The sequence below is a fragment of the Cynocephalus volans genome, chromosome 15 (assembly GCF_027409185.1).
Source record: "Cynocephalus volans isolate mCynVol1 chromosome 15, mCynVol1.pri, whole genome shotgun sequence".
NCBI classification, from domain to species: Eukaryota; Metazoa; Chordata; class Mammalia; order Dermoptera; family Cynocephalidae; genus Cynocephalus; species Cynocephalus volans.
The window spans coordinates 54016595-54088683 of record NC_084474.1 but is presented as its reverse complement, the minus strand read 5'-3'; the positions used below and the strand labels follow the sequence as shown (position 1 = coordinate 54088683).

Here is a 72089-nt window from a genome sequence, read left to right as displayed (position 1 = left end):
AATAATCTGATAAATGTAAGTAAAGTGCTTTCCTGAGTTCTGTGAGCCACTCTAGCAAATGACCAAACGCAAGGAGGGGGTCGTGAGAACCTCTAATTTATAGCCGGTCTATCAGAAGTTCCAGAGACCCAGATTTGCAACTGGCATCTGAAATGGGAGGCAGTCTTGTGGGACTGAGGCTGGACCTGTGGGATCTGACTCAAACTCCAGGTAGATAGTGTCAGAACTGGATTAAATTATAGGACACCCAGCTGGTGTTGGAGAATTGGCTGTTGGGGGGAAACCCCCACTCCCCACATTTGGTCACAGAAGCGTTCTGTTGATTGTGAGTAGAGAGAAAAACAGTCTGTTTTTTCCTTTACATAGGTATAATGATCTCCATTTTACAGATAAAGAGAATGAGGCTCAGAGAGCTCAGCAGGTGGCCGAAGGTGGCAGAGCTCCTACAAGCAGAGCCAGAAGTGGAGCCATGACTTTCTGACACAGAATCCCTGCTCTTGCCTCTGCTAGGTGGTCAAGGATGACTTAGAGGATCAGTGGAAGGCAGCTTCTCAGTGGGGTGACAAATGCTAACAAGCAATGCGACATGTTTCAAGGATTTATGCCAAAACTTTTGAGGCAGATGTTCTTAGTTCAGCTCAATTTCATCTCCCACTTTTTTGGCACCTGCAGTAATATGGAATTGTGTCATCACGTGATCCCTGAAAGATCTAATCCCTGCTAATTCATCTTCTGATTTTTATATCTCACTTTCAGTACATCTGTTCCCAAAAAGTTGCAAGGTAAGTGAGCCCACTGAATGCATATGAAGAATCTTATATTTAATGGTGTCCTAGTCTGTTTTGTGCTGCTATAACAGAATACCTAAGACTGCTAATTTATAAAGAACAGAGATTTATTTCTTATAGTTCTGGAGGCTAGGAAGTCCAAGGAGGGACTGCATCTGGCAAAGACCTTCTTGCTGCATTCACATAACAGAAGGCAGAAGGGGCAAGAGAGAATGTGGGTTGGGGGGAGAGAATGGAAGGGGGCCAAACTCATCCTTTTATCAGGAGCCCTCATGACCTAATCACCTCTTAAAGGTCCCACCTCTCAACACATTTATATTGGGGATTAAGTTTCTAATACATGAATTTGGGGGGACACATTCGAACCATGCAAATGATATTCTTTGGAAAAAGTTCTGTGAAGGGAAGCAGCCCCTAATGTATTTTTTCTATGAATGCAGATTTACACATGACATGATAGCTGTAGCGAGGTTCACCTGTGTTCCTGGGTGTGGATTTACACACGACAGTTTAGCTTTAGTGAGCACTCTTACATTCCACTGACCACCTGCCCTACTTCCAATTGCGAGGGGAGGGAGCTAAGGCTCTTCCAGCTCAGTGGCTGCTGGGGGCCAAAAGGTTGGGCCGAACTCTCAGGCAGAGAGCCGGCTGGGTCAAAACCCAAGATGAGGCTCTGGTGGAAGCAGCCACAGCAAACAGGAAGCCCTGTCTGACATAAAGGAAGCCCATAAGGCCAAACGTAGGGGCAGGGGAGGACAGAGCTGACAGCTGATTCACTTCCCTGGGAGTTCCACCGAGCAGGAGTTACGAGATGAAGTTCTCATCTCCCAGTGGGCCTCTGGGTGGAGAGGAAAGCTGAATACTGCATAGCAAAGCCTCTCAGGCCAAGCAAAGCATGGTAAGGGTTACAGTGGAGGTGCCACAGGCAAGTAAACTGGGGGGGTGGGGGGAGGGGCAGAACACAATTTAATGGAGAAGGTAGCAACTGAGCTGAGCCCAAGCCAGAAAAATGGAAATCAGAATTTGAAACAATAGAGGAAACCATCCCTACCAAGAGAGCTGGGTTCTCAGCCTGAAGGAAAATGTAGAAATTGGAGGTTGTGGTGTTTGTGGCTTCAGTATCCAGCCACAGCCCCTCCTGCACCTGGCCTTAACCCCAGGATAACCCCCATTGCTCCAGCCCACGAACTTCCCTGAAGGGCAACCACAGAAGACCCAGGACTTTCTACCACTAACACTTTCTATACCTATCCCTGGCCACGATTTCTTCCTTCTGATGTCACAGGGCTCTGCATCTTGTCTCATCTCAGCAAATTAGACCCCTTGGTTTCCCGAGAGCTGTCATTTTTAACTCTTTTCTACAGACGTCTAGAGCACAAGACTTCCCAGAAGTCTGGTTCTGTGCTATTTTGAGCTGTTTGGGATTGGCAAAAATGAGCCGCCCACCCTTGGAAAAGGCACACTTGAGAAAAGGCTGCCTAAGGAGAAGGGGACTAGGAGCTCTTTCTCTGCATGGGTTTGGATGAGGGTCACATGGGGCAAGAAGCACACGTGGTCCCTGTCAGGGCTGTACTGTCAAACAGCTCTGGACAGATCCGGACTGGTTTTGTTCACCCAGCTGCTGTGCTACTTCTGCCTGCAAGATGAGACACAGACACCTCCCCTCCCCAGGTTGGCATCGTTTGTTAAGCCGTGGCTTTGGAAAGAACAGCCAGTCAAATCCCGGAAAGAGGATGAAAATGAATTCCAGCTGGAGGCCCACCAACGACAGTTGTATCTTGCTCATCCTGGGGTCATGGGGTGGGTGGATGAGGTGTGACGGTGCGGGAGGGGAGGAAACCCAAGCACCTGTGGGTGTCTGCTGGCTTTCTGTGTCCTCCTGGCTCCTCCATGCCCTTCTTTCCTGTCTCATGTGTCAGGAAAGCCCAGGGTTAAAGAAGCTTCCGGAGGCCACTTAGTCCTCTGCAGGTGGATTCTTTTTTAGGGGTCTTTGTCCTCCTTGAGCATCCCAGAGCCACAGGTGCAGCCTCTCAGAGTGGTTACCCAGAGCCCAGAGATGTCCAGCCTTGTTACGTTGCAGAGGGCCGGACTCTTCACAACGGTGTTTCCTTCCTTCCCACAACTAACCCATTTTTTCTCCTCATTGGGTTTTGGCCTAAATTCTCAGGTAGCAGGAACCTCATCTTTCCAAGGTTACATGCTCCAGTGATGTCCTTCACATAGTCTCAAAATTCTTCTTCCCTTCCCTCTTTTTGTGCTTCCTTCCTTTTTCACCCCCCGCCCCCCCCCCCACACACACTGGAAGGCCACCCACTCTCACTTTACAGGGGCTCCTGAATTCCCCTACCCTTGCACATACATGCTCTTTAGCTCTCCACCCCCATCCCACGGCGGTGACAGGGTCTGTGGTCAAGTGAGTTAGGTTAGTGCAGTTCTTCAGGTCCAAGCCCAAGCAGGCAGCACCAGCCCCCAAGGTTAGGGATTGGCCATCAAAGGGAACTGCGCCCGGTTATCGAGACACAAATGTACCTTAGTGCCCCGGGAGCGCGGGTGGTATTTTTCCTTCCCCCAGAAACTTGGCCTGAGGCCTTTCCCAGCAAGGGCCTCCTCCGTTTCCCCCGCCCTTGGGTCCGCTCCCCAGGCCCATGTGGGGCGAGTCCACCCCCCGACCCAGCGCGGGCTTCAGCACGTGGCTCTGGGGCGGTGGCTTTCCTCCCCGCCCCAGCAGCTCGGCGGGTGATTCTCGCCCTCTCTTCTCCCCCTTCCCCCGTGACTTCTTGTAAAAGGCTCCGCTCGCCCCCTCCCGCCTCCGCCCTCCCACGGCTGCCAGACCGGTGCCTGCCCTCGCCTCCCCCGGAGGCGGCGCTTTCTCCCCGCCCTGGCAGCGGGCTCCTCTTCGGAAACTGTTGACTCAGAGGGTGGCCGGACGGCCAGCGTCTGATGTCAGCTTGGAGCTGAGCCAGGGAGTGGAGAGGGGAGGGGAGGGGAGAGGCGGGGGGAGGGGAGGGGAGAGACCTAGAGGGGGGAGTGGAGGCGGGGCGGGAGGCCGTGGGGGCAGCGCGCCGAGCAGGGCCCGGCCGGGGTGGGCGCCGGCGGCTGGCGGGCGGCTGTGCCTGCGCTCCGGCTGGGGGCTGCGCGCTCGGCGGTTGCGGCTGCCCGGGCGCCCGTGACTCACGGTGCGTCACCGGAGCAGATGCCCGGGGCGGCTGGAGGCTCGGGGCTCCCGCTGACTCATCAGAAAGCCCTGCGGCGCGGCCCGCGGTGGGGGCGGGGAGTGGGGAGGCGGCGCCGAGGTCGTTTGAGGCGCGTGGAGCCGGAAAACCCCAAGAGGGTGTCCGCGGCGGGGGCGCGGGGGCGCGGGGGCTGGCGCTGCCGGGGGCAGCGGGGACGGCCGGCAGCTGCCCGGGTCACCTGCAGTGCGGACCGGCGGCGGGCGACCAAAGGAAGCCACCAAAGCCCCACCCCCCAGCCGCCGGCGGCCCGCGTCGGGGTCTGCTTCCTTCCCGCCGTGTTGCTGCGCCCCGCGGGCCTCCAGCCAGGGTATCGGAGGGCCCCTCCCAGTGCCGCACATGCCCCGTTATCGGGAGATGTCGGTTCTTAGGCACCGGCACGGGCCTCGATGGCAGGTCTGTCTGTGGAGAGAGCTGCACCAGCGCCCCGAGCCTGGATGCTTTCATTCCCGGCCTCACTCTCTACCCCGACCTTCTGGCCAGAGGGATTGGGGGGAGCTACCCTGGTGGTAGACATCAGGTGCTGGGCCAAGGCCTGGCCCCAGCTCTTTCCTGTCACTGACACTAACCACAAGGCTCCGTGGCTCTCAGGAAATGCAGCAGAGGGAACTCTCAGGAAGGGGTGTGGGCAGATGGGAGTTCGCTGTGTGGCTGTCCACACACATTCCATAGCATTCAAAAGATGTGTGAAGCTCCTCTGTGCAGGCTGCCCCCTGTGCAGGCTCCACCCCCAGGGGCAGGTGGGGGAGGAGGAGGCACAAAGGGGTCTGACAGGTCCTCCCCTTGCCTGCGTTCACAGTCTGGCCAGGGAGACAAGCCTGGGCACACCTGGAGCAATGACAGGAAGGGGGTGGAGTACAGGCACGGACAGGAGCCTGGGAGAGTCTTCCTGGTGGAGCCAACATTAGGACAGGGACCTTGAGGAGAAATGATCTGAACAGATGGGGAAAGGACATTCCAGACAGAAACAAACGCCTGGAACCAAAACCTAGAGGCAGGAAAGAGCAGAGTGAGTTCTGGGAACGGCAAGCAGTCCAGTTTGACTGGAAGAACTGAGGCTCAGGAGTGCATCAGCAGCCTGTCCTGGCAGCACAGATGTGGATCTAAGCAGCAGCCACGGTGGCCCAGAAGGACCTGGAGTCACGGGGTTCTGCCCGCTGCCCTGGGGCCCCGAGTCATGCCAGTTCCCAGACAGATGGACTCCTTCCAAGAATTCCACAGTCTTGCTCAGTCGCAGCTGCAGGAGCCTCCTGCCTTGGATGGCTTTTATTAGATGGTGTCTAACGCAGATCCTCTTTTGTCCAGACTTCAAATACTTTTCCTATTCTGTCCTTTGATAACTACCAGGCTGTAATGATCTATATCAGCGTTTCTCAACCCCGATAGCATATTGGAATTACCCAGGGGGCTTTTAGGAACATATATGTGGATGTATGGGCCCCCTCCCAGAAATTGGATTTCATTGGTCTGGGTTGAGGCCCAGGCATCAGGCAGCCAGGGAGGAGAACCACTGATGCAGACAGTCACCATCGGGTCTGGGTCACACCCACACTCAGAGCAGAGCTTCCTGGCTTTCAGACCCCTCAACTCAAACCCTGAGAATGGCCTTGGCAGATCTCCAGGGGCAGCTGGACTCCCTGAGGCTGGGAGTGCAATGTCTTTCTCAGGCATCTACTCCGCAGCCGAGGACAAAGGTTCCAACAGGAAGGGAGGGCGAATCTTCCATTTGTTTCTCAAGAGCCAAGTGACCTTTCAAGCTAGTGATAACCACCACAAACCTCCCTGGCAGGAGAGCTAGGTGTCAGTAGGAACTGCAGCCATTTCTCATCAACTCCACGTATCTGGAAGCCTGCCCCTCACCCCCAAGGTGGAGGTGCCACCATCTCCTGCAACAGTAGCCCTCAGAGGTGGAGGAGGACCCAGCTAAGGACAGATTGGGGATCTGGGGAACAGGTCTTCTGCTCTCTATTAGGAAAATGGAGTTGCCCCAAAGGTTCTTGGGGGTATTTGTTCTTTGATTTTTTGGTGGCTGGCCAGTGTGGGGATCCAAACCCTTGACCTTGGTGTTACCAACACCAATCCCTAACCAAATGAGCTGACCAGCCAGCCTCTTGGAGGTCTTAAGTCATCTAGCACGGTGTTTTGCGTGGACATAATTTTCGGTCAACATTCCCTTACTCCTGTTTTGCTAGGAATTCTTTCCACAAATTTAGGGAGAATCTCCAAGTCTGGGCCTCACAACTCCTCTCCCAGCATTTGTCCACCCCACCTCCCCAATCTACAGGGCTTGTACAGGAGGACCCTGAAGCCACATCTGAGTCCCCGTATAAGGAATGTCAGGCTGAGGAACTTGGCAGTGGCCTCTCTGCTGCAAGGGGAAAGACATCGGTTACCAAGGGGGTGACCAGCTGTCCTCTCCCAGGACTGAAAAGCAGACATACAGCCTTGAGCCTGGGGAGGATCTAGAGAACTACAGGAAGAATTTCCCGACAAACGACAATGTTGCCTAAAGGATTCATGAGGGTTCATGAAATAGGAGACTGCTCCAGAGAACCAGACCCTGTCACCACCAAGCAGTGTTGTTCCCATTTGACAACTGAGAACACCAAGGCAGCAGATATCCAGTAACTTGCTGAAGCAGCAACAGCCAGCAAGTGGCAGAGCTGGACTTGGAATCTGAAAGACCAGTAGTTAAAAGCAGTGGGGCAAGCCCTCCCTGCCTTTCAAGCTCTAAGATCCTGGGATTTTGTGTTTTTCTGCTCAAGCCTTGCAGTTGGAGTCCCAGAAAAGCCACACCGAACCCTAGGGTTTGGGCTTTAAGCCCAAGGAGAAAGCATGTTATTGGAATGCTCATGCACTCTTCTCCCTTTGAATCCTCTGAAAGAAAACCCTAGAATGGGTGTTTATTGGAAGGTCTCTCCTGGCAAAAATGAGGTCAAGCAATTGTCAAGGGCCCTCAGAAAAGCAGAAGACGAGCCAGGAGATGGACCCTTCTAGGATTTAGGGATGGACAATTCTGCTCCCCCGTCGGCACTGGCGGGCAGAAAGGCAAATCCCGCTAATTGTGCTCTTGGGATTCCCCCCGGCACCTCTCCTTGTAGCGTCACAAGCTTCCTGGTGTCAGAGCCTGCAGGCCTACTAGGAGGTGGGTATTCGTTTTCCCATTTTACAGATTAGAAAACTGAGGCTGGGAAAGAAGCACCACCAGGACTGAATTGTGGACGGGACTGACTCCAACCCATACATAAGTCCTTTCCCTAGTCCGTCCGGTACAGGGGTCCTGACAATCCAGGGCGGACGGGACTGGTAACGTACCTGCCCTGCCCTGCCCGGCTCTCTTCCTGGGCTGCGCCCCGGAGGCGCCCATTGCCCCCCTCCCCTGGGAACCCGAGGCTGGGGGTGGGGACCGGCCCGCTGCCCCCAACATCCGCCCCGGCCGCCAGGTGCCCCGAAGCCCGGCCTCCGCCCCGCACCCCCCCCCCCCCCCCGCCTGTTCCCACTGCAGCCCGAGCCTCGGCGGTCACGTCTCCCCATCCGGCTCCAAAGTACGAGCCAGCCGCGGCCCGGCCAACCCCGCGGGAAGGCGGGGGCAGGGGAGGGCAGCGCCGGGGGCGGGGAGGGCGGCCCCTCCTCCCTCCGGCGCGGCGCGGGCGGCCGTCAGGGGCGAGGCGCGGGCGAGGCCCCAGTGCCGCGGGCACCGCCCCAGCTGGGTGCTCGGCCGGCGGGCGGACGGGCGGGCAGGCGGGGGCAGGGCGGGAGAGGCCTGGCGGGGGAAGCCGCGAGGCCCCGCCTTCCCAGCGGCGCGCGGGCCAGTGTTGCTGGTGTTGCTGGGGAGAAAAGCGCGCGCGCCCCGCCCCGAGCTCCGCGTGCGCAGCGCCCCCTGCTGATGCGGCCTCAGAGCTGCACGGAGCGCCCCCCCGCCAGATATCTAGCGACCTCCAGCCGATGGCGGGGGGGGGCGGGGGGGGCTCAGGTCTCGTCAGCAGAGATGGGTGGTTAATTAAAGGTCATCATCCACCTGAAAAATAAAGCCAGAGTCAAAATGAGTCATGCTCATTGCAGGATATTTTGAAATGTGGAGAAAAAGTCACTCAGATACCTTTATCTAGGAAGAAGCGCTCTTAGAATGTTAGCCTCTGTCCTTCCGGTGCTGTGTGTCTGCAGACATATGCATGTATGCATCTTTTATAGAATAAAAATACAATATTGTTAGCTTTGAACGCAGAGGCCTTATTTTGTTCACTGCTCTATCTTCAGTGCCTGCAACACCAGCTGGTCAGCGTTCTGGGGGCTCAAAAGCCATTTGCTGTTTATACCAAAATGGGATCATCACATTTTTAGTATACTTAGATTTCCACTGGGCCGACCCGTGGCTCACTTGGGAGAGTGCGGTGCTGATAACACCAAGGCCGCGGGTTCGGATCCTATATAGGAATGGCCGGTGTGCTCACTGGCTGAGTACCAGTCACGAAAAGACAAAAAAAAAAAAAGTTCCTTGTATGATTCCCTAACCTAGATGTGAGTATGTAAGAGATAGATGGTAAAATGGTCCACTAGCCCCTTTTACTAGAATCTGGAGGCCAGATGTGTTTGGAATTTAGAATTATTCAAAATAAACTCATTAAGTGGACCCCACCCGTGGATCTGGGACAGCACCCCGTAGTCAAACACAGTGTATTCCTGCAGCAAATGTGTTACTATTCACACCAAGTAGGATAAATAAACACTGCATTTCTGTCAGGTTTTGAGGCCAAATGAGTTTTCACCAAACTAAACTAAAGCCTTTGGGTTTCCAGAGTGTTTTGAATTTTGAATTGGAAGGGACAGTGTACCTGCACTGACCTCCAGACACACCCTAGGTTTGGTGACACAGGTGAGTCTCTGCTTGGAACTCGCTCTTTTCGGTTTGCCTCTCTTATAAACTCTTCGTGCACAGTTAGCTCCAGGCAATTGTGGGTGCAACTGGTTAGATGTGATTGAAGGGGCAGGATTTGGTTAGTCTAGACTTTTCGATGTGGTCGTGCTTCCTTCTCTACTTCCGGCCTGCTACCTTAAAGCAGTAGACTTGAGCACTGTGTGCTTGTCCCTTTTCATCCTGGATTCACTTCCTGGGCTACGCTTGTTCCAGTGGATCCCACCTGGGGATTTTGAAGGAGAGCCACAGGCCTCCCTCAAACCCCCTCCCTCACGCCCCAGGACAATACTGTGACCAAAAGGCCAGTAACTTCTCAAGGAGGGTACAGGAACCCAGATATTCAGTCAACTGCTAGCCACTAGTTGTGCTGTTACTATAGGCAGCCTCCTGGCTGGGCCTCTCTCCAAGTCCAGACTGAGTGTCCAGTCTCATACTGACATCTCCACTTGATTCCACGCCAAGCTCACCTCAAATGCAACAAGTCCAAGCCCACAAACCTCCCTCCAAAACCTGTCCTTTTCTGTTGTGCCCTATGTCAGTGATCGAGCCAATCATCTGTCTGGAAGCGCAGCCGTCTTCCAGCTCCTTCTCCTGCCTCCTCCCTTGTTTACCTCCTGAAACAGCCCTCCAAACCCGCCCTTCTCTGCCCCTCCACCACCGCCACCCAGCCCCAACACAAGAGCTACCCAGGCTGTCCACTGCCGACTCTACCCTACTCCCTCCTTTCTCTACAACGAAGCTGGATGAAACTCTGTGAAACACAAACCTGATTATGTCACACACAACCCAAGGCCACCACGAGCAGCTGCCCATGTTCACAGCCTGCAGAATCGTTGGGCAGCTCTGAAATATACCTCACCCCTAGCTATAAGAACTGTAACGTCTCCCCCATTTCACTTAAGATAAAAATGGAAATCCATAAAAAGGCCTGCAGAGCCCTGCCTGGTCTGGCCCTGTCTTGCCTGATGTTTGTGTGACAATTCTCTCACTGGCCTTCTTTCTCAGACCCTTGAATTTCTATCTCATGGCCTTCGCACATGCTGTACCCCTTGCTTGGAACATTCTCCTTCCACCTCTTCACCCAGTTAACTCTTGCTCTTCCTTCACATCTCAGTGCCACTGTCGTTTCACCAGGACATCTTCCTGACAGGACCAAATGCTCCTCATATGCTCTTTAGCACCTTGTGTAGCTCCTCTAAAGCTGTGACTCTTCTGTAGTCTTACATGTACATGTTGATTCAATCCATGCCTGTCTCCTTCAGGAAACTGCTGTGTCTTGGTTTGCCCACACGGTATTCCCAGCACTTGACATGGACTAGGTGCTCCATAAATATGGGTTGGGTGAATGTGTGTATGAATGAATGATAAATATTCTAGATTGTTTGCTTGCCCTGGGGTAATGTGTGGAGTTCTGTCACCCCATTTCAGGAGGAGCCAAGGAGAACCAGACTCACAGGAAAGAGGGGTGTTTGTGAGTTTGTCCATCCATCCAATGAAAAGAATCTGTGATGTGCCAGGCTCTAGGGACATGAAAAAGATGCAGCCTGTGTCCTTAAGAGCTGAAAAGGGCCGGCCCGTGGCTCACTTGGGAGAGTGTGGTGCTGATAACACCAAGGCCACAGGTTTGGATCCCTATATAGGGATGGCCGGTTAGCTCACTTGGGAGAGTGTGGTGCTGACAACACCAAGTCAAGGGTTAAGATCCCCTTACCAGTCATCTTTTAAAAAATAAAATAAAAGAGTTTCTGAAAGATGGCAGTCTAGAAGGATCTAAAGTCAGGGTCTAAGTGGGGAGCAGGTGGCACACACAGATCAGGCAATTGCAGGAGACTTTCATAGAGGGACAATTTACAAGGGTGTGGGGAGGGTGTAGGACAGCCAGGAGATGGTCCAGTTTCCTGGAGGCTAGAGGGGCAGGGCAAGAAGGAGGGAGCCATTAACCAGACCCAGAGAGAGACCGAGAGTGTGCTCCAGACTTTGCTGAGAGATTCAGCCAGCCTCAGCCAGCTGGGGGCAACTGGACAGGCAGAGAGCCCAGGAATTTACCCCAACCTCATTCTCTTCCCCCAGGCTTCCCCACTCCCATTTGCTTGACCACAAAGCCAGAGGAAGGGGCACCCATGGAGGCAGTCAATACAGGTCGGACTCTCCGTGCACAGCAGGCAGCCAGAAGCTACGCAGAACCGGGAATGGGAATGCTTGGCCTGGAAGACTATGTAGGGACGTGATCACAGTCACAACGACCTGACCACAGGGTTGGTCGGGGCAGTGTTTGGGCTGGCAGAGAGGGTTCAGAACCATATTTGGGGAGAGGGTAGGAGGGAGGGACGCAGACAGGGGTGTCATAGATTCAGTAAAGTTGAGGCCAAAACGCAAAATATTCTAATATCAAAGCTCAGGTAGGTTTAGGACTAAGAAAAGTAAGTGCCATCTCACCCAGCTTCTCAAAGAGGACGGCGACGCCGAGGGGTGATACCCGTCGGGAAAATTCACCGAAAACGTGGAGGGCAAACGTGGATCCACCGAAAACAGAGCAAGGCATCGAGGGAAGGTAGGGACAGAGAGGCAAAGTCTCACCTTGGTGAACCCATCCATGTCTTAGGTGTAAATCAGAAAGCTGTTTTGCGGAGAAAATAACTAAACACCCCAAACCCGCTTGTAAAACACCGAACTGTACGTTATGGAATACAGAGACACTGAAGTGAGAAACCAGCCGACTGGCCGCCTTCGAGACTCCTCTAACACACAAAAACAGACCCGAGGACCTAGCACGGCCACAGAGGGAGGAAGCTGTCCCCCTGAGATGAAAAGGTCCCCGCTCTGAGCCTGAACCAATCGGCAGGAGCCCCCTTCTCGCCACCAACCGCCCCTAATCACTCCCGCCTTGCACGGCACGCAAGGCCGCCCCGGCCGCCGCCGACCCCGCGGAAAGCCGCTCCCACCCGTCACGGGGTGGCTCGGAAGGCTCGCCCGCTGCGGGGGCTCCTCTGATGCATCACGCGAAGGAAACTTGCTGGGGGTGGCCGTGGATGTGTCCTTGGTGGGCCTGCCGTCTCCGACGTCCATAGCCCATATGGACAAAGGCGTTCATAGCCCACCTGGAAAAGCCACGCCTGGAACTGAGCATTTAACAACCGCGTCCCTTGAGGCCGAGGCCTTGAAGCCTCTGCTTATGTTGATTCACACCCAGAACACCTTCCCAAACCCGCTCTGCCGACTCACATTCTGCTCAGAGCTCCTGCAGTTGTCTTGGTAACTGGAAACCTGTACTTTTGGGGGGATTTGCAGTGGCAAAGACTGTTGCTACTCGGGGTGGGAAGGGGAGGGAAAGTGAGGCAGGAATTCTCTCTTCCTCCTGGCTCCTCCCCACCTCCACACGCACTGTAGCGATGCAAAGGACAGGAAGGCGGGGGCACTTGTGACGTTCAGAACGTGATAGAACAGAAAAGTTTAATGCTACGTGAAATCAACTATGTACACAGATTCACAATTTGCTCCAACGGCTCAGTCACTATGAACAAGGGTAATCCGCCAGCGCCATCTAGTGGCACGATGTGCCACTGCCGCCCGTGCCCTGAGCTCTCTCTGAGCGGCACGGGGAGGCGTGACCAGTCCGCACTCTGCGCGCCAACAGGGAGGCGGGCCGGATGCATCATTCAGAAACAGCATTTCAAGGTTAATTGCTCCGGTCGCTCTACTCTGTACTATAGAAAATAAGCCTCACCTGTATCCTATGGACGCTTTGAATTTTGTTAAAAGTTTTTGAAATTTGAATTAAATGTGTTTCCCTTTTAACCCTGACCCCCAGAACCCCAGCCAAAACTGGGGTCACCTTTAGCAGGACCTTAGGAAGATTTATTTGTATACTACCCTTACTCCGTTTTATCTAGTTTTTTCCCACTTTATTGTCATTTTCCTCATCTAGTTTCTATCTTATATGAAAGATATTTCAAATAATTTTTGGAAGAAGGTGAAGTCATCAGTAATTACACAGAGTCACAGTCTCCACTACTTTCCAAGACATCTTTCAGGAGTCATCAGGAGTGAGAGGGCTCAGAGCCCCGTAGAGATCCGGTAAGCAGGAACCTGGGAAACAACTATAATGGCTAACGTATATTAAACCATTACTGCATGCCGGGCACTTTTCTAAGCACTTTAAATGTATAAACTCATTTAATTCTTACCACAACCCCATTTTTATAGTTGAAATGAAACTCAGTTTGGGGGTAATTTGTTACACAGCAATAAATAATGAATACCCACCTTTTATGGAAGAGGTAACCAAGGCTTGGAGAGGTTAAATAACTCATCCAAGGTCACACAGCTAGTAAGTGGTAGAAATGGGATTAGGACACCCCAATCTATGTTCTTACCTACTAGGCTGTACTGGTGCCTCATGAGCTCCAAGTCAGGCATAAGCCAGGACAAGCTGGGGGATTTGTGTGGCACAGAATAGCCTGCAGTTGTTTGGTATGTGAATGGGGTTGTGTGGATATTACAGTTGCTGACGTCTCCCCAGCCCAGCATCCCTGGATATGAGGGATGGGGGTGGGAGGTGGGCAGTCTCACCTAAGGTGTCTGACCACTTACTGGGCCAGGCCTTATGATCAAGTGGAGGCAGGTGTCTCTCAGACAGAATCTAGAACTCAGTTGGAAGGCTCTAGGAAGCCCACTGGAATGGAAGTGCCATGTGGCAGGGATTTGGGGCCATTTTGTTCACTGCTACCCAGTGCTAGAATAGCGCCTGTCACCTAAATATCAAAAACAATTTGTTTTACGAATAAATAATTAAATGAATGGATGAACAATATAGCTGACGTCTCTCTCAGGCTTTGCCATGAAGGAGTCAGGTAGCTGAGATGTGCTGAGGGTCTCACGGAACGCGCAGCAGGGCCTGAAAAGCCCAACCCCAACCCCATCCTAGCCGGGACCATGAAGGGAGATTTGAAAGCAGGTTAGTGACTTAATCCGACCAGTTGCAGAAGCTCACTCCACAGCCACGAGGATGGTGGCCTAAGGGGAGATCCTGATAGCAGAGAACAGTTGAAACCATTGAAATAGTCCAGGAAAGAGATGGGAGGGGTGGAGCTGGCAGGGCTCCAGAGCTAGGCGTAGTCTCTGCCTGCCCTGGGTGTTTGGGCGGGTGTGATGTTGCAGATCTTCTGGGTTGGGCAGCATGGGTGGTCACAGGCTGAGGCCAGGAGAGGCAAATGAGGTTCAGAGAAACAAGGGATGGGCTTCTGAGTTGCTGGTGGGGCTGAGTTACGGGAAGAGAGGTGAAAATGTCGAGAATAAAAAAGGGTCATTCAGGTTGAAGAAGTCAGTTACTGGACAGGGTCTCATGCCTTCAGTTGCCCTCCTCTGAGCTGGGCAGGGAAGGCCTGAACCCTGGGGCCCACCTTGCCATAGAGGAGTGGCATCTAGAGGGTTGTAGAGTGGCCGAGTCCCTCTGGAAAGGCAACTTGGAATTCCCTATTTCCAGGCTCCCAAATCACTGTGCAGGCATCCCTTAGGGATTGCCTGCAGGGTGAAGTGATCTAGAAGCCAGGAGGTCACCTTTTCTCCCTAGACTTTCTCCTCCACAGTCACAGTACACCTGTAATACCTGACGTTGTGTTCACTGACTAGAAGAGGTGAAGGTGTAAAGTGACTGGAAGTGGCCGAGGTAAAGTGCTGGACAGTCAGTGTTAATAAAGAAGTCAGGCTTTTCCTGGTTTGTGGAGAGAGGAGAAAGGGGGTTGCGATGTTGGAATGAAAACAGACGTTTCTAGAAGGCAGTGCCACAGACTATTAAGGCAGTAGTCTGCTGGAGAGCTATCAGGGGATTTTGTAAAATGGCCTTTTATACTTTTCTGTATTATTGGAATTTTGACAATTTAAAAGAATTTTATAATAGGAAGAAACAAAGATCTCTTAACTTTGTAGGAAAAAAAGGGGAGATAAAATAAAGCAGGAAAGCAATGGGAACTTGAAAATACGATAAAAGAAAGGGAGGGGGCAGAAGAAGGAAACAGCCACTGAGAAGGGACAGGAGCAGACAAGCAGGAGCCACGAAGACAGATGGGACAAGGGTCTAGAGTCAAGAATACTGCTCCTGTTCCAAATGACCACAAACGTACTTGTTGTGGGTTGTGTCCTCACCAAAGTTCATGTGTTGAAATCCTAACCCCCAGTACCTCAGAATGTGACCTTATTTAGAAACAGGGTCATTGCAGATAAGATTAGTCCGATTAACATGAGGTCATTAGGGTGAGACCTAATCCATTATAACTGGTATCCTTATAAAAAGGGAAAATTTGGAGACAGACTCCTACATATAGGAAAAGAACCATGTGACCATGAAGACGGCCATCTACAAGCCAAGGGGACAGACCTGGAGCAGATTCTTCCCCCGCAGCCCTCAGAAGGAACCAATCCTGCCTTGATCTTAGACTTCTAGCCTCCAAAGCTATGAGACAAATTTCTGTTGTTTAAACCCCCCAGTTTGTGATACTTTGTAATGAAAGCCCTAGCAAACTAATACACGTATCTTAGCAGGAACTGTGGATCACCTCTGTACGGCCTATGTACCCATCCCCTTGCTACTGGGAATATCAGCTGCTGAAGACTCACAGTTGTAGCTCATAGCAGCATTCTCCCCTGGGAATTGGCTCACAACATTTTCTATCACTGAGGATTGCCGTCTGCCACAGGGGATTACTCGCCCAAGGTTATGAGATAGAATGTGCTCAGTTTACCTGAGCCTGGGTTTCAGGCCACTCCCCTGAGTCTCTAACCACTCCCCAAAGTCTCAGGCCCTTCCTCTGGGTCCTGAGTTACTATTGCATGTTGCACCAATTTTTAGCACCAACACAGGGAAATTGAGACATTAGGAGGCAAACTTGATCGAAGTCAGTGGTTGAGCATGCGCAGACTAAGGGGTACACAGGAATTACATAACCGGAACTACCCCCTTAGTTAAATACTCTAGATAGCATGGACACATTAGATAGCCAACTATAAAAGTTGGAAGCCAGGGCAAAACAAGGCTGCTGCTCACTCTCGAAGTCAGCCCACACTTTGCCTGTGAAGTGTGTTTTCCTTGCTCTTTCTATTAAACTTGCTTTCACTTTCTACTCTGATTCTGCCCTTGAATTCTTTCCTGCCACAGAGTCAAGAACCTGGTAGGCAACAGGTTTGAAAGGTCAGTGACTCAACCTCCCCAGACTCTCTCTTCTGGTAACAGTTATGACTCCTTGCAAGGGGTAGCTTGTAGCCAATGACCGACTAATACTGGGATAAAAAGTCCCAGTCCTCGTGTGTCTATTTGGTTCAACTCTGAAGGGCCATTCCAGCTTCCAAACTCCCATATAAACCTTAAATGGTGCCAATAGTAGTTGCAGAACTGGAGAAAATGACCTAACTTGGGCAGTTAAACCACAATACTATAGAATCGGTTAATGATTATGTGGAGTTTATCACTTTTCAGATTTGTGAGGTTTTTTTAATTTGAAAATAACAGTGAAGAAAACTTAAAATACTAAAGATACAGATCTTCACAGAATGTTTTGTGTCTGGGTTTTCTACCTAAATAGAATTTCCTGCAGGGGGGTGGAAATTTGGTTGAGATTGGAGTGGAATACCGTGGGGTCATGAGCAACAGACCAGATCCAGAGCCAGCCTGCCTGGGTTACAGTCCTAGCTCTGCCACTGTAAAATGAGGCCCTGAGTCTCTATCTCATAGGTTTGCTCTGAAGATTGAGTTCATTTAAAAGGACCAAAAGGGCTTTGTAGACACCAGACGCCACCCCAAGCCTCCTGCTGCCAGCCATGGTCAATCTCACCATGTTCTTTGACATTGCTGTCGACAGTGAGCCCTGGGGCCATGTTTCCTTTAAGCTGTTTGCAAAGTTCCAAAAACGGCAGAAAACTTTTGTGCTACTGATACCAGAGGAGAGGGTCTGTGGGGGTTAGAAAGCTGACCTCAACTCACCCTGTCCTCTACCAGATTCTTTACTCCACCACAGGAAAGACTTCAAGAGCAGAGTCGGAGTAGAAAGCAAAAACAGGTTAAATGTAAAGAATAAGAAACACACACTTCTCAGGCCCTTTGCAGGCAAAGGGCGGCTGGCTCCAGAGAGAATAAGCAAGTCTGCTAAATGCAGGTTTAATACAAAAAGAAATACACACCTCACAGGCAAAGTGCAGGCTGGCTCCAGAGAGAATAAGCAGCAGCTCCACCTTCTTCCTGTATTCTACCTTTATAGTTGGCTCATCTATACATATTCATGCTATCTAATGAATAGTCAGCTAAGGGGGTAATTCCCAGTTATGTAACAAGTTTTGTATGCTCAGTTGGTCTCTTTAGAGCACGCTTATTGGTCAAATTCCACCAAATACACTTAGGATATTCTACGTACTCTCAAGCACCTCCAGTGGGAGGTCATTTATAGGATAAACTCCTTCCTACTGAGCATGCTCAGCCACTGGAATTACATAAGTATGCTTCCTGCAGTCTCAATCTCCATGTGCTGGTGCCGAAAACAGGTGCAACAAGCAACAGTAGTGCAAGACTCAGAGGAGGGGCTTGAGTCTTAGGGGAGTGGTTTGAGACCCTGGGGAATGGCCTGAAACCTGAAACCCAGGGAAAGTGAGCACCTCCTATCTCACTCTGAGCACTGGAGAGGAAGATTTGGTTATAAAGGCTCCTGCTTTCGCAGTTATTCCAGGGTTTATGGGCCAGGGTGGTGACTTCACATGCCATAACGGCACTGGCAGCAAGTCCATCTATGGGGAGATATCTGATGATGAGAACTTCGTTCTGAAGTATACAAAGTCCTGGCATCTTATCCATGGCAAATGCTGGACCTATCCTAACAGTTCCCAGTTTTTCATCTGCACTGCCAAGACTGAGTGATTAGATGGCAAGCATGTGGTCTTTGGCAAGGTGAAAGAAGGCATGAATATTGTCAATGCCATGGAGCACTTTAGGTCCAGGAATGGCAAGATCAGCAAGAAGATCACCATTGTCAACTACGGACAACTCTTAATAATTTTGGCTTGTTTAATCCTAACCACCAGACCATTTCTTCTGTAGCTCACATGAGCAGCCCCCTTCACCCCATCTATTCACAATATCCTGTAATCTTTGTGCTCTTGCTACAGTTCATTGGGTTTCATATTTTCCTTATTCCTCTTGCTGGATTGCAGAGTTAGGTTTATGATTATGAAATAAAAACTAAGTAACAATAAAAAGGCTAAAAGGGTTAATAACCAAAGCCCTTAGAACAGTGATGTAAAGTGCTGCAATGGCTGTATGATTTAGCTAAAATCTGCACCCTCCTAGCTGGGCAATGGAACGGCCTCGCTGCTATTCCAATTATGGTAATGTTGGTCTTCTCATTAGTGCCACAGTACAGCACAGGGCTTTCAAAATAACTCAGGAAGTAGGAGGCTTCTTAACCTTTTAAAGAGGTCATCATCAGTTTTTTTATCACCCATCACCCATCCTGAGTCTAGTGCCCTAAGTTAAACAACATAAAAAGAAAATTGAAGTATCTAAAGATTTGAGTCATAGAGATAGGTGTTATACCTATCAAGAAATGCCTATTATTTGATCCCCTGAGAGGTTTGACGTTGGTAATCTTACCACACCTACTAACTCACTCCTATAATCTCTTAACTTGTGCTACTTTTCCTAAACAATCTCATCAAACACCCTGAACTTGATGATGTATAGAGACCTGAACCTCTCTCATTTTAGCTTGAGGTTACATACACAGTGTCAACCTTGAAAAAGTTTCTACCTTGAAAGAATAAAGGCGTAGGAACAAAGTGGTTTCAAAGCAAGGATTTTACTGAACCCTTCATTACCAGCAACCCCACTCCCCTTAAGAAATTTACAGGTACACTAAAGGCTGGAACCAATTTATCAGTGGTGTGACCCATTGTTACCTGGAAAACTCAATCCCCAATGCAACAGTACAGAGAGGTGGGGCCTAATAAGTGGTGATTAGGTCGTGAAGTTTTTGCCCTCATGAATGAATTAATGTCCTTATTGTGGGAGTGGGTGTTATCTTGAGAGTGAGCTTGTTATAAAAGTGGGTTCCACCCACCTCTTGCCCTTCAGCTTCCAGCATGGGATAATGCAGGAAGAAGGCTCTCAACAGATGTGCAGCCCTTGACTTCCCAGCCTCCAGAGTTGTAAGAAACAAAATTCTTTTCTTTACAAATTACCTGGTTTGTGGCCTTCTTTCTACCATTTGACAATAACTCACAAGCTACAACCCTTCCACCTCCACAAACTTTGGATCTTTTTCAAGGTCAAGTGTTACATTGATTGCAGTATTTGTGTACTTCTTAACTGTTTAACATGTGTAAAACTGTACTGCCATTTTAAATTGGTTCCTATCAGTTTTGTAATGTTGCATTGACAAGGTTTGAGTGTGTGCCTGAACTCCATTTTTTCTATTGTCTAATCTTGCATAGTGTAATTATTTTTAGGAAAGCACGTCAAGTTACAGCTCAAAATGGGAGGGAGCAATAGCATCATCCCACTTGGGAAAGTACTATTTTCCTCCTCCATGTGAACTCATCTTCAGCTCTGCACTATGGCCTTCTCTGACCTCCTTTACATCAGTTCAAAATACTCTAAATGAAGTTTTTATATGGGACAGTATGAAGGTAACATTACCTACACCCATTCTTAATTTTATAACGATATCTTTCTTTGGGGACCACTTAAGTTCTCCCTCTCCCATCAAGCTCTTTAAGTGCATTGTTTACATTCTTACCTCCAACTGAATCGTAGAATTAGGAAAAGAGGAAACCAAACTTTGAAAATGCTCTTACATTATTTTATTTCTGTTGAGAATTTAACAGTAAGGGATATTTTACGAGGTTAGGTTTCAGTCATAAAGTAATTAAAGCTGAGGAGCACTAAAACAGAGAAAATGCCTTGAATGTATTAAGACTGATTTGTTGCAACATAAAAGCAGCACAGTATGTGTTTCAAAGATACTACATGTTGAAACTTAAAAGCATCCCCACTCATTGTTTAAAAAACAATTTTAGGTGAATGCAGAAATTAAAATTCTATTCTCACATATTAGCATGTTAAAGGATTGATGGTTAGGTGTATGTATCATCAATCCACAAAAGGCATAAAACTTCATATACTATTCCTGTAACCTTATGCAGAACTCTACCTTTTGATATTCTGGATGCCAGAGGACCTTTGAAACTTCCCCCAAATTTAGTTCCAGGAGGCAGATGGAGAGTTTGAATGGTCTCATAAAATCTTAAAAAGCCCCTTAATCTGAGTTATGTTCATGCACGTGGTATATATTGAGTGGCACATTATTACTGGTGGATTGGAAATGCATACCTATTCTTGTTCCTTTTTGAACTAAATGGGAATTTGTAAGGGCAAAACGCCCAAGAAATCAAGAGATGAAAAATGGAAGGTGGAGAGTGGACAGATTAGTACATAATTTAGCAGCATCAGGAAATGGAATTCCAAGACCCGCAATGGGGGGGGGAGCAGGGTCTTGGAAAACCCCCCAGCAATTACTGACCTCTAGAGGTGGGGCAAAATAAGGATTAGCCGAAAGTCTGTTTCAAGCACTCAAATCCTCGATTCTTTTTCCTACACTGCACAGCTCGGCAAGGGCCCTCTCTCGTTTCGCATGACTGAGGTTTCATCCTCTAGAGAAGGTAAATGAGACTTTGGAATGGTAGACACATTTCTCTGGAATGGCAGGGGCGCCCTACTGCAGTGAAAGCAGCCCAACCCTCTTACCCTGCTGGGCATCTAGAACACTGGCAGATAGCCCATCACCCTTAAGGCAGGTGATATGAAGAGAACTGACCCAGAATCAGCAAAGACCTCAAAATAATGACGTAATAAGTTCCCCAACTAATCCGCCAGGACAGGTTATTTTTTCAGTTGAGGTTATGAAACATTTGAGGAATGGTCCTCATCATGAAAGATACAATTAAAAAGCAGAAGACAATCCAGTGCTGGGTGGGGGGGGGGGGTGGGCAGGGGATGGGAAGGGGTGTCCAGGTTAGAAGGGAAACTTCCAAAAAACATTCTCAGAGATAAGAGATATTGTTACAAATTATTTAGCTTGGATATTTAAAATTATATGTGAAAAACAGAAGGCTGGGAATACAGAGCTGAGAAAAAAATTCCCAGAAAGTACAGCAATTTGGAAAACACAAAATAGAAAATGGATGGGAGAAAATTAATGAAATCAAAAATTAAAATTTAGCCAAGTGTCCTCTCTCCTACCTATTGCTGCTAAAAAGTTGAGGAGTGACAAAGTTGTAGGCACAGGTGCACACCAGGTGGTCTGTCACCATTATTGGTTTAATTGGACTTTGGGACTAAGTTTAATCCAAATAACATCCTACAAGTTTATTCCAAGATATTCTGCACTGTTACGCAACCCTTTTTCTATTGCTGATGCACACTTTACCAGTTACAGAATTGCAAATACTTAACTTTTTAATTTCCCATAACTGATCCAGTGCTAATCCTCTCACTAGGCCATTAGCAAATGAAAAATCAACTACAAAGGGTTTTGACAGGCATAAGCAGTACTATGGTAGAACTAGGGTTTGAAAGACCATTTAACAATGGAATTGCTTTTGAAGCTGAAGTGAAATATACAGGTCAAGGGATTCAGGAGTAAGGATGGCTCTTCCCTGCTTCATTTAGTATGATATGCCATGACAACACAAATTGAGCATGTTGTGTAGATTAAGCCTTCTCCTAATTGACATATTAAAAAACCTTAGTTTGACTAGTCCCAGTTTCCATTGTATAAGCCACAAATTTCTCAACTGTGTAACACTGAAGTCAGAGTGCCCTTTTAGCCTGGGGTGGTTTCAGCGTTCCTCATATCTACACTTGCTGGGTGAAGACATGCACTGACTTAGAAAATAACATAGTATCCACTATCTGTATTAAGCAAAGGAAAAACAATTCCTCAGTATGTTTAAGAGTAGGAACTGCAACTTTCAGTCAGAAAACTTTTCAGGTTAGTTTTAATTTATCCATATAGATCATCACACATTATCACAACTTCTTTATATTTAAAACACACAACACTTTTTTTCTCCTGCCCCAAATTAGCAACAGGAGCTAGGAAAAAACCCAATCCAAATAATCCTTGACTCAGATTTGACTCCAGTCCCAGCTGGAGGAAAAGGTTCCAGAAATCATACATGTATCTTTTGCTACCAAAATACAGCCATTCTTAAAGCTGGTAGCTAATGCTTTAAGTAGGTAGAGATAAGTGTCAAGCAAATATGAGTTAAGACTAGATCGTTTCTTATTCCCAGGCCAGGTTTATCCCCATTACGACAGTCTGCATACTGACTGACTTGCGCCATACCTTTTTTTTTGCTTCAGGATGGAGAGAAATAATTCACAGGATTTATTCATAACTTGGATGCGGAAGACTAGTATTCTTTTGGTTTCTTATTTTAATTGATTCCTGCTAGGCAGCTTAAGTGTGTCTACAATTATTGTGCTTTTAGGTAATACTGAGATTTACACTTTTTAAAAATCAACTAATTTAAATAACAAGCAGCAAGCACAACCTTCCCCTAACCCCTACCCAAGGACAAAAGAGAATGGTTAAGAATATACTAAAGTCATCTTGACACAAAGCATTAACCACAGATGCCATTTGCATCCATATGCCAGGCACTGTAGCTAGGCACTTTTAAGACTATTAATCTCCTTTAATACCCAATAATGTCAAAATTAGGTTCTATTATCTCCATTCTGCTATAGACAAGGAAACCAAGGCCCAGAGCAACTTGTCCAAAAGAATATAGATTTGATGTTTATTGAATTCTTACCATGTGCCAGGAACTGTGCTAAGCACCTTACAACTGTTATATCCTTACAACCTTATGAAGTTGGTATTTCTAATACCACCATTTTCCATTTGGAAAAACTGAAGCACAGAAAGTTTAGGTGACTAGCCTATGTTCACACAGGAAAGTAAGTGGCAGAGGCAGTATTTGAATCAGTTGGACTGGAATCAAAATCTACACCTTCAACTAATACCCCCATACTACTGCATTGTCTAAATTACAAAGTGAATCATTAAATTTATTGTTCCTTCTGGAAAAATACTGAATAAGAAGGTTTCCTATCAAGTCAGCCAGTTAACAAAAGTGTTCAAAAAACAAAAAGAGATGATTTTCATTTCAGCAGAGTTCAGAAGACTTAAAACCAACACAAGTTAACAACTAAATATACTCTTAAAAACAAGGGAGAAAAAAGGGAATGAACAGAGTGAGGCTTTTCTAACACAATATTTGTATTGAATGGTATGTATCAGGGTCCACATTTACTTGGAATAACATGTAGCTTAATTTATATAGATCTATTTCATTTAGTCCAAGTTTAAAATTGTTAAGAGGCTGCTGAATTAATGTGTCTAGAAAAGGCGGCCCTAGAAATATCTTAGTACTCACATATATGCTGACCTTTATCAAAACCTTCATTGTACCATATAATTCCCAGCACCATTTTACCAGATTCAATTTACCCTGTAATAAATACGATTCTGAAAGAATGCTTGCAAGTTAATATGTGCAAAGCTAATATGTAATATTTAACCCCTATTTCACGACAGAAGCCATAAAAGTAAAACATGAGGAGGAATAAAAACATTTTATCTGTGTATTCAGAATCACACACAAGTTACCTTTACAGTTCAAGTTACTATATAGAAATCACTTGGGTTTTATATTTTCAGTTAAATTTTGAATTGAGAATACAGTATTGTAAAAAAATTGCTTTTACATTACTTCAGTACTTTTTTAGCATACCAAATTGAAATACATAGGTTCAAACTTCAGATTTATGGCAAACAGTCTTAAAATACAATACAGACATTTCTTAAAGTTACCATTATCATTCACATTTGCAACTGTGAGCTGTATGACACAGAACAGCTCCTCTATGGATATGGCAAAATTGATATGCCATGGAACTCAAGCCTGTACAGTCAAGCGAAGGACTCAAAGTTGTATGTACCATCTTTAAAAAGGTTTGGCATTTCTGGACAACATCGTACAACATATAAAGAAGGTAAGGAACAATTCCTCCTCCTTGTTATGATTTTTAAAAAGAAATTGCATGGTAGTTTGGAATTTTGCATAAAACCCCATATTATACCTTGAAAAAGTCCAAGGGCAATTAGATGACAATGGACTGGGGTCTTGTTTATTAATAGAACCCATGAAATTCAAATGGGCATTAATCAAATCAAAAAATATTAAGCACCTACTACTGGTTTAAGAGATTAAAATTAGAGATTCATGATCAATTTCTTTCCACCTTGAAATCAAGGTGTAAAAACCAGCTATTAAGTGCATTCCAAACTTCTATGTAGTACAGGTAGAATTTTCTGTCCATTGGCACCAAAGTAAAGTCACATTTCCTCTTGGGAGACAGAAATTCCACATCTGAACACAGAGTAAGTTAGGAAAAAATGACCCCTGTTGTTTACTATTATTGTGATTCTGAGATCAATGATTATACTAGCAGTGAACAAAGCAAATTCCTGGCAACAACTGTCAGGCTAATGACATGAACTCCCTTCCCTAACACCATAAAATTTTAGTATGAAAAGCATTAAATGTAATTACTAAGATGAACAAGTGGGAAATAACAAGAAACTAAGGGAATAGTTCAAACTAACAACAAAAAAATCCTGAACTTGAAATCACTGCAATTGAGAAACTGAAGAAAAATGTGCTTCACCCCAACCCCTCCCCCAACTCTGAATTTAAATATTCCGTGCAAAAGAGCATCAAGGTTTCTGGATATAGATGTAGCCCTTCTTTAGGTTTTAGTGCTCTGCAGTTTTCTGCAATTTTACTGCCCTCCCCCCAAGTTTACTCAAAGTATTTAACAGAATCTTCTATTTCAGCCAAAAGACTTGTGATTCAAAGATTTACTAAGGTACTCTATGCATTCTATCTATACAGAAACACCTATTAATTATTACAATTGGTTTATGCAGGATTAACATTTTTGGTGTTAAAAATCATGCTTACTGGACATCAACTCTCCATAATGAATCTGAACTTCACAATGACTTACCAAACACTTTACTTAAATTACTTATTAAATAATTGAAAAATGTACTGAGCCAAACTAAACTTAAATGGGCTGGCTACAAAAGAAAAAACAACCTTCAAAAACAGTTCATATACACATCTATTTCAAAACTACCTTTGCTAGTTAGCCCCTTTCCCAAAGTTTTAGCCTGAAAAAAAAAAAAAAACAGTAAAATCTACACAAAATTTTATTGCAATCATACAAGGGTTACATTAGGTCAAATACAACAAATACTATGATGCAATTTTACATTTATTAAACTACAGTTCAAAGCACAAATTTACACATTCTAAATACACTAAACGTATCTAATGAAGTCACACTAGTCTTCCACTGACATTTGATATATCTGGGTGAAAGACATTAACTTTACAAGACTTTTAAACACGAATCCTTAGTATAAAAACTGTGTACTTGTATGTAAACGGTTTAATGGGGAACCCAATTAATGGGCTTCCATCTCCACTAAGTCATCCATTTTGTTGCATATTTTATTTTAAACGCTTAAGGGTAGGACAAACTCTTAAGTTTAAATCTGTATACATTATCTAAATCTGCCATTACCCCCAATGAATTATAGATGAAAGCTGATTTTGTCTGGTCCCAAATAGCTATTACTAATAGTTTTTATTTCCAAAAGAATTAACAGAATAAGATTGCTTGAATTTTTTTCTTCACACTGGAATGTAGACCAGACAAGTTTAACCTGCAACTTCAGATCTAAAGAAGCGTTAATGCCTGTTTAAGCTTCAGTGGAAAAGCTGTCTTCTTGGCTCAGCTGAATGCAAGAAGGCACAAAAAAGAAGTTCTTCATCATTGTGTCGGAAGTAATTCCAGCATCTTGCATCTCATACCTACATAAAAAGAAAAAATAAGCATAACTCTGAATTTAAGCCCAAAGACCACACACACAATGACATAACAAATAGACAACAAAACAGGATTAAAACTTAGTCTTCCAATAACCCTTAAAGGATTATCATTTTTCGATTAGTTGGAAGTTACATATGTGTTATAGAATTCAAGTTATAAGCAAATCTGAAATATACCCTGAAGTATCACATCTGCTTTAAAATAAAATCACCTTACCAATCACTGAATGACATCATGTAATAAATAGCTGGCCTCTGAAAATCATTAAAAGCAGATGGTTCATGGAAAGAATCTGCTCCCATGTTATCAAAGATAAGCCAATCTCCCACATTCAGCTCAGGAAGAAGACAGCTTTCCACAATCTGATCAAGCTCATCACAGGATGGACCCCAAAGGCTGCTTGTAAACAGAGGCTCATCTTCCTTGTATTTCTGTAGAGAAGGAAAATTTTTTTAAAAATTAAGTTTTTACTCATGCAGGTAATGAATTTGTGGGTGAATAAGAAACATTTTTCACTATCTCAGATCTAATGTGCCCATGGAAGAAAGGCCTGGGAGAGCCAGGGGCAGGGGTGCACCTTCTTAAGTTCCAGTGATACCATTAACTCCATGTCAAGGCCGCAGACTAAAGGAACTCAGAAAAACGCAAATACTCAAAAAAGGGCATTTTCCCCCATCCTAAAATATTTCTTTTAAAAATATGGAATGCATCTTTAAGAAACAACAGTTCAGTTTATAAACTGCCAAACAGGTTTTGAAATTATTTATAATAAAACTTGCCTTGTGAACCTCTGGAATGGTATTTAAGTCCTCAGACAGTTTACTTGCAAAAGAACCATAAACACCATCATTCATGTAATACATGAAGGCTGGTTCATCACTTCCGGTTTTTTCTACTAAAATAAAACAGAAAAAGGGAAGATGAATTTATAGTAAAATGTCTAATATAGTTAGAATAAAAGGCATATCAAATAGACTGAGTTATATCTATAAAACTAATTATTGTCAATCTCACATTTCTCAAAACATTTGAATTAACTAAAAAAGACTGATATACGAGTATACTGTATAAACATATCTTAAAACCATTAACCTAAGAAAATTGAACACATATCCCACAAAGGAAGTTAACCAGTGAGCACATAGAAAAAATACTTAAAGAGTCCATCATCAGTAGTCACGTAAATGCAAATTAAAATTATGAGACACACCACCACACACCTACTGAGTAGATTAAACTTAAGGACTGACAATACCAAAAATCAGTGATGGTGATAGGGAACAACCAGAACTTGCATGTACATACTGCAATGGGAAGGAAAATAGTAACAACCACTTTGAAATCTTTGAAAACACCCATTCTATGACCCAGTAATTATTAGTCAGCACAATCAATACTCATTTTTTGGTTTTTAAAATAATGCTCTCCACAATATTAACCATGGCTCCTTGGAAAAACAACTGATTATAGAACTGAGGCACGGAGGGCTGGCCTGTGGCTCACTCGGGAGAGTGTGGTGCTGACAACACCAAGGCCATGGGTTTGGATCCCATATAGGGATGGCCGGTTAGCTCACTGGGTGAGTGTGGTGCTGACAACACCAAATCAAGGGTTAAGATCCCCTTACCGGTCATCTTTAAAAAAAAAAAAGAACTGAGGCACGGAAAGATAAAATGAGCCTGGAATATCTTGAAGTATCGGAAATTAAAAAAGGGCTCAGAGAATGATGGGGGGTATGTTGAAGGACCCAAATTTGGGACAATAACATAATGAATTTAATTGATTATATAATCTACTGAATAAGTATCCACAAGTCTAATCTAATATAAATAAACAAACAGGAGGGAAGAAAAAGCTATTCTTTTGAGTAAAGGCCACTAAGGTAGACTAAATAATGGAGTTAGAATTCATCAATATATGTTAAAACTAATGAAGTGAAAAGTCTGATAAGAAAAACAGGTTACTTACACAATCTCAAATTACTTTGCCACTTCACAATGGTGAAACCTGCCAGACACCACCTTAACTAAGTGATCAAAACTAGCATCAAAAAACAAAAACAAGGGCCAGGCCCGTGGCTCACTTGGGAGAGTGTGGTGCTGATAACACCAAGGCCATGGTTCAGATCCCATATAGGGATGGCTGGTTAGCTCACTTGGGAGAGCGTGGTACTGACACCACCAAGTCAAGGGTTAAGATCCCCTTACCGGTTATCTTTTAAAAAAACAAGAACAAAAACAAAAACAGAAAATCTAGCATCATCAATATTAGAACAGACCAATATCATGTATTTCCTAATATGATGCACTGAAAACAGAGTATCTGCTGGATTTCCTGTCAAAATGCATAGCCGGAATCTAATCATGAAGAAGTATCAGACAAACTGAAAGAGGAACACCTACCTACAAAACTTCTACTCTTCAAAAATGTCAATGTAAAAAAATACAAAGCAATAATAAGCTGAGAAACTTTTTCCAGATTAAAGAAGAAATTACAAATGTAATAATGTGGTTCTAGATTGACTTCTAAACAAGGAAAAACAAAAAGCTGTAAAGGACAATATTGGGAAAACTGACAATCTTTCTGTGGACTGTGGATTAGTCCACAGTGAAAAAAATAAGTCTCATTAATGGAAAACAATATTTCCTACTGCAGTGATACTGGTCAATAAGACAAACTAGTGCCTTTTTGTTGGCTTGACTTGACATGGATTAAAAGGACTCTTTGTTGTCCCTTGTTATGTAAGAAAATATGAGGCAGATTCTCCCTGTGACTCATCTGAGGTAAGAGGAACATAACAGAGACCACAATAAAACAGTGGTTCTGAACAAGGGATGAGGATATACTGTCTAGCAGAAGTTTATCTAAAACATGCACCTCCAAACATCAGTACCAGAAGAGCTGGATTCAGGAAGTCTTATGGAATGGGACCTTAGCTACGGCATTTTGAAGAACTCCCCAGCTGTCTACGGCACACACAACTTTATGACTAAGTATTCATCTCCAGACTAACTGAACTGTCTAACAAAAACAAAACTATAAGCTTTATAACTTACCTCCAGAGGAAAATTTTTCATTTTCAACAACTTTCTTTGCAATGATATTAACTGCAAGTGTAAATGCAGAAGACACATAGTAGCTTCCAGGTTCTGAAATTATCTTAATGCCAGATCCTTCAGGAAAATAGATATCCAATAGAGGGCTGATAACATGATTAACCTATAAATTTAAAATCGTAGATTATGTTTTCAATCTTGGATTAGAGAATTCACAATAGAACAGATTGGTAACTATTAATTAAATTTTCTAGGAAAATTAAGCAGTTCCAATTATAGACAGTGAAGCTTAGCTATTTGGCAGTTATCTTCAAGCAATTAATTAAGCAGGCCTTCAAATCAAAGTTTATTTTGTAACTACCAGAATGTCATTAATTAATTAATTAATTTATTTTTTTTTTTCTCATCACTTTTTTTTTTTGTCTTTTTTGTGACCGGCACTCAGCCAGTGAGTGTACCAGCCATTCCTATATAGGATCCGAACCCGCGGCGGGAGCGTCACTGCCCGCTCCCAGCACGGCACTTTCCCGAGTGCGCCACGGGCTCGGCCCAGAATGTCATTAATTTAAAAAAATACAAATACCTACCAGTATTTTTTTTTTTTTAGTCTTTTTTTATACTTGACACTAGCAAAATTTAAAGTCATAGTTTCTAGATATTACAGAATGAGGAAAGGAGAGTAGAGCAGAAAGGTGAGAAGGAGAAATGATGTGCACTTAGATAAAACAGCCTAAGTTGTCTAAGTTATGAATCTACTTGTGCCATCAAGTACAGAAACACATCTGAAATAGAAAATCTTCTGTGGTAATTTTACCGGGTTTTAAAGAATTTTATCAAACTTTTCATAGTTAGCTGGTATTCTCACTGACTTCATTTTTCTTTGAATAGTTTTAAATATGTTACAGGCTTTAGCTTCTGCCATTGTAAAAATCCTGGTCTACACATCTACCATTTAGGTAGCAAAGAAAGCGATTACTCTAACATGCGTACCCACTGAAAAAAGTTTACCTCTTCCAACTGAAATTCAGTTCCTGTGAAGCCTCCACCAATGTCTAATATGTTCATTTTAAAGCCGAATTCTCCCTAGAGATGAAAAAAATATTTCAAATGCTTTTCCAAATTGTAATGTATATGAGGACATTTTGAAAACACCGTCAGGGACGTATCTATTTTTACCTTTGGTACAAGTTCTTTGGGCTTTACTAACAAACAGATTAACTCAATGTTATGTATATTGTTTCCCTGATCTCATCTATACTCTCTTCTAGAAACATGAAAGTAAATTACTATTTCACTCCTTTACCCACTTAAGAAGTGTGACTGTATAGTCTTACGTACTAAAAAATAAGGTGTGTGTCATATTAGGTGGAATAAGAGTAATTTACACTGGTAGAAAACAATATTGAATCTTAGTCTTAAGTAACAGCCTGACTTAAAGTATCAAAATAAGGAAAGAACTTACAGCCATGTCAAACACACATCGAGCATCGGATAGAGCATGTACATATACTTGAGATTCTTTGCAAGCACTCGAAACATGAAATCTGAAAGAAACAGAGTAATAAATTTAAAGCAGCAGCAAGTTTTAGAGGCATTTCCTACAATTCCTTTCAAATATCATTCACCATACCAACACCATAAGTATTTCCATTAAGTTCACCAAATATCAGATTTGGTACACACACACACCCCACCAAGTAGTAGAAATACTAGCTTTGAATTATAGAAGTTAGCAGCTTTTCAGCAAAAGCAATGTTTGAGTAATACTGTTAATTCTATAAAGAAACATTTTAAACAGCAGGTCAGTCATCAGTCATGCCCCATGGTAATAAAATAGGGCATGCGTTCATATATATATATATATATAAAAATATTGGTCAATAAGACAAACTAGTGCCTTTTTGTTGCATATATACATGGTGAAGTAACAAGCACCATCAATCCAACTGATTACAAAATCTTTAATTTGAACATTCAATTTTATCTGACAAATACAAAAATATGTCTACTGTGAAATACAAATGAAAATTAATTCTGCCAAATAAGTCATACTTGTTAGTATATTTATTAGTGACACAAAGCTTCAGAATAGAATACTTAAATTTAACTGAAACATAGTTCTGTATCCTGATTGTGGCAGTGGACACACAAATATTAAAATTCATAAAACTGTATATCCAAAAAGTCAATTTTCTTGTATGTTAACTTGAAAAACAAAATTTAGTTGAAATGTGAACAAAACTCTCAAATATGTCAATATTGTCATCTAAGGTAGAATTAAAATTTTATCTAGACTAACATGGAATGTTATCTATTGTGTAGGATACAGCAAGATCCAATTTTTCATTAAAGAGACTACCACTTATGTTTATGTACAAAGTGATATAAAAAGATACAAGAAACTATTAACAATGGTGACTCCATAAATCTTTATGAACGTTTTAAAAAGGAAGACCTTTACTACAGTGAGACTAGCAATAAAAGTGGCAACCCAGAAAATCTGGAGCTCAGTATGTTACTGTGTCCTTAATTAGTTCTGAGACTATGATCAAATCATTAAACCTCTTTGGGTCTCCATTTCCTCACATATAAAAACCAAGAGGGTAAAAAAAAAGGGTCTGATTTATTGAAGTACATAAGAGATTAAGAAGAGTCTTTGGATGGTAAACAAAAAAATGAAATGACACCTGCAACTTAGAATTTGAATGTCATTTTAATATTCGTTAAAATTCTAGCAAATCCTCTCCATTCAATTTAAAAGGAAGTGATTTAAACCACTCTTCACTAACCTATTTATTATTTACTATTTTGTCTCTTTATTGGGGGGACAGTATAGTTGTAAAACAGTATAAAAAAGGTAAAAGCATATTTAGTTGCTTTTCCTAAATTAAGATGACACAACATGCATATTAAGAAAACTGAAAGAAGTTGAATCTTAGATTTGATGCAAATGAAATCTTAAATCAATAAGCAGAAAGACAGATTACCACTACAAAATAAAGTTTAAAACAAATACTTACTTAACCCCAATTATTTGGACATCAAGTTCCTTGGCACATTCCAAGAGATGCCTACAGTTCTTCATTGTAGTGCCAAACTTCATATTACCCTCTTCACCTCCAATATTATCTTCTGTTGCAATATGTAGTAAGACCCTAAGAGAAGGGGAAGATGATTGGGGCAGAGTTGGTTTACATCATCATCAGCACATGTGAAGCCTGAAGATTGTAGGAAGTGTGTTGATTATGTTGCCAGTGCTCCCAAATCCAGCGATGGATGAATCAAGTGAACCTAGTGAAAAACAATCCTGTATAGAGAAAAAACTAGCAATTAGGGCCTAAAGCATGAAGCTTACAAGGATGGGATTTTGGAAAATGCAGCAAGTTAAGACTGTTGCAGCAGCAAGAGTCGGTTGGGCTCTGTAATGAAAGACGACATTACTTTCAAATCAAGTCTATCAGTCCAAAAATCCACCTAGAAAGACTACATTGAATAGCAATGCCATCGTTGTCTTTCAATAGAAATGTCAGGGCTTCAAATGTATTCAAATTTCCTAGATTGTTCTAGTTTCTAACTGGAAAAAAATGGGAAGCTTTATTTTATGTGTCTAAACAGCAGCCTTTAAGTCTACTGATTCAAATCCATTTGGTGTTTCCTTCCAAACAAACCATGACAACCAAGACAAAATGATCAAGACTTATTAAATTTCTCTATTATCAGGAGTTAAGTAATACAATCTGCAAATATACAAATACTGTTTGTAAAACTTTTCCCCAGGGAAGTCCTGATGCTCAGAGAGCAAGGCTGATATGGATCCTTCAGTTCACAATCTAACGCAGTAAAACACTCCAAATCAAAGCTTGCATAGATCAGGAAGATTTTTTAGAAAAACAATTGTTTCCCAACAATTTTCCCAAAAAGGCCTTAAACAAACAAAGGTTTTCGGGGTAATCAATACTGTCAGAATACCTTAACATCAGGCTAAAGTCATTAAGAAAATTATAGATATACAAAAAAAAATGGAACATGTAACTCATTAAAAGCCAATAATTTCATAATATCACAATTTACTTTTAGTATATTCTAAAGTCCTCCTCTTGACACACCAATTCCAGACAACATGAATTTTGCCTCAAAACTTTTTGCTTTTACAAAGTAAACTTCTTAATTAAAAACAAACGTATCTCAGATGCATGCAGGTGCAAGTAAAAAAAAAAAAATTAAACTTTATGATCAAAGAAAAGCTGAGGCTTAAAAAAGAAACCCCCTCAAATCTACTGACTAGGCTCCTCAGACACTGTCGCTAAGGACACCATTCAAGAACTATGGCCAAGGGTAGATTAAAACCCTTTGCTAAACAGAAAGAAGCTGAGCTAAATATACCCTGTCCTCAACATATCAAATAGCTAATAAGAGGGTTAATATAATTATGAAAACATAGCTATGGCCCTATTTGATTAGAACACCATATTTTCTTTCTCAAGTTAAAAGATTACTAGATCATATCTCAAACTGCCTATATTTCATCCCAATTACACACGAAGGATATGAACTAGGCAGCCAATAAAATGCTATTAGCATTTTCCATACAGGAACTTTAAATGAGGTTAAGTTAGAATTACAATACACATCACTACTCTATATCATAAATGCCCCTTCTTCCTAGACTAAAGACAAAACCAACACTCTGAGGACTAAGATAATATTTAAGTACTTGGTTTTATACTTACTTGGCATTTGGGTGACTACGTGCAATCTTCTTCAATTCAATTTCATTGTCGCATGTCATGATATTAACTCCAACTTTTGCTGCATACTTTATCTGAGACACTTGCTTGCAAGGACTTATGTAAATAATGTTTTCTGGAGATACACCCAATTCCTGCACTAAAGCCATTTCATTCTGTGAAAACAGATTTTAAACAGTGTCAGCTAAAAGGCAAAATTTCTATTACTTTTCATTTGGTTACTATCTTATACTTATTTTTTGGTTAAACCAAAATTATATGAGGTTAAATTAAGATAATGTAATGTCACAGTTCATTTTCTGGTAATGCTTCCTATACTATGTTAAAGATCTCTAAGAAGTACCACCGGAGAAATCTCATAGTTTAGAAATATTTGCTGTAGTCAGAAATTGCTTGGTCTAGAGCTACCTCTAAGCCCTAGAATGAGGAACAAATAAAAGGTTTTGATTAATAACGATAAAGAAAGCTTTTCGAATGCTCACCACACTGAAACCTCCATTTCATTGCTACACTTGCAAAGTTTAACAATTATTTAAAAACTCCATCCAAAAGTCAGACACTCTTGCATTTGTTCTCCTACTGCTGTGGTTAACTACAAGTTAAGGTGAATTTTAAAATGATGCAGTTTAGTGAAAAAATACTTACTTTACTGGAACAAGCAAATCCAGTTCCAAGAGCTGCCAAAATCTCAAGTACAGCTGGAGTAGAGTTGCACTTCACTGTGTAGAATGGCTTTATCTGAGCCACTATATTCTGCCACTGACTGTGTTTCTTTACAATCTTTCCAAGATCTCCCACAAAAAAGGCATTTTTCCCTGTCTGTTATAGTTATGGTGGGGGGGAAAAACATGATCAATCAAGAACAAATGAAAAATAAGAGTAACATAACTAGAAAAGATCTCCCTTTTTCCTCTACAAATGAGCCAAGACTTACATTTACATATACTAGTACATTTAAAGCTTGTTAAGAGTAATCAAACTAGATCTAGTCAACATTAAAGGAGAATCTAAATATATTTTCTTTTCAAACTTGACCTATTTTGCCAGTTCAGGATATATAAACAAAACTGTGTCCCTATTAAAATTGTACCTTAAGACAAGATGGGAAAATAAGGGAGCAACTTCACTGGGAAACCATTTGTTAAGAAAGCAAGTTGTTAGTTTGTGTGCAGAGAAAATGACAAAACTAGATGAAGTACAGAGGTATACCAAATGTCAGATAAACCTGAATAAGGATACTCTTCCCTCAAAAGTAAGAAAACTGATTTTAATTAGGGATGTGGAAGAGATGTGCAATGATTTTATGTAAAGTTGTGGCTATTCTAGAGTATAAATTACTCAATGCTAGATGGTAGGCAAATGTACAACATCCAAACATTGAGAAACCATAAAGACAATTTTACTGTGTTCTACTTTTTAACCCACATTACCTGAAAATGTTTATTATTGTAATATACTGCCTAGTTGATAAAATATCAATGGAAGTTACGGATTATGTGTGGCAGATTTGGAAGGGTTGTATTTATTGATCCATCGTACTCTGGAGACAGAAATTTTATATTTACTTTAATGAGAGAAAAAACTAGGTATTTATGGGCAACAGTAAGAAAACTGGGATAATAAACAAGGTATTCATTTTCCTTTCAATATAGAAAAGAGAGATGAACTAGGAGGTCACTATAAAGACACCTGCAGAGGCAGACTGAGAGAATGAGAATGGAGGAAGGGATGAATACAAGGACATTGTGGAGGAAAGACCAAGGCTAAGAGGCAAGACATGCAAAATGTAGACTGAGTGACAGAGAAAAATACAGAAGTATCACCCTAGAGCCACACAATTAGGTGAGACTGCCAGAGCAGAGAACAGGGTTGAGGACTAACTCTCACCAAATGTCACTAAATGTGGGGGTAATTTAGGATGTAGAACAAGGATGGATGAAAGGAACATTTCAAAGACCTTACTGGACCCAGAAAAAGAGTGTTACAAAAGTCAAAGAGGAAAGCTAAATTGCTAAAGGAAAGGTCACTAAAATTTTACCAGGAGCTTTTTGGGGACATGAAAGCATTAACTAAAGAATGACTCAGCAGGAATTGCTGGACAGAATGACAGGTGTCACTATTTCTCCAAGAAGTAAGATGGCAAAGGAAGAGAGAAATAAAGAGTGTTTGCTGGAGTGAGGGGAAGATTTAAGCTCATCTGCAGATTAAAGGCCAAGGAGCAGGAAAGAAAAGTTTTTCAGTATCCTATTACTGAACACCAGTAATGTGAAAATAATTCAACAAATTTGGGAAATATGGGAAATTAGCTCCAATAAAGAAATATTCTATCAGTAAATCAATAAAAAAAATACTTCTATAAGTAAGTCTAAAATGAAAATAATCTTAAGTAGCAGTGAATATGATTCTGTAGAAGTTGACATCTAGGACAGTAGAGTAAGCATTCAGTATAAACTATCAAATTCTCAGTCAACATACACAAGCAGGATTACCTCAAAGTAAATTAAAATCCACGGAAGAATAGAGTTGAGAAAAATGAATAAGAAGCCATGCACTGATTAGAAGATTGGCCAGCAACAAATCAAGAAAATAAACAGACCATACAAGAGGTCACATGCTAAAAGGCATAGCAGAGAAAGGCCTAATTATTAGGAAGCATTCTTTCTTTTAAATAACACAGACTAGAAAGAAATACGCATTACAATACTCAAGGAGAATGGGGGGGGGTTAAGACAACCTGGAAAAGTGAACATCTGAACCAAGTACTTTTATCAGATGAACAAATTAACAAAGCACTGATGCTTTTAGAATTCGGAAAATTATAAACATCATATTTGAGAAATCTAAGGTGGCACACTTACCAGGGTATGTTCATAAACATAGTTATCAATAACATTTCCAAGGTTTGTTCCTTCATCCAACAGGCCAACGGAGTAGTTTGCATCGTCAATAAATCCTTTCATCTCAGCCGTATTCCACAAAGCCGAAAGTCATAAACCAGGAAAAACAAGAGATGGGCCACCAAGCCTATGTCTGGGTCCTTAGAATATGCAACAAACTGTCAAAATAGAAGTTAAATCAAAGTCTGTATTATTTTCAATAGTTATAAACATGATATGAGTCGTCAATGAAAGTGTGCTAAGTGCCTAATTTAGTGAGGAATTTATGTGATCACTTAATACTTTCAGAGATACTGGATCAATATCCTTTAATGCCCATTTTAAAAAATGAATAAATACATATTTTATACATTAAAAAAACCACCTCAATATAATTTCTTGAGAAGATAACAATATGTGTGCAATTACAAGCCTATATGGTCACCTTATTTACATAGAGATGCAGACCCAACTTGTATTATTCAATCTTGTTTTGTGTATCTTCTTTAACACATACAATTTACTTATTTTAAGAAAGATGGCGAAGTAACTATCCACAGCCAAGAAATTAAAATTCGATACACTGCCAGCCACATAACATAGCATTGCCAGTTAATTGCAGATAAATGTCCTGTAAATAAAATTCTAGAATAGGTGAAAGTAATAAAAATGGGTGGAGATGAAGGGCAGCTTTAGGGGATAATCTGCAGCTTTGATACAGACCGCCTAGGTCTCGCTTCAAGCTAAAATAGTATTAGCTACATCAAGTTAGCAATATAGGTCTCTTGTGAGGTGATTTGATTTGGTGTACTCACTAGTCTAGGAGTCAGAAGACCTGATCCTGGCTATGTCACTTAGCAGTGTATAGATCCTACATCAATTTCTCTAAACCTCAGTTAACTATCCTAATTACTTCCTTAAAAGGTTGTTGTAAAAAATCATATAACATATGAATTAAAAACTACTATTTAAGTGCTGGCTCAGAATAGTCCTAAAATTAAGTTGCCAGAAATACAAAAGTGCTATCACAAACCAGTTACTAAGAACTCTGATTTTTAAAAAGGCTGGAGACTAATCTCTACCTCTATCCAACCAACCAACCAATCAAATAAACCTTCCCCCTCCCAAGGTCACCCATTCTCCTCTGGGACAAGCACATTCCAACATAAGGTTTATCTTACTTGATGAATTCCACTGGTCCCTAGCTTATTTTAGGAAATAACTTCTTTTAACAAAAATAAGATAAAACAAATCTTCCAGACAGGACACTACTCACTGTTAGTACTGATTTCTGGTTGCCACATTAATAATGGGCACAGACCAGCTGTCTTGGCAACCTATTTTAAAACCTGCACAGCTCTTCCTGTGTCCTTGATTTCTCCCATCACGCCCCTTCACCTCCCCTCTGCCCCAAGGCAATGAGTTTACCTTGGGTGATGGCCCTTATCTCAAAAGTATACTCCATTTGAATGGTTCCAAAACAAAGTGTCAGCTTTTGGGCTGCACCAAAACTCGATAAGCTATTAGGCAAATTTCATGAAATACAAACAATATTTAGTTTTAGCTTTTAAAAAAACTAAAAGTTTGATTCCTGTAATGGCCAGCCACCCCAAAAAACCAAAATACTAACAGCTTCATTTCCAAGAAACCAACTACATTCACGTTCAGTTCACCTCATCAAATCTCTTTCATGCTGTGATGGAGACTGAAAAGTTGAGGATATTTTCACTTTACCAAAGGGGATATTTTAGGCATACCTGCATGAGACTTAACACTCATGCAGTGAGGTCAAATTACAGCCTGGACATTGTCTTAAGAAGTTTGTTACACCAGGACTGATATAAACTTGTGCTCAGAAAGTAGACATTTTAATTTCCGGCTGAGGACACATATTTAAGAATGTAACTCCGGCTAGAACATCAATTTTAGGGGGATATTCAACTGGGCACTAAGAGCAACAGAAAAAATAAAGACCACTCAAGAGGATAAATGCCAAGGTAAATATAAGAAAAAGTAAGGTAGGAGCTTCCTGTTTAAGTTTAGCAACACTAATCTTTTGGGCAAAATAGCCAGCTTTCATTTACTCTATCAAGATTTTTATCTAATTAAAATCTACTTTGAAATGCAAAGAAAGAAAAACCTTCATCTTAATATCTCAATTCATGTCTCTTTAAGTATACGCTGCTATATTTGTAGTATTTACATGGGAACCTAGGGTTATCAATTATGGATCACCACAGGCAATTGCTGCCAAATGCAAAAAGTCCAGCCTTTAGTCAGGACAAGATGAGCCTCAATTTCCTATAGTTATAGTGCCTATAGGAAGGATAATTTTCCCCTAACATTCCTCAGTACTTACAAAAACATCATGCCCATTGAATCCAGTCTTACCTGCTGAATGCCTCTTCTTTTTCTAGATTAGTATGATCATAGGGATAAACATACTTTTTGCAAGTATTTTCAAACTACATAATCTAGTGGGTTCAACTCTCACTATCTGCTAAACTAGCTTAAATCAAATAGCAAACATGTTTATAGTATTGTGCCAGCTGCTGTTCTGAGTATTTTATCTTTTCAATATTAATTTTCTTAATCTCTAAAACCACAATTAGGGGCCGGCCCGTGGCTCACTTGGTAGAGGAGTGTGGTGCTGATAACACCAAAGCCATGGGTTCGGATTCCTACATAGGGATGGCCGGCTGGTTAGCTCACTGGATGAGCATGGTACTGACAACACCAAGTCAAGGGTTAAGATCCCCTTACCAGTCATCTTTATAAGAAAAATAAAAAATAAATAAAAGAACAATGATGGTATTAACCTAATTTTATAGATCAAAACACTGAGGCACAGAACAATTAAGTAGGCTAACTCTAGACATGCTGATGATCAAACTATGTTTAAAACAAAACAAAAAACCTGCCTCCCCAGCACCCCATCCCTATAAAACACAGAATTACTCTTGGAAATCCAACACGGCTCTCAGTACTTTTAATAGAACTTTATCACATCCCCATAATCAACTAACCATTTCAGACATATGAACTCCCACAGCTGTTTATTCACATTGCTATAAAAACAACCTATCACACCTACTCATAGCCTTTTTATCTTTATGACTATTTCCTACATTTTAATCTTGCTGTTCTCTATCTTTTGTCTGATTCTCAGATATGTGGACCCCAAATGTGAAATTATTTTTCCTTTTACTAACTTAAAGATAGTTTCCTTTCACTAACATAAAGATAAGTTCCCTCATGTCCTTTTTGCAGTAAATCCTCAACTCCACCCCAGGCAACCACTGACCTCCTTCCTGTCACTATATATAGACTTTTGTAGAAGTGAAATAATTTTAAATATCAACTGAAGACCAAACTAAAACAGCTGACAAAATAACTGGAAAGCATGCATGCCCTGCTCTAAAGGAAAACTACAATTGCTTGTGGAGTGGCTATTCATTTTTGACATGAAACTGTCACTTCAGAATTAACTACAGTATTGTTAACCAATCCCTGGCTGACAAAAGAACTCTGTTGGAAAAACATAATAAAATTCATTTGCTATACTGGCAGTACTTGACAGAAAGGATTAAGACACACCCGAACCCATTACAACAGATGTAGTACATGTAATATTTGATTTCCTTAATTATACTGAGAACTGCAATAAAATATTTGACTAAAACCAATACTAACAAAGCTCTAATCAGGGTTTATCTTCTTAGATTGCTCCCAGAATGCTTTCAGATTCCCATAAATCCCTAGCCCAGAGTACTCTCAGAAACAAATGGACAAAGGACTTCACAACTCTAAGACTGAAGCGTTCTTAAACACAGGGGTGGTGGTAACAAACTCCCTGGAAATGTGTTGAAAAAGAAGGCCCACCTTTCCACATTCTTAAAAGGAGCCCAAATCTTAATTCGCAAGTGATTCACATGTAAATACAAAGCTGCCCAATTACTAGTTACTGTTAAAAGCTAAAAGTTAGGCCCCGGAAAAACTAATTCCTCCAAAAAATCTGCAAAACACAAATACCTTCAGGAGACAGGTTTTCTAATATACTTTGAGCCAATAAACTTAGTTCAAATGAAATGTAACTTGGAAACCCAATATTTCCAACAAATGAAAAGGTAGATGGGTAAGCTGATCTAGTCTTTCCTATCTCTGAGAGATATTGGAACCCAGTGGTGAAGGAGTCCTAAAAACCAGTTCAAAGTCATATCTCCAGGGGTCTATTGCTTGCAAATTTTTAATAGGTTGGCAGAAATACTCTATGGCTCTACTGCCTCATGCCACTAAGTGAAGAAATATTTTGCTAAAATGTTTTCAAAGATTAAAGTTAATCGGTGACAATACATTAAACCAAAAATCCTAGGCACAGCATATTCTAGGGAGCCAGCCCTAGGAAAATAAGTGGGTATGTCTTGAGAGTTTACACCATATGCCAGATCTGCCAAGTTAATCCACCTCAACTTTAAACACCACAGGGTCTCTTTTTCCAGGACCTCTCTCCATCCTTTCCACTAAGAATGCAGACTTAAAACCAAGGTGTTATACCAAACCTCCCCACGATTCTCGGTGTAAATAATTCCCAGACACTGCACCACTTTTTCTGGCTTATAAATAAATCAGAAACAAGACTGATTTAGTAGCTCCAACACATATGCATCACTATGTACTCTAGTCTGGTGCTGCTGGACCTCGAATTAGTTCTGTTAAACTTTAGAAAATCTACTCTATGTAAATCTTAGATTCTCATCACCAAAATGCTTTAGAACTTTAGCAAATTTATTTTTAACAGAAGCTCCAATGTTTATTGGCATAGACAGACACGAGAAAGTGTTCTCTCTTCATAAGTACTTTTAGGCTATTTTCACAACCAAGGTTACTTCACAATACTACTTTTATTAATAAGTAATTTCCACTTGAGTTCACAGATGTGAAGAAAAAAATTATGTAACATTCCTATTTACACCTTAATGTTGGTGTTTTCTGATGATACATTTTCCATGAAGAACTGCCAAAAGAAACAAAATGCTCCAAAGAACCACATGCTGCTCCCTGGAGCCTTTCATGAGGCCGTTGAGTCCTCATGTTCATCAGGAGGGTAGCTCCAAGAGTAGTGGCTACAGCAGCTGGGCACTTGCCTTGTTACACACCTGCTACAAAGGCTTCTACAGTTGATTGTACTTCAGAAGAAACTGATACATCTCTCAAATAATCACAAGATAATTCTGGCAGCAACAGCCCACTTGACACCAAGCTGGATGAATATGAGTCTTGGATTTCTGAAGTGAAGACCTCCCTGGAAGTAGAACAGGGAGAGCTGAAAGGTTGAGTATTGTTTCAGAGATACCTAAGCAGGAAACCCAACCTTAACACATCAACCACTTTTCTAAAAGGACTTTTACTCATTAAAAATGAGAATTTAGTAGGATACTTTGAAATTTACACTACTGATGTTACTCTGAAGATGCCTAAGGGCATTTCTACCTTTATTTTTACATAGGCATTTGATGACTTAGCACTCAGCTCACAGCTTTAAAAAAAAAAAAAGTCCCCTCTGCATTCTACCTACACCAAAAAATAAAATGTTACTTACCACACAGAATACCTTTAGAAGTAATTGGCAGAGGAATACTAGAAGAGGCTTCTAAAGGATGATTTGAGATGTGAAGCCTGGAGCAGGTCGGAACCACTAAGAAAATGTAGTTCCAAGAAGCTACATACTGAAACTGGTAGGTACGAAGTTCCAATAAATTGGGTGGTGATCACACATATAAACTTTTGCCATACTGGACCAAAAATAAGTGACGGACAATAACAATAGTCTATACTGAGTACTCAGGATAATCAGGACAGGGCTTGCTTCAATTGACAGTAAACGGAAAGCTAGTAATCACAATGAACAGTTATTTTTCAGGTGATTAGGATGGAAAAACAGTAACCCTAGAGGAAGAATTCACTAAAGGTAAATGCTAAAGAATTATTTTAAAAGAGAAGAACAAGAATGAACAGGAGATATGTAAGGGGGGGAGGAAAAACAACCCTAGAAATAAGCCCAACAGGCTAAGTTTGAAATGCCTCACAATAAATATTAAAATATATCTTAATGAGAAAACAAAACACAGGAATTTCACAGCAATATTACTTTTGCATGTGGAATCGATACGATTAGGCTCCCTTCAAAAACGTGTCTTGATTATTCCATGTGATGACTGAATTTTTTTTCTAGAAAAAGTGTGTGTGTACCTGAACACAAGTAAAATACCTAAATCCCTTTTGGTAATTAAGATGTGACATCAATTAAAGATAACTATTATAATACAACCTGAAGTATATAACCGTATTTAAACTTCTCTAGCTTTCCTGGTTTCAATGCAGCATACAGGTAACTCTTTAAACAAATGCACTTACTATTTTGACTGCCTTACGGCAGATCTCACTGTTCACCTGCTCCCAGCTCGCAGGGAAAACCTACGTGCAGTACAATTATTGCAGCAAAGACCAGGTTAAGCAAGCTATTAAGATTCAATACCTCAGGGCCCCCCCATGTATCTTTCCCAGGTAGTGGTGGGTACATCTCTTCCAGAATATGTTTAGACTTCTTCTAATCATCATTGCCTTATTTTTTTTAAATAGTTTTTTTCTTCTGTGTGACCCTAAAACAGTGTTTGGCAGTGTGCTACTTTCATACAAGAGACCCTATCCTGCTGATTGGCAGTTTAAGTAGCACTGGTCTAGATGCTAATGCATAAGGCACATACCTGAGAGCACATACCACATGTTAGGTTTTTAGTGGCAAATAGTTTTCAAGTCTTTTGCTCATTTTTCTATTGTGTTTTTATTTTTTCTTATTGACTTCTAGGAGCTCTTCATCAACTTAGGACAGTGAACATCTCATTTTTAGGATTTTTAAAAAATATATTTGGGTTTGTTTTGTTAGTGTCCATGGTGAATCTACTAGGATACCCCATCCTACTTTTGGTAGTGCCAAATATAACATGCTGATCATGCTAAACCTAGATGATGAGCTAAGAAGATACTATACTCATTTGGGAGCTCTTTGCAAAACTGCATGTCAGAGGATCCTTGCAGTACAGAGAAAGAAGCAGATAAAACATAATCTAAAGTCAACATAAAGCTAATATTAATTTCAGTCTACATGAACATAGAATCATTTTAAGGAGTTGTATCCTAGGAACATGCTAGGCACCTAAAGAATTCAACTAGAATATAAAACCAAAAAGCACTTACAATTAAAACCAGTTTATTAGACAAATCTAAGGAAAGAACAAAGAGAATAGGTAACACGTATGTTCTTAGGAACAGATGTTTAAAATTATGATTATTGTGGCCAATGCTATTCACATTCATAATAATAATTATCTCAGAGCAGTGCTGACCAACAGAACTTTCTGCAGTGACTGAAACGTTCTTTATGGGTGCTGTTGAAAATAATAGCCATTAGCCATGCATAGCTCCCAAGCATTTAAAATGTGGGGCTCATGCAACTGAGGAACTGAATTTTTAATTATTTACTTTTAACTTATTAAATGAGCCACCTGTATAGTGGCTGTATTTCTGAACAGATCCATTCTACAGAATGCTGTTTTCATAATAAATTTTCAAATTTCTAGGGATCAAGTCCATGCACAGACTTAAAACAAACAAAACAAAAAACCACTGTCCCCAAAATGACTTTGTTCAAGGTAACAAAGGTCAATTCACAAGTTGACAAAGCTAGACAGTAAATGAACAAAAGGTAACAGAACTCTACAACATAAGTCCTGAATAGAGATCTGAAATATGTGCTTACATTAGATAAGGCAAAAAGTTTAGAGCAGAGAATTACAAAAGGGTTTTGTTGTCTTGGCTCCTGCTGCAAGTCAGTCAATTATAGGCATTTCAAACCTCATGGTGGCTGGGTATGGCCTGGACAAGTTAAACCTGACCAGTCTAATCTTTATAAATTGATATACTGCACAATATTTTCTACTCATGCCATAATGTGAAGAACACTGGGTTAGAGAAAAAGATGGCTAAATCTCTGCTTCAGTCAGCTTATGACAAACTGCTTGATTTAAGTGGACATGGATGACCCTGGAATGGAGGTGAAGGATAAAGTAGCTGTTTTCTGGGCCTTACCAGTATGTGTGTACTTCACTTAAAAAGTCTCCTTAGGCTCATTTGAATAACGGCCAGCCTAGAACAGCAGTCTAGTATTTACCTAGATTTTACACTTTACAAACTGTTCTCACATATACAACACTTCACTTACTCTAATCAAACTTGTGTTCCAAAATGGTTTTCTTCTCTGTGGGGGTGGGATGGGCAGCGGAAACTCCAAACTGAAAACTCTGAAACAAGACTCAGTAGAGTGTGACGAAACACACAGATAGGTAGTCACTATTAATTCTCTCAGCTCATCTATCCTCTGTAGTAAATGTAAGAATCATTTTATCCCGTTTAAAAACTGGTCTACACTGACAGACAGAATAAGTTCAGGAGCTCTAGAGGCTGACTATAGCTATAATATTATATTGTATATTTTTAAATAGCTAGAAAAGAGGACATTGACCATAATCACTACAATAAGAAATGTTTAGGTGATAGCTATGCTATCTACCCTAAGTGTGTGTATTGAAACAACACACTATACCCCACAAATACATGCAATTAAAAATAATTTAATAAAAAGCATGAAAATAAAATTTAAATTGCCTACAATTCCACATCTAGAGACCAGTATTTGTTTCATGTTTCCTTCCAAATATTTCCTACCAATATTTTCAGACATTTTTAACAAAAATTAAGATCATACTGTCTCATAGATAAACAATTCTTGTACCTTGCCTTATTCACTTATCACTGTCATAAGCATTTAAGCAAAGATTCTGATTTTTGAATCATTACATAATATTCCATTTATCAATGTATGAAAAATTAATTTAACCAAGTCCTTATTGCTGGATGCTTAGATTGAACCCAATTTCTCATCTTCTATAGAAATCTCTGAATCTCTGATTCAAAAAAACAAATTCATTGGATCAAAGACCATAAACATTTTTAAGGTGTAGAGAAGGTTGAAAGGCAATAAAGATGAGAAAGTATTTAGCACTTTTCTCATTCATTCCCAACTTGCAGAATGAAGATTAACCTCACTTTGGTCTTATCCACAGATATGATCAGAATTTTTCTTCCTCACCTTGAGGACCTCATTTTGGAGTTATAATCTCTTTGTATACTGGCTCTTTATCAAAAACCAAACTTTTAGATCTTTTATCTAAAAACCGAAGTTTTTAGGAGAGGGATTTCTGGGATACTGGTAATACTCTATCTCTTAATCTAGGCAAGGATTACATAGATATATTCAGTTTGCAAAAATTCATTGAGCTGTACACTTATGATTTGTGTACTTTTCTGTATGTTTGTTGTACTTCAAAAAAAACTATGCTTACAAAACAAAAAACCCAAAAAACAAACAAACAAAAAACTGGTCTATACTGCTTTCCAATCTCTTTGGCCCTCCTAGAAAAGATTCCAAATTGTTCAAAACAAGAATATCATTTCCCCAAAACTTTGTTTATCTATCAACATACTGTTTATTCACATTGTGCTTGTACAGAATATATTTCTGCTACTTTACACAAGCAGTGAAGCACCATCAAATGCTACTTTAGGCATGCCAAGGGAATATACATATTCAAAAAACACTTTAAAAATCTGTGTATTCTAATGATAGTAGTTTTATTCATCTTTTTGGTCAAAGAGCACCAACTGCATTAATGAATGTTCTGTTGAAAATGCCTGCATCACAATTATCTTTAAATTATCAAATATCAAAACTGAAATTTACCCTTCTTCATAATCAGGGTCAACGATTTCTCTTTTCTACTGACAATTAACAGTGAAACATGAGAAATAATACTAGCAAATTCATGAAGAACATTTTTCCTAGTTAAAATATCCTAACAGGTACGGTAGGTACTGTTAAGGCGTGTGTAAATACCAATAATCAGAAGACAGAACATGATTATTTAAAATGCTGATGTTCTGATGAAGTTCCCACATAAACATACAGAAGTCAACTAATGACAACAAGGTGAAAAAGCTTTTAAAGCAAACTTCAAGCAAATCAATTCACTAAACCCCTTTTCCATACTCACATACAACATAACATCAAAAGTTATATGATTATGGTTAATTCAATCTGACTCCACTACTACATCAACGACTAGAAGCAATTGTTAGAAGAGAATTTAGTTTTCTGGAGTGAATTTTAAATATTTTCCATTAGACTAAGTTTTAATCATAACTGAAGCTATAGCTAAAATAAATTGAAAACCAGCCCACTGGAAAAACTTACTCCAGAATAAAGCCCTAGGGAATTTTTTAAAAGACATGCAAAAACTTCCACAATAGGGGCACATCAAATTAATCTGAAATACTGATGTTAAAATATTTGTCAAGATATTTTCACAGTGCTCACATACTATATGATAGTACACATACTCTAAAGAAATTTTTGAAGAAAAAAGATTTACTATGTAAGCATCTTCCAAAGTTTCCAGATACTTAATGGAATAAACTATCTCAAAATTCAGATGGCTGTCTGATTTAAAAGTCCTGAACTCAGACCTGAGTTCAAATCCTGGAGCTCATACCACCTGCACGTAAATCTTATTGGAGTACTGGAGTATAATACAGTTCAAATAGAGTTCATGTAACTATATGCTTTGCAATACTGTCTCAAATAATTTTCACAAAGGCCAATATATTAAGTCCTTTTAATGATTTCCAAATATTACTGGTGCTCCACAGAAAATTAATCTCAGAATTTCAGTGTCCAGTAGAACAAACTGTTTTTGGCATGTAAGGATAATATATTTCTGGAATGTAAAATTTTCTCTTGCCATTTTCCACTAATTCTAGTCAAGAAACCTTTGGAACCAGATTATCTTTCTGAATTTATAATTTCTCAAACTTTTGGACAATGATGCAGTACATACACTTTATATATATTATGTGACACTCTCTAGGAGAACGAGTCAGCATCCTGTAATCACTATTTCTTCAGCAAAATATTAACACTAAATGGGATAAGTAAAGTTAAAAATAACATCAAATCAGCACAAATTCAGGTCAGGTTTTTTCCCCAAATTAGTTTAGGTCACATCAAAGAAGCTATTAAAATTTTTTTATTAAGTCTTTTGGATTTCAGAATTATATGAATAAGGGATTATGGACCTATAGCTTTATAGCAAAGCATCAGGTACTACATTTTCACTTAGCATAACATACATTGTACCAGGGCACAATAAATCTAAGAGTCAGTCACCATGGCTGCCAGAACATGCACAACAGTTAAGTATCTTTAGCATATTCTATCTGCTCCTATTCCTTCCCCCCAAAAGGGGACACTAACTATGGACTTCCCACATTCCACAATATTATTCATTAATCTAAAGACTACTTTTTCATAATTGGGCAGAATCATTAATATGTCAGCTTATTAACATCAGTCTCTCAAATCACTAAGAGTAAACATCACTAGATATATTAAATAAAATGCAAGGTTCAGTTTCCATTAAACATGAGACTTAAACCAAAAGAAGGTTTATTCTTTATTATGGTCTTCCTTAAAAGATGAAGCTTGTTCTTAAATTTTCACCTCAGAATATATTCATTAACTATGGTGTCCAACTAGACCCCCACCCTCCAAAAAGTTTTTAACTTCCAAGCCAACTTGGGGGAAAAACATCAGATATGCTGAAGTAGAACAGATGGACTAACAAAAATTAAATAACTGACTTGGTACTAATATGGTAGCAATTGTACTTCTCTTTAATATGCATACAAACCACCTGGTTAAAATGCAGATTGATTCAGGTTTGGCCAGGACTGAGACTCTGCATTTGTCCTATCTAATGCTGCTCATCCAAGGACTACACTGCATAACTAAGGATGATTACACACTTAAAAAAGAGAAATCATTGTGACAGTTTATAACTAAAAGAATTGTCATAGTCCGACTTTATTTTCTAGCTGTATTCAAAAAATAATCAATTTGCTCAATTTTACAAAGGTAGGAGAAAACCCTCCCTCCATTCAGCATTCTAAATCAGAACTTTTGGGCCGAGCCAGTGGCGCACTCGGGAGAGTGCGGAGCTGGGAGCGCGTCAACGCGGCGCGCTCCCGCCGCCGCGGGTTCGGATCCCATATAGGAATGGCCGGTGCACTCACTGGCTGAGTGCCGGTCACGAAAAAGACAAAAAAATAAAATGAAATAAAATAAAATAAAATAAATCAGAACTTTTAGGAAATCCTATTTAAACTGTTTTTTCTTCTCTTTAGCCTTAAAAACCTGAGTCCAAAATTGAGTTAACATCAAATGTATTTAAAAGGTTTGCTTTAACGACATCTTTATTTGCTAGAATCTCTTTAACAAGATCAGACTAAAGAAACACTAAATTGATACCCTCAGCTTTCTTAAAAATTTTTAATGTTATTCTCTCCAAGACTCTGGCCATCTTAAAAACACCTAAATATCAATACTAAAAAACAAATTTCAATAACAAGGAGTCTATATACTATGAAATTTTGAAATGAACCAACCACACAAACTAGCAACTCAAATGCAAGCAGTTTACTGTGGAATTACATTTTGTACAGGGACTGTATACTGAAGTCAAATCCATTATGTAGATAATCCAGTATAGCCAAAAACTATCCTTGAAAATCTGTCCAGAAGGTGACATGTTGGGAGACATATATATATCATCTTTCAGTAAGTCCCCTAAAAATAACCAGTTTTTCCCACCAGCTGATTACCTCAAGTCATTTTATGAAAAATATAAGATCTAGAAAATCACATGACTCTGGCAACATGTTTGTAACTAGAAAAACAAAAACTAAGATACATTGGTAAAGGACCACAAAAAATGTTTATATTGTGTAATGATTAAAAAAAAAACTAAGATTCATCTTTCATACCCCATGCCCTGGGGTATAGCTTCAAAGAGTGGAATGAGAGCAGAATCTTTAGCTCTACTTAACAATATTTTTGTTATGGAATTAGTAATAAGAATAAAAAGAAAATTAAAATGTTTGATTTTTTTCTGATCAAGCCCAAATACCTGAATCCACAAGTTACATGGTTGAATGATGTGATAAACTAACATCTTAAATCCAAAAACCTCTCTCCAACTTACATTAAAACCTGTACTAATCACACTTCCTAAAACTTATCCTGCAATATGTACTTAAATATAGTAATATTCGTTATGTATTCAAGATAAAGTAAAATGTAAGTGATCCAGTCACTGGTAAACAATGCATGAAACCAAATCAGTCAAGCTTAAAACCTATAACTGTCAAGTCTCTATTTTAGAAATTTAAAAAGAGCTTTAAGGATTACTGCACTTAAAGAGGTACATACAATTTCAAGTTTTGAAAAATACTAAGTAACACAGCACTCTCCTTTACTTCAATTTTACAAGACCCCCACAGATATAAAAATACTTACATGGACAAGTTAGGAGATGGAACCCCCCTATCATCAGCTAGGTTCCCAAGGTGGCTCAGCGTTGAAGTCGAACTGTTCCCTGTACAGCACTTCTCCTAGGCCCTCTGGGTAGTTGTATACTTGGTCAGAAAGTTCGCCCTAAATAAGAAATAAAAGTAGCAGATAGTCCTGTGTTAAAAAAAAAAGTTAGGTTGTCCTTCAAGCAGGTTAAATCAACTTAAAGATGAACTGTAAATTAAGTTTTAGTCTTTATAATAGAGTATGTTTCATTAAAATCACATTTTAATCAAAGGGTTTACCATGGTACCAAATACTTTATGTCATTAACAATTCTAAGCTGCTGGACTACAAAATTCACAGAACTTATCATGGTCATCTTATCAAGTTGTTTTATCTACCTATACTCATGAATTTCCACCCTTCATCTAATTCTATTTTTGCTTATATCTGTCCTCTAAAACCCAAATTTTAAGTGGCCTAAAATGGCAAAATTTCTAAGTATTCCCACCAACTTGGTGTATATCCAAGACTTTCTATGCATAACGCTCTAGATAGAGCATGATCTAGAATACTACCCAGAATACTTTTACTCAAATTCAAATTATTCTTTGCTTAAAATATAAAATCCTACAACACTAAAGAAGACAAAAATTTTGTGACTTAGCTAATTATGAATCTGAAATAACTTTTGAGAACTACCTTATTATATTAGGCAAGTAACCTCTTAAGGTTTCTCTCACACCTAACCAATCTAGATCTACTTCACTCTATTATTGCCAGGAACATTACACGTGTGAAAGTACTTGGCTCACTACACAAAATGCTAAGTTTTAGAAATGGTCACCACCTATTACGGTTTGACTGGATGGACTTAATCACCTCTAGACTAAAATGCTATACTTGTAATTCAGTGGTTACTATTTTAAAGTAATATAACCTAACAGTATTTGATAGAAAGGGAGAGGTGAGAATGAAACCAGAAATATTATGAAACTAGAAATTACAAGGTCAAAAGTTTGAGGGACTTCAGAAACACCCTACGCATATCTCACCTCAACCAGGATCAAGGCACCATTGAGGGAGGTAAAATGTTCCTTCTATTTAGCAAGGGAAACTGATCACACTCTCAATGACAATTATGGATGATGAGCAAAGAACCCATATACGAACACACAAGGAAGCTATAATCTTACAATAAATTCCAAATAATGTACTACTCCCTAACAATCGTTCTGATTCTTCCCACATCAAGATAATTTTAAAAATAAATAAAAAGCCAACTCACGCTGGGGACAGTTCAGTCTTAATTATCCTAAGGAACAGGATAATTACCCTGGGTGAAACATTATTCACTCCTTCCCCGTCCCCCACTCACCCCCACTATATATCCACAACCATTTTGCTGCTTAATGCAACCTAAGAACAGTGATGTCAAACACTTAAGGATATTAAACTTAAGACATTCAAGAATGCTCTTCAGTGAGATCTCTAAAACATTTCCATTTAACAAAAAAATAGTAGTAGGGAATGAAGGCCCCATAATTTGAAAGGCACATTTTAATAGGAATAATATAAGGGGTACATAGGGTAAGATGGCTATTTACGTACAAGACAGATGGAATGCTTATCCGGACAGTTGTTAACAGATAAAGCATGAGAAAGGATAGACAAATGGAAATGTGGAAAAGAGGTCATGTGGAAAAAGATAAATTATTCTTTTAGAATGGTGAGTGTAATCAGCTGAATAAGGCACAACATTGCAATCACCTGCCTTAACAGTCATTTGAATAGAATGTCTCTAGCTTCAACGCCTTAAAGAATAACACAGGGAGGACTCAACCGAGACAGCGTGTATACCAGTAAGGCACAAAAATCCTTCTATCACTCTGATCATAACTACCCAAAACTTAGTATCTCAAAATTATCAGTATTTTTCTGAACACACATTGCCTTTACCAATGATTTTTAAAATGGCTCTATGATACTCTTTCTAAAAACTCAAAACATCAGTCCAATCATGAGAAAAACATGAAACAAACCTAAATTGTGCGGTATCCTACTAGATACCGGGCCATTATTCCTCTAGACTGTAAAGGCCATGAAAAACAGAATAGTGAAAAACTGTCACAGACCAGGTAAGACTGGAAGAAACATGTCAACTAAACACAGTATACCTTGCATGCACTCCATTCTAGAAGAGAAAAAGGACATCAAAGAAAAACTGGTGAAATCCAAAGAAAGTCTGGAGTTTAGTTAATAGCACCAAAGGCAGTTTCTTAGTTTTGACAAAGGTACCTTGATAATTTAAAATATTAATAGGGTAAACTGAGTGAGACATATTCAAGAACTGTTACTTTCTTTGCGACTCTCCTATAAAACTAATATTCCAAAATAAAGTTTATTTTTAAAAAATCAGGCAAGCTCGTCACGTAACGGACTACTCAGCAATAAAAAAGAACCTATGGATAAATGCAACATGAATATCAAAACTCGCTGAGTTAAAGAAGCCTTTTATACAAAAGAATACATACTGTACGCTTCCATTTATACGGAAGTTTTAGAATAAGCAAACTAATCTTTGGTTTAAAAAAATCAGAATCGTGGTTGCCTCTGTGGGGAGTGGGAGACGGAGACTAAAGGGGCAAGAAAGAATTTTGTGGGGTGATGGCAATGTTCTACTTCTTGATAAGGGTTTGGGTTACATAACAGTATTTTTGTCAAAATTCATTAAACTGTATATTTAAGATTTGTGGATTTTACCGTTACATGAATTTTATCTTCTCCCGAACTTAAAAAGTAGTAAACAGTATTGAATTCTATTTGTAAAATGTACATACTAAAGTTGAAGGGGTGATGTGTTCTGGTTTCTCCAACTTTGAAATGCATTGAAAAATATGATGAATAGATAAGACAAATATAGCAAAATGTTAATTGTAGAATTTAGGTGGAGATACAGCTCTTTCACCTTCCATGCTTGAAATTTATTTAACAAAACCTTGGGGGAGAAAGTCACTGACTATTTGATTTCATTTATATCACCTATAATCATGTATTGAGGAATCTATCTTCCCTACTTAATGTAAACTCCTCAGGATTTATTCTGACTTCATAAGCAGCATCTCCACGCTCTCATATTTGTTTAAAAAAAAAAAAAAAAAGATTAAACGATTATTAGGGCCTTGCCAGACAATCATTAGCCATACTTCTGCCAGGGTAGTTCACATCAACCTTTCCTGAGCCCACAACGATTCTATCTCCCTTAAGAGTTCCCACCCAAGCTGGGGATTCAACAGTGGAAAAGGACGGGACACAAAAATCCAATTAAATCTGTTGAAACCTCATGGGGCTGTAAATTGTGTCTCTGGCCGTTTCAGGTTTCTGACCGCTCATCAGCTTAGTCTAAGAAACACACGTTCAGGATGTATCTTGTGTAAGGGTTAAAACACGTCACCACCATTAACTGCTGGCAATCGAGAAGAGTACTCGATAAGCCACTCCAGCCTAACATTCTCCCTCTCTCTGCCCAGGAATCGTGGCGCGGACGGGAAAAAGAAGCCTCGGTGACTAATCCTCAAGCTCCGCGACGTGACTAGGGTGACTGAAGGCGACTTGGCCCAATCAGGAGAGCCGCAGGGGCGGAGCAGCAGCCCCGAAGCTTCCAAAAGGGGCCAAAGCCCTCTAGCTCGCTACCTGACACCGGGCTTTCCCGCCGTCGGGCCCCTAGTGGCGTCAACTTTCCTCCACCAGAGGGGGACCGCGCTCCCCGCACCACCAAGAATCCGACCTGCCCCGCAGCTGTCACCAAAGGCCGGCGCAGGGCCCGCCCCGCTCCATTCATAACCCAAGGCCCGGACCATGGCAGCCCATCGCGCCGCCCGCCCGCCGGGCTCCGGGAGGCGAAGGCGGCGGCGCAGCGTTGCGCCGGGGCTGCAGGACCCCGGCCCCCTCCCCGGAAACAGCAATGCACCACGGGAGAGGGGTGGGGGCCGCACGCCACCGGGAGCGGACGGCGACCCCCGGCGGCGAGACCCCCGCGCGCGCCCCCACACGCACACGCCCCCTCGCCCCAACCGCTGCGGCTTGCTCCGGCTCGGCCAAGCGTCCCGCGGCCGCCTGAGGGCCCCGAGGCGCGGCCCGCCGCCCGGCACCGACAGCTGCCACACAGGCCGCCATCCGCCATGTTCGAAGCGGCCGGCCGCGGGGCGCTGCGGGGACGCCCGGGGCGGCGGGGCCCGGCCGGAGGAAGCCCCCCGAGGCCGGCCTCGCGTCTCGCCCACCCCGCGCCCCTGGGGTCGGTACTCACGTGAGATAACGGCCCAAAGAGTCGGGTAAAGCGTCTTCTCTTTTTCGGCGGAATTTTTAAAGAGGGATGTGGTTACCTTGAGCAGAAATACCCAAGGCGGCCTGGGCCATAGGCTGCGGGGACGACGTGAGGGAAAAGCGCGGCACCGACACCAGCTGGGCAGCAGTGGCGGCGGCGGCCGGAGAGAAATGGAACCGCGCGGGTAAAGGAAGAGAGGCGCGGGCTGGGTGGGGAGAGGATTCGGCCTCGTCACACCGCAGAGCAGCAGAGCGAGAAAGGATAAGAGGCAGAGAAGGCGACAGGATGAAAAAGGAAATGCGGCGGCGGAGACAGGAGCCAGAGAGAGTGGGAAGGCGGTGCCGGCGACGCCAGTATTTATACCAAGGGGCGGGGTCAGGTGACGTCACAGATGGCCGGGCCGTGGCGCAAGCGGGGCGGGGCCCGGCTGCCGCCTGGAGAGAAGGAAGGAACGGAAGGGGCAGGAGGGTAACCGAAGGAGCGAAAGGGGAGAGAGCGGCCTGACCCGGCCGTGCAGGTGCAAATCCGCCGCTTCCCGCCCTCCCGCCCACCGCAGCTCCCCGGCAGGCGGAGGGCCCGCCGCGCTGACGTGGGCGGGGGAGTGTGAAGGCTGCTCTGCAGGCGTCCGCCCCGCGCCCCAGCCTCTCGGACGCCTGCGCTCAAGTCCGCAGCGGGCCCCGGCGCATTGTGAGCTGGGTCGGGCTCCACGCTGGCTGCCTCTGAGTGGTGTCCTAGGCCCGGGGCAGCGCGCCCCCTGCTTTGCCTGGACTGGGGGTAGGGGAGGCCTGTGGGCGGCAACGCCGGAGCTTTCCCCCTCGAGATCACTCCGCTTTGTGAGGGCTGTAGGCTACACCTGGGGACTGCCCTCCCGGGTGAGGCTCTAGCCTCCGCGGAAGGCGGCGCTCCTTTATAGAAGCGAGTTCCTCCTGGCCGGAAGGATCGGCTCAGTGCTCGTACGTTGCAATACGGTGCAGTAGGAATTTTTTAAAAGAGTGTAGCTTTTATGTCTTGATTTTAAAAGGTGTTGGTGCAGTCGGACTTAGTCCTTATTAATTCAGGACCTGTGGTGGAATGTTTCTAGCGGACATTACTTTAATCCCCCATGTCTCGTTTTCTCAGTCTTTTAGTTTTTCTATTCCATAACAAATTTTTTTTACTAGTGGGTCTAAGATGACCTACATAACTTTAATTTATTGTCATCTTTTTTTAGATGTCTTTGCACCAAAGATCAGAGACTCTGAGTCCTCCCAAGCAAACGCTTTGCAACTGAGACTCAGCAGCACAAAGGAAATATGTATTGTCACACCCCCTCCAAAGTTAAGATCTTTGAGATTAAGTAAGTCCGTGACTCTTTTTTTCCCTTTCATTCTTCCGAACCTTCTGTTTACTTTGGGAGCAGTGCTGTGGTTGACTAATAAATCATCAAAGGGGAAAGGAAGAGAGAGAGCTTCCTATGTAGAAAGGCAGAATATCTTGAGGTGCTCAAATGTAGGCTCGGCTTGATTACTGATTTCACTCTGCTGTATTTTGACATTATCTTTCATTTCTTAAAAGTTCTATTCGATTTAGAACATTTAAAAGCACGGCCACTTCACTAGACCCCTGGTGGAGGAAGGAGAGCTAGAGATGAATACACCACTTGAAATCTTGCTTACATTCTAGTGAGGAAAATAAGACACCTACACAAAATAACTAAATTGTTAACAGACAAACATAAAATGCTGCAAGGAACCTAGTGGAAGGCGGAAATGATTGCAGCGACGTGAGAGAAAGGCTGCTGGGAAAAGGTACAGAGTGATTTTGAAAGCAGACATCCAGACAAGAGAAACAGGTGATTTTGAGAGCAAGTGTTCCAGGCGAGGGAAACATGGGAGAAGGCACTGAAATGGCTGGGTTTAGAGAACTCTGAGTGGGCTTTCTGGTTCCAACATAGGGGCATGGTTGCAAATGAGATTGAAAAGGTAGATTAAGATGAGATCAAGAAGGGATTGGAACTTGGACTTTATTCTGGAACCATTGAAGTAGGAACACGACATATTCAAAGATGTGTCTTTTGAAGTTTATTCTGGCACCAGTGGATGATAGTGAAAAGAAGGTGAAAGTTTTCAAGAAAGGGAAAACTACAGCAGTTTTTAAAAGTACTAAGGGATTCAGAATGGATGGGAGGGGAAAGACATAGAAAAAATAGAGACAATCTTGACTTTCAAGAGAGATGAGGATTTGAGGATATGAAGCTTATCAACAGGGAGAATTCTGTAATCATGAACAGAGGTAGAAATAGAGGGACCCAGTTTGGAGGGACTAAGATGAGGCTGCTTTTGAGCATAAAGAAGTTGAACTGTTGATGAAATATCCAGGTAAAGATGGTCCAAAGGTCCCTGGAAATAGGGAGATCTGGGGCCCTTTGGTGTGAATTTGGGAGCCTTTCCTACAGACATGGTAATTAAGGAATTGTTGAGGTGTGCAGGAAAAAGACCTAGAGAAATGCCAGAGAGAAGAGATACCAGCAGAGAATACCAAGAGGACTACCCAAAGAAGTAGAAAGAATCACAGTAGTGCAGCTTCAAGCCATTCAGGGAGAAGGGTGTTTGTTCCAAGATGGAATGAGTGATCAAGGTTGTCATATCCCTCAAGCAGGATGTAAAGGTGGTTCTGATTTTGGCAAATGGCAAATCATTGGCAAACACCAATATCATATTAAGAAGTTTGGGTTTTTATCTCAAAGGCATTGGGAAAGATTTCAATCATGGGAGTGATTTGCATTTGTAGAAAAGGGGAGAATGTAGAAGTGGGAAGAGAAAGAACTATAAATTTGTGGCATGGAGAATACTTGGGAAGCCATTGTAGTCATTCACAGAAAACAATAAGGGCCTGGAAAGAAATTATTCGTGACCTTTAACTGAACAAATTCAATGGTGTAAGAGGAATAGAAGGTTGCAGAGCTTTGAGTGAAAAGTAGCTGAAGTGAAGTCAGTTGACCTCTCTCCAAGTATATGGTATTGATTGGACTAGGGCCTAATCCAACATCGTTTACACCATGAAGCAGTTAAGTAACTTTTATTGTTAAAACAATGTGCCCATGTGATTAGTATTTGTATATTTGAATTTAAAGAATAATGCTGGCTTGTAATGAATATAATAGAACCTTGAAAACTGTACTACATCAGAATAGGCATCATAGTATGTAACTTTAACAGTATGATAGCTATCAAATGAGAACAACATATTTAATTGTGTTTGGGGTTTTGGTTATTTTGCCAAATCAGTTTACTCATACGCAAATACACAGGTAGTGCCAGTGAAAACAGTATTATTATATAGGGAGCCCTAAGACAAAATGATAAAATGATATAATACCATTCACACTTAGATCATCCTGGTTCGTTGATTCAAATTCATTTTGCTTCTGTGCCAATAGATGTAAAAGATTAAGTGTATTAGATTACTGATAAAGTCACTCAAAAGTAATAGGTAAACCTAAAATCATCAGCCTATAATAGAAATCTTATGTAAGGACTGGCTGGTTAGCTCAGTTGGTTAGAGCACAGTGTTGATAATACCAAGGTCAAGGGTTCAGATCTCTGTACTGGCCAGCCGTCAAAAAAAAGGAAAAGAAATATTATGGAGTCACATATACAAATGTGACAAATGTGAAGACTCCAATAGCAACTGAGAGTAAAAATCCCAGTTTAATGGGTGGTATGGTTTGAATGTTTCCCCACCAAAAGCATGTGTTGGAAACTTAATCCCCAGTACAACAGAGTTGGGAGGAAGGGCCTAATGAGAGGTAATTGGGCCACGAGGGCAGAGTGAATGAATTAATTGATTAATGCCAGGAGTGGGTTCATTATCATGGGAGTGAGTTCCTTATAAAAGGGCAAGTTTGGTATTCTCTCTCTCTCTCTTGCTTTCTCTTGTCTTCTCTTTGCCCTTCCTCCATGGGACTACACAGTAAGGAGGCCTTCACCACTGGCCCTCACCAGATGCCTCCCCTTGGTCTTGGATATCTCAGCCTCCAAAACCATGAGCCAATAAACTTCTGTTCATTATAAATTACCTAGTCTGTGGTATTCTGTTACAGCAAAACAAAACAGACTAAGACAATAGGAATACTTATTTGTTTTGTTTTGTTTTTTAACTGGTAAGGGGATTGCAACCTTCGGCACAGTGTGGCCATCCCTATATAGGATCCAAACCTGCGGCCTCGGTGCTAGCAGCGCCGCACTCTCCCAAGTGAGCCATGGGGCTCGCCCAGACAATGGGAATATTTAAAGAGAACTTAATATGAATGTCTATTGCTAAGGTAAATTCCTGGAGTACTCCTTATTTAGAAAACCAAAATATATAGGTTTTGAATAGTTAAAACATTCGCATTTTACAAATTATGTTTTAGCTATTTACCACATCTTTTTGATTTGTTTTGTTTTGTTTGTTTAACCACATCTTTTTGTACACGGATAACCTTTCTAAAAAGCTGACTTGCTAATTAAGAATCTGATACTATGATATTTATGGACTAGTATAAATGTTTCTAAATTGCTCAGTACAGAGTTCACATTATATACTATTCTCTCTTTGAACAGATACTCTTTTATTTGCTGAGTAACTTGTTAAAATCCCTTAGAATTGTAATTTCTTTACCTGGGTTGGTTTTCACCTAAGATGAGAAATCACTTAATTTAATTTTAATTTTATTGTCATGTTTAATTTTTTTTCACAAAACCTAGGACTGGGTTAATAAGGTTATATGGCATTCCAGTCTGGAGGTGCCCTGTATCCCAGAACTAGCCCATATCACATCACCCGTATCTTAATCCACAGGATAATATAACCTACAGAAAAGTACACATGGCAAGCAAAGGGTGAGAGAGCCCATATTAAAGTCCAGGTGTAAGGGAAAAGAAAAAAACGTTTCCTATTTTCATTTCAGTGGCTGTGTATGTCATTAGATGTGGGTCAGCATTTTCTCTCTCCTGAGTGACTTGGATTGTTTCTGCGATAAGCAAGTCATAAGCAATACACTGACATCTTTTATTGCTCTGAGAAATAACAAATTACTCACTGTTAATTTAAGAGGACTGCTTTAGAAACTTATGTAAGAGGCCAAAGCAGTAATCTAGTTTTACAAATTAAATGTAACTTACATGACTAGAATAATCAACGGGCATAATTACGAGTTTGCTCCCTCATATATTCATGTAATTCTTGGAAGTTAGGAAATCCTTAGAAAATTAATTTCATTTTCACTTTGCTGCCAGGCATTATCTGGTAACAAGTATATTGTTTGTTGGGTAATATATAGCAAGACAGGTTTCTGTCTATCTCAAAACAGCTACCTGATGGATAGCCTAAAATTTTGGGTAGGGGCTTAGAAAATAGGAGCTCTGAAATTTAATCTTGTCTACTTAAAATTGTGGTTTGCTCTATATTCTTTAATAACCTAGCCTGGGTGCTGTCACATGAGCCAGTTCTGCTTTCTAAATGATTGTTAATAACAGTAACTGTAGGCTATATTTTATTTAACGAGAATTTTAAAATTACTTTGTCATTTAAAGTTTTGCAAGTTTTCTTGCAAAACATGTTATTGATCTAAATTTGCATTATCTATTCTAACTGGAAAGAGAAAAGTTCATGCAATAAAGACAATGAAATATTAGTTTTTATCTCAAAATAGGGAGAAGAAACATAAGTGACTTGCTTTCATAACAGTAATCTTCTTGTGTCTTACTCAAAAAGATCATTCAACCACCTGTGTTATAATATCAGTTAAAAGACCGTCAGTCAGTCCCAGCCCTACTTGGCTAAGTGACTTAACTCTAAACCACCTCCAGAAAAACACATTCCCTATTTATTTAGAAGAACTCTTCCTCTGCCATACCCTGAGTTCTGTTGGGAGCTTCCATCTTCTTCTCTGCAACCCCCGATTGGTATAAGGGTTAACATCTTCTCACCCGATCTTGAGGGTGGGGACAACCCAACAATGATTGGCACATATTTCATTCATACCATTTTTTCCAAGGTATTTTTCTATTAAAAATGGTTGCAGGAAAGAGGACATGAAGAGAGAATCATTTCTTCTGTGGCTCAAGTTATTACAGTATGAACCAGAAGCTGCTGGTAACTAGGGTCCCAGAAGAAACCTATATGAGAAAATGAAGCCAGTGCTCATCAGGATGAGGGGCAAGCCAGTGCTCCAGTTGTTCTTTCTTGCTGTTTGATTATACTGACAAATAAATTCCTCTTTCTTATCTAAGGTAGTTCCAGCTAGCTTTCTGTTACGTGCAACCAAGCATCCAGGCCTACGCAAGAGAGATAAACCAAAAGATCTTCATTTAGGTTCAAAAAATCAATTGCACAAGTACAACACAGGAGAGGCTTTATTGTTCACTATCTAGTTCCTAGAGATGTTAGTTGACCACAAGCTCGCCACGAACCAATTTGGATTGTGAAAGAAAGTGAGCCGAGATGCCGGGTACTGTGCAAGCTTTATTAAAGGAAAAGAATCTGCTGGGCTGTGCTCAAAGTGGGGAACAGCCTGGGGCTGCCCTGAAAAGGGGGGATAGCACCAGGTGTGGGGGTGGTAGAGCTTATATAGCGCACCAGGGGCTGGCTGATACCATCAAGGAGGGTCATTATGCTAATGTGGATCGGGGTGGACAACTGCGTCCTTGCCTAAGCAAAAGGGGTTTCTGTTCAAGTCAGGAGGCTTCCCCTAAAGGGAAGGGGGAGGGGAGGGGAGGAGGTGGGCGGTGCCTTTTTGTACTTGGGCTTGTCTAAAGTGGCGCTGGTTATGTTGCAGATCTATTAGATTGTATTGTAAAAGTATAGGCCAGGGAGGTAGCAGTTTGGTTTTCTGTATGTGGTCAGACCCCAACTATAGCTTTTCTGTTTGGGGAGAAAGTTTTATTCTAAAGTTCTAGAGAGCATATTGTATAAGAGAATGAAAACTAGATAGTTTGGAGCAGGATAGCCATAAAGGTGAGGAGATCTAGGAAACAATGTATTATTTAGGAATGATAAAAATGCTAGAGATAGACTGGGGGGCGGGGGGGGGGGGGGGGGGAGTGGAACCTAGAAGGAAAATGAGAAAAAGTAAAAACAAAAGCTACACCAAGTGCCAGGCACTAATGCTAAGCTCTTTATATTATTATTTAGTCCTTCAGTAACCTTGTCAGGTAGGTCTTACCACGCCCATTTTACAAATGAGAAAACAGAAGTACACTGAGGTTACATAACTTGCTCGAGGTTATCTGGCTAAAAAGAAAGGATCCAGATTCATATGCAAAAGTGTCAAATGCCTGAGGCCATGCTTCGAGTCCCTCAGCTATATTGCCTCTTTGGATAACTTTCATCCATAGAGCATGTCAAGCTCTGACATGTAAATGAGAGAAATTACAGTGTTAGCCAGACAGAAAGAGGACCAGTGTGTTCCCTTGGCCAGACAGGCTATCTGGTCCTTCCCTCTGAATTTTCATGAGGTTTGGTTTGTGTCTTTCTATGGCTCCTTTTAATTTCTTGTCTGAAGTTGTTACGATTATTGAGTGAAATTTGTAAATAAGATATTAAGCTTCTCTTTAGGGCAGCACTTTGATTCTTTTAAAAAATAATCTAGAGCACTCAGTACATACAGTGCCTTGTGCACAGACCTCCAATGACTTCCCAACTGTGGAGCAGCTGACAGTGTGATGGGATGTCTCATGGAGCAGAAAGCTATCTTGTCATTGGATTTGTTCAGGGATACAGAGGGAAAGTCTGCATTGGGAAGATGTTGGACCAGAGGGACCTGTAAGACACTTTCCTTCCTTAATCACAATGTAGGGGTGAAACATACTCATTGCTATTCATTATATATTATATTTTTTAAAAAGAATTTAGCATATATGATGATTGACTTCATATTAACATATAAAGAAGTTGTATTTCTCTATGATTCTTCGCTTATCCATACTAAAATTATGATGCTTTCTGTCTGATGGCCATTTTATTGATTCCTCCTCCTCCCCAGGGAAATCAACAGCCTATGATAGGAAAAAAAAAAAAAAAAGAAAGAAAGAAAGAAAGAAATTGAGAGGAATGAGTAGCATTTTAAAAATAAATTTAAAATTTTAATCTTGAAATTGGAAATGAACTGTCAGACAAAAACTGGGGTGTTTCATGTTTATTTTTGTTCCTAATTACTAAGAAGAGAGTGTTTGCTCTTCAGAGAAAGTGAATGAATAGAAAATAAGGGACACTGTAATAGTATAACATAAAGAATGCGTGAAAAAATAGTCTCAGTCATTGTTCTTTGTACACAAAAACAATGGTGCTTAACAATTTATCAGTTCCTAAATCAACTTGCCAGCTGCCAACAGCCACCCTTGACTGGGAGATGATTTAATGCAGAGGGTCTGTGCTGCGGCATGCCTCCTGCTTCCCAGACACCATAACCCACTGGCAGGCAACAGAGTTACAGGACTGTTGAGCACTAGGATCCAACACTGGCTGCTGATAGCACAGTAAGATAATGAACTAAACCTTTTAATTGTTAGAGAATGAAGGTCAGAAAAACAAAATCAATAGTCTTCCATATACCATGAATTGGCATTACTTAAGGCCTCCCCACTGCTGGTCCCTGCCCTCCGGTTACTTAGCTCGTGGGGAGTCTGGTTAGATTGGGTCAAAGCCTGGGTGATCTGACAGCCTCAGACAGTAAGCCAGATTTGTGGGGGAGAACATGGGACAATCTGTGCTACACTGATGGCCTTTTCTTGAGGAGAGAGGCCCTTGCAAAACCTACCTAATGTTCTGTCATTTTTGCCACTTTGGGAAGCTGCCAAACCTGCTTACAATGGTACTTCAAAAAGTTTGCAGAAAAATAAAGAGTTAAAAAATAATGAGTATTTCCATGAATTTTTTGAAGACCCCTCGTATTTGAAGTTCATCCATACTCTTAATCCTAAGCATCCAGAATATCAAACCTGTAGATGAAGAAAGCAGGAAGGTGTCAGAATGTAGGGCAAATAGGGGGCCTACAAAGCTCACAGCATCAGTAAAATCAGCAATAAAAAAATAAAACTAGAATTTTAACTTTCTCATAATAGCCTGGGAAATGGGAAAATAGCCTTTATGTTTTTCCTAGGTGTATTCCATATTTTTTTTTTCCCTAGGTGCATTCAAATTGCACTCTTAAAGAAATTTTTGTACTATTTCATATGAATTTTTAGCTGATCAATGTGCTCATAAAAATATTTTTAGGTGAAATTTAGGAGTACTAATTTAGTAAAATGGCTATCGAAATCTGGCAGACTGAGTTAAAATATTAGGATTTCTAAAGATATATTTGAAATCAAATGATAAAATCCTATGAGTTGCTAAAAAATTTTAATAAGTAGAGATTTCAAATTATGAAATACTTTCTTCATGCCTGCTGTGTTTCTACTCAGCCTTAAAATCAGTATGAAACTACTCCACAATCCAAATGATAATCATTGGATAAACTTTAAACTTCCCCATCTTGTCTCCTGATGAACTCCCATTTATTCTTTAAGGATCAGTGCAAGCATAATTTTTCTCTTTGGACATTTCCATAAGTTTTCTCTCTAAGTAAAACAATTTTTTGCCTTCCCTGTGTCCCATCTGTGCCTGTGCCTAGATCAATGGATTTAATACTTATTCAATGGCCCAATGTAGGTGAACTAGTTATAAAACTAAATGGGTATCTAAGAATATAACTGTTAGATATTGTGGCAGGCAGCCTCTAACATGATCCCCAGTGATCCTGCCTTTTGGTATTCACACTCCTGTGTAGGCCCTTGCCCTTGAATGTAGGCTAGACTTATTGACTTGTTTCTAATGAATAAAATTTGGTATATTTTATTATATATAATATTTTATAATTTTATAATAAAATCACTCCTTAGATTAGGTTATAAAAAGACTAGGGCTTTGCCTTGAGTGCCCTCTCTCACTCACTCTCTTAATCTGAGGGAAGCCAGCTGCCGTGTTGTAAGTGCCCTTTGGAGGGGCCTACATGGCAAGGAACCAATGTCTCCAGCCAATAGCCAACAAGGACCAGAGTCACATGAATGAGCTTGAAAGCAGATCCTCCCTCAGTCAAGTAGTGAAATGACTGCACCCTTAAACTCAGAGAAGGTCAATAAATTGTCAGGATCATATAGTTAGCAAATCGCACAGCCAAAATTCCTCTCTCTTCTGCCTATTGATTATATTCTCTGCTGTCTTCTTTCAAGTCTTTAGACTTTTTTCACTCTTGGATAATTCATTTATTCTTATAGAATCATCTGACTATTTCTGTGACTCCGAATTGGTATCACTCATTTTGTTCTGTCACTAAACTGTAGCTATGAATGGCCAGCTTCCTCCAGGACATCTCTACTAGGATGTCCCATGTTATCTCAAACTCAAAATTTCTTCATCTCTAAAATATAATTGTTCCAGGTGGCCAGATGCAAAGTCTTACTTAGCTGTAAGGTTATAATGTATCTAGGTCCTAAACTCAATTCATCATTGGCCACTCCCTTCCCCTAAACTGATCCTCTTCTTTCAGGTTCGCTGTTCATGTTCTTGATAATAACTCTCTAATCAGCCAGATCCAAAATATTGAAAAATTTTAACTCTCTCTTTTCTTACTCTCCCTCATATATAAAGCAAGTTCTGTTTGTTTTATTTTCAAATTATCTTTTTCTTCTCCTCCCTGGTCCAAGCCTGCATCATATTATGTTTGGATACTTGCAAAATATGTAAAGAATCCAATTTTTCCTGCCCTAATTCATTTTGTGTGGATATTGCCCACACTAGTCTTCCTTAAATGCTATTTTCATCTGTCCCTCCACTGCTAAGAAACCATAATGAACCCCTGTTTCTTACAAATCATGTCTCGACTCTTCTGCTGGCTTAGAAGTCTCTCCAAAACCCAGCCTCACACTTGGGAGCCAGCTTTCTAATTCCCAGCACAAGCCTTCTGCTTCAGTCTGTCTGGTTTGCTCATGCGTTATCCATACTAGTGTCTGTCTCTGGGAGTTTGTATGTTTGTTTTACTGTCTACCCAAATTGTACCATCCATAGTGTCCCAGTTCAAGTTCAACATCCTGCCCAGATCCCAGGAGGCCTGTTTCATTGTCGCTAAACTTGATACCACAGATCTCTCTGGGCCTTTAAGGACTACTATTCCTCACTAAATTCCCTTATTCCCATTCTGTACTTGTGTAAGCGCCTAAAATGTAAGTGCCTCCACTCAGACATCTTGTCCTATACACTGGTCCCAGACTGTCCTGTGCCTTCCCACACTCATTCCCCCTCTACTCCTTTCCTTCTCACACTTTTTTGCTATACCCTCTGGAACCCCCACTTCTTGGTGAGCAAACCATCCTACATCCCCAGCCTGTCTCCCACTCCTTGCCTTAACTGAAACTTGGCTATCTTACAGGAACATAGCTTCCCCTGCTGCCTTCTTGAATCTAGGGGTGTTTACTTTACCAGTCCTCATATACTGCAAGGTTGGGAGGCACGGTTGGCCTTCTCCCAGCTCCACAATGCTATTGCCAGACCATTGCTCTGAAAATAAATAAGAGATTAAGCCAGCTGGCATGTCCACCCCCCCAACCCCATCCATCCATGCCTGTATCATTTAACACCTTCCTGTCACTCCCACAATGATTTAAAAAAAAAAAAAAAAAGCACCTGGTTCATAGTCTTTCTCTCCTAAATTAAAGTTTCTAAATTATATCTCTAAAACAATAATTTTTATTATTCAATCTCCTTAAAATGGCACTATAATAAAATCCCTCTATAATCCTATCTATCCCCACCCTGCTCCAATGATGATCACTATTAACAACTTGCTGTGTATTCTTCCTGAGCTGCAGTCTTGAATCTCCCTGTGAAGTCAGTGTCTTTGTGGATTACCTTTAGAGCACCTTACCCTCTCTGCACTTTTATCTGCTCAACTCCAGGGAACCGCACCTACCCTAAACTATTCTGTATTAGAGGTTTTAAACCCCAACATTTTTCCCTCTGACTACAACCTCCCTTCCCTTCCAAATGACTCATGCATCCCCACACCTGATTTTGAGGTATGATTACTCAATCTTTTTTTTTTTAATTGAACTGAAATTCACACAACACACCATTTTAAAGTATACATTTCAGTGGCTTTTAGTGAATTTAAATGCTGTGCAAATACTATCAAATAACCTATGGATTTAATGCAATTCCTATGAAAATCCCAATGGTGTTTTTTTGTTTTTTGGGGTTTTTTGCAGAAATATTAAAACCCATTCTAAAATTTATATGAAATCTCAAGAGATAGTGAATAGCCCAAATAATCTTGAATAAGAACAAAGTTGGAGAACTCACACTTCGTGATTTCAAAACTTACTACAAATCTACAGTAGTCAAAACAGTATGGTACTGGCTTAAAGACAGACATAAAGACCAATGGAGTAGAATGGAGAGCCCAGAAATAAATCCTCACATATCTGGTGAATTGATTTTCAAGAAGGGTGCCAAGACTATTCAATTGGGAAAGGACAGTCTTAAACAAATGGCTCTGGGGAAACTGGATATCTGCATGCAAAAGAATGAAATTGGACCCTGACCTTATCACATATACAAAAATTAAATCAAGATGGATCAAAGACCTAATAAAATGTAAAACTTAAAACTATACAACTCTTAAAAGAAAACACAAGAGACAATCTTTATGACTTTGGGTTTGGCAATTATTTCTTGGTTATTACACCAAAGATACACAGGCAATAAAAGAAAAAACAGACAATTTGGAATTCATGAAAATTAAAAACTTCTGTGCATCCAAAGACACTATTAACAGTGAAAAAAGGAACCTGCAGACTGGGAGAAAATATCTGCAAATCATATCTGATAACAGATATATGCTGGATATTTCCAGTATATATAAATTATTTTTTAAAACAAAAATGTTTAATACTACTTTGTGAGCTAAAAGACAGTTAAAATTTAGAAGTTTATTCTCTCTCTCCCTCTATCTCTGTGTTTATGTATTTTATAAAACATATATAATTATGTTGAGAAAGGCTTATAAAGTATAAGCTATGTATTATATGCACACACTCAAAGAGAGACTGTAAGCTTTATGAGATTAGGGATCATGTCTGGCATGTATAACATTTTTTCCCACAGTGCCAGGTACAAGGTCTTGACCCCCACACTAAGTTTTTAACATATATTTTTAATTAAATGAATGAAGGAGAGAGAAAAAAATACTCTATTTAATCCCCATATTGACACCAGCATTATTTTTCTAATATTCACATCTGATCGTGCTGTTCTTTGTTCAGAAATCTTGTCTGACCTCCCAGTGCCTTCAGAATCAGGTGTGACTCCTTAGATGCTCGGCAGACCTTTCCTCCTTCTGCTCTCTGCAGCCCTCTCCACCTCAGCCCCGTCATGTACAATGGAGGCAATGGTTTCAGCTTTATGCACCCTGGTAAAACAGGGACAACAGGTACCACCTCAAGGATTGCTGAAAGGATTAAATGTAGTATCATCTGAAAATGTCCAACACAGAGTTGAGACCAGTCAATTACGGTGAGTTTCCTTTTCTCCCTCCTGCACTCTGCTCTTCAGCCACACTATAGCGCTTGTCTCTCGGAGAGTACATGTAATTTCACTTCTCCAATATTTTGTTCATACTTTTTCCACTGCTTCATGTATGTCCTCCCCATCCCCATCTTCCATCTCTCTCTATAATAATTAAATGAATACTTCAAGACATATCTCGAATTGCACTTACTTGAAAACTTTCTGACTCCCCCAGGAGACTTAATCCTTTTTTATGCTTCTATGTAATTTTATGAGACAGTTTCTAAAAACTTTCCTAGACTTTCTTTCTTATATTATTAACATATATTGTCATATATGTTATTATATGACATATATTACATTATGAAAATATATGTTATTATGGACATAGCTTGTGGACATATGTGTCTATCTTTAGAGCTCCACACAGTATTTATTAAATTAAATTGATTTTTTTAACCAGGAAATTTGGGTCTTAAATCTCATAACTGAAATATGTCATAGAATCATTCAAAGTACAGTCTCTGTATAAATAGTTCCCCTCCTCGTGTGATAACACTCAGACTGGCAACTGAGCACCCTCGCCACCCACAGCTCTCTGAAAGATACAGCTGCATTAGATAATGCAAGGTAATGTGACTTCCAGGTATGGGTGGTGGTGATGGTGGGGGGGAGGAGCCCATGGCTGATTGGACCAGGGGTGAACACACACCTGACCCAGGAGGAACCGAACATTTGCTCAGAAGTGACTAATATGGTCCAGGTTCTCTCAGAGGAGCTAGGCTATTTCATTTCTCCCTGAAGAATTTTAGTATGTGTTGCCAGTTGATTGTGGGTGCTGGAGTACAGTGGTCATGATGTTGACCCGGGATAAGTGGCCACATTGTGCCTCACACAGGATGAATGAGCAGAGGAAAGCAGGCAAATGGGGGAGAGGCTGGCACTGGCTCAGAGGCAGAGGCAAGTAAGACAGAGAGCAGTGAGCCACCCTGTTCCTGGGGACTCCCCAGTTCTCTGGCCAATTTGAATGAGGCCCGGCAACACTTTGTTTTCCGTGTTCGGAGCTGTGATATCTCTGTATACTCTCGGTAAACACCCCTTTTTACCTCAGTGGATTACTATTTCTTACTGTCACATGCATCCCAACTGCAAAAGAAGAAATTGTTTCGCTGAATCAACTCCAGCCTACATATACCATGTCCAGTCACCTGAATTTATATCTCATCTTTGACCTCCCTTACTAGCTAATTATGACTTTGGGCAACTCTTTTGTTCACTTCATGTCCCAGATTCTTTAATAGGTAAAATGCAGTAATTTCATATGGTGCTTTATCACTTTTCATACATTATCTCGTGAATTTTTTTTAAGTTCTTAAAATACAGGCTAAGAATTTTTTTTTCCACATTGTGCAAACAAAGAAACTTTCCCGAGATATTACCATTAAGTACTAGTGAACATGGGACTCAAACACCAGTCTTCTGATTTCTATCTAATCATCTCTACCTCAGAGAATATAAAGAATTTTAAAAAAAGATAAATATTTGCAAATTGATCAAATGAGTGAATGGGTGAACAAACAAATGAATAAAATCTAAAATCCCTTTCTTGAGAATTTTTGGTGAAAGACATTTCATGTCATCAGAGTTAACAGTGACTTCATATTATATTTTTGTGGGTACTGTTTCAAAATATATTCATACTGAATTCAATGGTAGGATCACTAGACTAAAGATTTGTGGTTGTAAAAAAGTGTTCTGTTTCTAAAAATATGTATAACACTCTTGCCTTTGGTGTGGACTTCATGAAGATTTCCAGTTACCATGTGGAAATTTAATTTCAAGTCTTCTGGTTCAAGATCTCACCTGTACCCTTGGCAATGCCTGGTACTTTCCCACTTTAAAGTATGCTAGCTCAGGTCACAAAGAACTTTCAAGTGCTAAGACAGTACCACATGTTTCAGTTCCCCAGAACTTCTTCCCCGTGTCCCCAAGACCACACACACAGCTTGATCAGGTCTCACCACTGGCAGCTTTCTTTCCTTCCTTCCTTTCAGCCAGGGCTGCCACCTGGCTGATTTTGCTCAGAGCACGAAGCTCCCTCATAGCCTGGGGGGTGGCTGGTCTTTGATGCTCCCCAGGACTGCCCTGCACTGTTCTATGCAGAGTCCTGCTGAGTTACCACTCTTTCCTCCAGCTGCTGCCACCAGATCAAGTGGCTTCTTTCTCAGTTCACCCCGAAAGAGAAGAGTACGTTATGCAAACTAGGTGCTAGCACAAGAACACAACCTCCTTCCTCCTTCACACACCAAAAGCACACTGGGAGCTCCTTATGTAATTTAGATTAACCAACACATCATGTTGTAATTGTGCCTATATGAAAAAGAGACGGAAGGAGAAACTGGGTGTGGATCTGGTTCATTGCTGAAAGGGCTCACCCTCAGTTTGACCTGTTCAGTTAGTCGCAGAGAAAAGCACTGAAGATGGGTTGGAAGAGATCATAACATTAAGCTCTTTTACTCTAATGATGATAGCTGCCATTATAGTGATATATTAGTAACATCGAAGTCTTTTCTATATGCCATACCTTGTATTCAATCCTTTGTGTACATTGTGTGTGTAAGATGATACATGTAAAACCTTTAACATGGTGCCTGGCACAAAGTAAGTGCTCAATAAATTATGGGTAATAATAGTAGTATTATCTTATTTATCTTTCCAACCATCCCAAAGTCTTTGCTAAGCTTTCACTCTTCAGTCAGACATTCCTCCAGGAAACAATTATTGAGCACGTAGTATGTACCCAGCACTATGCGAAGCCCTGGGGACACACAGAAGAATATACCTATGCTCTTTCAGACATGGGTTCCTATCTGGTTTAATTATGCTTCTTATGCTTTCTGAGCCTAATTTTTTTCAGCAGTTAAATAAGTATAATAATTTCTGTGCGGCTTAGCCCAGCACATTGTTCATACAAGGAGAAGCTCCTAATATAATCTTAGCATCATTTAATATATAATTTTTATATAACATCTTGAAAAAGGACACACAGAGAGAACCCCTTTCCAGGGTCACACAGTGACTAACAGTACAACCTGGAATTTGAGCCCTGACTTACCTGCAGTCCTACTGTTGCATCAAAGCAGAGATTGCCACACGATTGGCCAATGCCATTCAAAGTTTGAAGTCAGGATTTTTTTGAAAATTTGATGTATCTCGATTCCATACCTCTCTTGGACAGATGAAGTACTGCTGTACACTGAAGGGAGATTTTAAAAAATGGAGGAATCTATCTCAAAAATGATTTAAATCCGTTAGAAATCCTCAGGCACTTGGCATGACACAAAGTTGAATACAATAGCATTCCTCTTAGTTGTTTCTGATGAAAAAGGAAGAAATATAAAGCCATAGAGCCAAACAAGTCTCAAAAAACCTCATTGAAAAGAGATTTTTTTTCTTGTTGATTACCATCCCGACACAACATTTTTGGAAGCTTTGAACATCAATCTGTAAGGATGAGATCCTCACTGCTCCCCACCCCCAAACTTCCTATCTTGTACTCCAAGAATGTTAAAGTCTTTGAATGATTTGCTGTCCTAACAAAGAAGCTAAAATCAAAACTGATTTGGGGAAAAACAGCTAACATTCTGACCTCTTTGTACTCATTTTTCAGAGAATTTTTGTATGCTTGTTTATTTTCTTAATGTCTCTTGGTTATGTTTTTTCTTGTTTTGGTTTCATATATTAAATGTTCTGGGCCGAGCCCGTGGCGCACTCGGTAGAGTGCTGCGCTGGGAGTGCGGCGACGCTCCCGCCGCGGGTTCGGATCCTATATAGGAATGACCGGTGCACTCACTGGCTGAGTTCCGGTCACGAAAAAATGACAAAAAAAAAAAAATAAATAAATGTTCCATCTGGATTTATTCCCTAGAATTTTAAGTAAGAGTATTGCTGAAATTCTTTTTTACTCCAACCTAATGAGGAAATATATTTTACATTTTCACCTAAATAAACACGTATTTACATATGAATCTAAACAAAAATCTTATGAAATACTACTCTTGG

The 72089-nt window shown here is 41.0% G+C and overlaps 1 protein-coding gene, 1 long non-coding RNA gene and 1 pseudogene across 3 annotated transcripts; 2 read left to right on the top strand and 1 right to left on the bottom strand.

Annotated features, from left to right (window-relative positions):
- Positions 1–16736: 16736 nt before the first annotated feature.
- On the top strand, positions 16737–18009 carry LOC134363683 (peptidyl-prolyl cis-trans isomerase A-like; annotated as a pseudogene).
- Positions 18010–23591: 5582 nt separating this feature from the next.
- Positions 23592–54789, bottom strand: AZIN1 (antizyme inhibitor 1). Of its 2 annotated transcripts, XM_063079310.1 has the most exons (13): positions 54447–54789; positions 50144–50281; positions 41775–41920; positions 36601–36797; positions 34388–34561; positions 33725–33897; positions 32015–32149; positions 30457–30538; positions 30003–30077; positions 28995–29157; positions 26718–26833; positions 26155–26369; positions 23592–25919 (listed from the first exon to the last, which is right to left on the bottom strand). In XM_063079310.1, exons 4-13 carry the CDS (start codon positions 36700–36702, stop codon positions 25808–25810), a joined length of 1347 nt encoding a protein of 448 aa, XP_062935380.1. In that variant the 5' UTR covers positions 36703–36797; positions 41775–41920; positions 50144–50281; positions 54447–54789; the 3' UTR covers positions 23592–25807. The 2 variants fall into 2 exon arrangements, with proteins under 2 accessions (XP_062935380.1, XP_062935379.1); XM_063079309.1 differs by lacking the exon at positions 41775–41920.
- Positions 54790–54905: 116 nt separating this feature from the next.
- Positions 54906–58498, top strand: LOC134363760 (uncharacterized). Its single transcript, XR_010021768.1, has 3 exons — positions 54906–54981; positions 55675–55800; positions 58417–58498. It is a non-coding gene; the product is annotated as an uncharacterized LOC134363760 (long non-coding RNA).
- Positions 58499–72089: the final 13591 nt, after the last annotated feature.

Coding starts and splice junctions, on each gene's coding strand:
- AZIN1 (XM_063079310.1), bottom strand. CDS start 36,702: ATGAAAGGATTTATTGACGATGCAAACTACTCCGTTGGCCTGTTGGAT. Junction 30,539..32,014: donor GTCCAAATAATTGGGGTTAA/GTAAGTATTTGT, acceptor TGTTTCTTTCAG/ATTTCATGTTTCGAGTGCTT. Junction 26,370..26,717: donor CCATTCCAGAGGTTCACAAG/GCAAGTTTTATT, acceptor CCTTCTCTACAG/AAATACAAGGAAGATGAGCC.